Source organism: Drosophila teissieri, chromosome 3L, assembly GCF_016746235.2.
Source record: "Drosophila teissieri strain GT53w chromosome 3L, Prin_Dtei_1.1, whole genome shotgun sequence".
In the NCBI taxonomy this organism is placed as follows: Eukaryota; Metazoa; Arthropoda; class Insecta; order Diptera; family Drosophilidae; genus Drosophila; species Drosophila teissieri.
This window is the reverse complement of record NC_053031.1, coordinates 23,890,967-23,963,055: the sequence shown is the minus strand read 5'-3', so window position 1 is coordinate 23,963,055 and position 72,089 is coordinate 23,890,967. Positions and strand designations below refer to the sequence as shown.

Sequence of the window (72,089 nt, the reverse complement as noted above, 5' to 3'; positions counted from 1 at the left end):
GGCGAAGACAACATTCCAGCCGAATTGCTTCAAGTTGACACCCAACTAATGGCTGAAACATTGCATCCACACTTCTCACGCATATGGGAAGGCGAGACGGTGCCAGACTCCTGGAAAAACGGAATCATTGTGAAGCTTTCCAAAAAAGGCGGCCTTAGTGACTGCAACAACTGGAGAGGGATAACACTGCTCAACACCAGCAACAGGATCTTAGCTACACTTCTGAACGAACGCCTCCAGGAAAAAATTGAGCCAACAATACGAGACGAACAGGCAGGCTTCAGACCACACAGGAGTTGCGTAGACCAGGCAAATAATAACCGAGCAAGCTGTGGAATGGAGAGCCCCGCTTTACCTCCTGTTTATCGACTTCAAGAAGGCATTCGACTCAGTTGAAAGAGCAGCAATATGGCGAGCACTTGCAAGAAAAGGAGTACCTGCAAACCTCATCGCCATCATCAAATCGATGTATGACGATGCCAACCTGGCGGTACTGCACAATGGAAAAACTAGTGCACCTTTCCAGACGAACACCGGAATTCGGCAAGGATGCCCGCTGTCACCACTCCTCTTCAACATCGTAGTCGACGAGTTAATGAGCGAAGTATGCTCTTCCAAGCGCGGAATTTCGTGGAACCTCACCAGACACCTTGAGGACTTGGACTACGCAGACGACATATGTCTCATATCGCACAGACTCGGCGACATACAGAGGTAAAGTGACGACCTCGTCAGGATAGCCAGCAGCGTAGGGCTCGAGATAAACATAGCGAAAACAAATGCTATGCGCTTCAACCACTCCAGCCAAGGAAACATCAACATAAATGGGAACCCAATCGAGTTCATTACGAGTTTCCCATACCTTGGCACCATCATATCCAACAGTGGTGGAGTGGATGATGATGTCTCCAGTCGTCTTGGCAAAGCCCGCTCAGCATTTGGGAGACTATACCGCATATAGAGAGAACGAAAAAGCAGCCGACGAACAAAGATCAGGATCTACAATGCGTGTGTGAAATCCATACTGCTATACGGAAGTGAGACATGGCTCGCCACGAAGAAAATAACGCAGAAGCTACAGGCTTTCAGCAACAAATGCCTGAGAGTCATATGTGGGGTATTCTGGCCAAACAGAATAGCCAACACAGAACTGTGGCGCGTTACAGACGAGTCCCCGATTCATATACAAATAAGGAAGAAAAAATGGATGTGGATAGGGCACGCTCTCAGAAGAAACCCGAGTAGCATTGTGAGGATGGCACTAGACTGGAACCCCCAAGGAAGCAGGCGAGTGGGAAGGCCAAGAGCAACCTGGAGAAGAACCGCTCACCAAGAACTAGCCCAAATAAACACTACATGGGAAAGTGCAAAACAGACAGCTCAAAATAGAGTTAGATGGAAAGCTCTCGTAGAAGCCCTAAGTTCCCGAGTGGAATAGAAGGAATTAAAAAAAAAAACTCCCAGATGAATGGGAGAAGTGGCTTCGAGCTTTCAGCATATACCTACAGGTGGGATGTGTCAAGTCTGTATTTCAGAAGAGAATGAAATTATTACACTTGGGTGGCACGCAACTGCAGACGGTTGCATACGCACTACCGGGTGCTATAGTTGAATATAACAAAGAAGCTAATAATGACGTTTTCTCCATATTGGTCGAGACGTTAACATCGTACTTTTCACCAAATCAAAATTCAACGTTTGAGAGACACCTTTTACGAAAAATATCTCCTGACGAAGGCGATATCTCGTAATTAATCTCGTGCTCATTCAGCGTTTTGCTGGCATAATAGCTAAATTACTTGCACTAGTTGTCAAAGAAAATGGCTTTGAGAAATCTGTATAGATCAATGTCGGATCTGAAGTTATCAAAACATTTTACCTTTCGAATGAATTACCGTAGTCTTTACATTTAGTATCGATTACTGCACCTTCCTTTAGTTTAAGGGTCATAGGTTTAACTACATTGGCAAAGTTTGGAATGAATGCGGTAGAACCAACATAATCCCAAAAATGATTTTATTTATTTTGGTGTCTTAGGTATTGGAAAATTCGTAACTGCGTTAGTTTTATTCGGATTGGGTTTAATGCCATTTGTGGTTACAATGTGTCCCAGGAATTCCGTTTCCTTCTTCATGAACTCACATTTAAATTAGCATCAATGACTTTTCCGAAAAACATGTTGCACGAACAAAACAACACATATTATCACAAACACTTTCGCCAACCTTCAAAACAAGAGAGAACGCTATAGTCGAGTTCCCCGACTATCTGAAACCCGTTACTCAGCTAGTGGAGTGCGAAAGAGCCTCTTCAACACTGACAGTTTTTGGCGGTTTGTGGGCGTTAGAGTGGGCGTGGCAAAAAGTTTTTTGGCAAATCGATAGAAATTTACAAGACTAATACAAAAATGAAAAAAAATCAAAACATTCAAAAGTGTGGGCGTGGCAGCTTTGGGCGGTTAGAGGGCGTTAGAGTGGGCGTGGCAACATGAATCGATAAACTTGCGCTGCGTCTATGTTACTGGAGTCTGGATGCTGAATCTGAACCTTCTAGCTTTTATAGTTCCTGAGATCTTGACGTTCCATATCGACTTTGCTATTGATCCTGATCAAGAATATATATGCTTGATATGGACGGAAACTTTTCCTTCTGCCTGTTACATACTTTTCAACGAATCTAGTATACCTTTTTACTCTACGAGTAACTGGTATAAAAATTATTTATCGTTATTAACTGTATTCCATAGATTTGTTTTTTGATTTGATGTATATTTTATACTAACTTGTTTATATGTTGAATTCCTATTTAACGATCGCTTTCGTCTTCTTATTTCTTCCGTCCCATCAATTATGTCAGAAGGCTCAGTTACTTCCATTGGAAGCATCATTATACTTTGTTCGTCTTCTTTACTCTGAAAAAAATGAATTTAAATGGTAACTTAAAACAAAAGAAACTTTACAGCCTAGTTACCAGTTATTAAGATACAAATGTGTTTAATAAATGTGGGTATATACATATATATGGCGCCATGTGCTATGTGTTTTTTTTTTTGAAAGAAAGTGTGGGCTTGACAGTTTTGGGCGGTTTGTGGGCGTTAGAGTTGGCGTGGCAAAAATGGTTTCGGTATTCCGATAGAAATTGGCAAGGCATATGTTGAAGCGAACAAAATTTAAACATTATTGAAAAGTTTTGGGCGCGGAAGTTAGTTTTGGTCGGTTTAATGGCAAGGAGAACAGGAAACAAACCTGCGCTTCGATTACGGCCCTGATATCGGCATACCTAATCTCAACTTTATAGCTTTTATAGTTTCTGCGAGCGTGGCGTTCATACAGACAGATTGAGAAACAGACGGACTGATAGTTCCTTCGCTCCGAACATGTGGTCCGGTAATTAAAAAAGCTTTCTTTCAGTGACTTTTGTACCTACGAAAAACTTTTCCGAAAAACATGTTGCACGAACAAAACAACACATATAAACACAAACACTTTCGCCAATCTTCAAAACAAGAGAGAACGCTATAGTCAAGTTCCCCGACTATCTGAAAAATGTTTTGATATTTTTTAATTTTTGTATTAGTCTTGTAAATTTCTATCGATTTGCCAAACAACTTTTTGCCACGCCCACTTCAACGCCCACAAACAGCCAAAAACTGTCAGTGTTAGAGCCTCTCCTTCGCACTTCAAATAGCTGGCTAACGGGTATGAGATAGTCGGGGAACTCTACTATAGCGTTCTCTCCTGTTTACAATTAAGTCAGTAGGAATTCTTGGCAAGTGGGGCTCAGATGCCCAGCGGACACGCGGTCGTGCAAGTGTAAGCAAAAACATCTTTCTTTAGCTTAAAGCTGTACCTATCACAGGGTTAGAGTACATGCTAGGATCATTGATCCTAGAGAGATTATCTGGTAAAACCATCATTGAATTGCGGGAGTACGTCCGCTCATAATAGTTGAATTTATCTAGTGGTCCAACATCTGCGGACTTATCTCGCTCGGAAAGTCTGTTATTGGTTAGTAAGGTTCATAGCTGTTTTGCTCCAAGTTCACTAATAGAAGAAGCATTTAATTATTGTGGCTGTGAGGTTCTTAACATCTATTGCCCCTAAAAGTCGGACTGAAAAATCATTCAGGTTAACGACCATAACAAAACAACGATAAATTTTCCAATCAGAAAATTTTTTTTCAATATTTAAATAAAAGAAATCCCGAATGTTTTAGTATCTCCTAACTTGGCAGATGCAAAGTCACGGTTAAGCGAGCTACATATAAAAAAGAGATGCTACAATGCAAAAGATGCCAAATTTTTGTACATTATAAGAACTATTGCGCCCAAGACCCTAATTTTGCCAATTGTAGTGGTCCCCATATGACAGGTATGCTTTGTGTACAAGCGATAGATGTCGGCTAAAGCAAAGTGCTAGGCAATCGTTGATTAACAACTGCCGAACACAAACTATGCCCAGGTTCCCTAAGCAGATTTATTCCAGCTGAGGCATTAAGAACAAAAATATCATACGACGTATCGCGAGTCAATCTAGGGCTTATGTAATTGTGCAGGTTGGAGATTTACCAACGTCTGTCGTCTTAACAATGAATTCATGGCGATAGACAACTCTATTCGGACCATCAATACAAGAATGTATCAATTCTTTAATCGTATACAAGAAACAGGAGATGCTAGTTAAGCTTTCAGAGAACTGATTCACGTTCATATACCACGTATTCCGAAATTACCCAACCAAACTTAAAAATCAGATTATGGATCACTCGGGGATTTATAAGTGGTCCGGAGAAGCTTCGGTTATTTTTCATCGTTGACGATATAGACGTAATGCTTGCCACGGAAACACACATCTACCTCTAGTAATGACAAGCAGATAGAGAGCATGCGCCAGCAAACATCGGTTAGGACCGTCACTGTAGCTGCTGTATACCTACCTTCAGCAGAAAAATGGACATTATCTTACGTCCAATTAATGTTTAATGCTGACCAAAACATATTTAAAAGAAGAACATTGAGTGAGGTAGAGTGAAGAAGTGGACCCAGACGACCTCAACTTCCTCCACAATATTGGCACTGCTTAGATAAAACTAAGAGTTCAATACATTTATGCGGTAATAGGAGATCCTGGCACGCATCAGATCCTCAGTAGACTGACCAGTTTGCTGAATAAGTCCCTTGCTCGAAGAAATCTACAAGTAGATAGTTTCCTTTTTAATTTGGGTACCGACGCAAACACTCTCTGAGGCAAATCACGTAAAGTAGTCTCGTATCGTCCTAGTGTTTTCAATGTGCTGGGAGCTTGTCGCCTTTGTGGACTAAACCGTGGTGAGTAAAGCGGATCACCATGTTCCGCGATCACGTGGTCGGCTTTGTCTTCCTTGCTAAGAATTCGTAATGTTTGTATCCCCACAGTTCACGAATTATTTCAAAAAAGATCACTTGGCTTATAATCTGAACTCCAGCTATCGTCTTTAATATATAGGCATAGGCATAGGAGTATAATTTCCTGTCAAACTAATCTCCCATCTTTGGCAATAATATCAAGCTGGCCACCACCAGTCTAGAGTAGTAAAATTTCCAAAGAAACTGTGGAACAGGAGGAGTATGCTGTAGCTGACTTTCTTGAAATTCAAAAGAAATTCGCACAAAACAAAGAGATTGGTTCCGCCGCAGCTGTACTTGGTTGTAAACAGTTTTTTGGAAGAAAGCACATTCTGCTGTTGGGTACAAATTTTCAACAACGTCAAGTAAGCGCGCTACTTGGCCCTCATATACTCAGTCTTTGCTCACACACCAGTACCATTGCGCTGATAATTCTGCTGTTCTCACGATCAGCAAAAGTATCTTGGCTGCATCTTTTGGACTACAGGAATATCGGGATGCATTCCAGCAATTGGCTGAGAGCTGAAACGTGTGCGTCAGTGCTAAGAAATGCGCCAATGTGACATTGTTCAGCCGAACAGGTAGCTGTCCGGGTCAGTCTAAGTAGGAGGCTGTTCAGCCACCATCAGTCCAATAAATATGTTGGTACAACATATAAAAGCTGCGTTGCGTCTAAACTCTACATTCTTGATTTATAGGTCCCAAAATGACAGCCCATAGAGCAGGACAGGAAAACGTAAAACAGGTCCTCCGTGACTACTTTTTCCACAAAATGGGCCAGCTAGCGGCAGAAATCACCGCAAATTGCAGAACGTGTTCCAAAGCATACAATACAATCGTCACCCACCATGCGAACCATCCTAGAAAATAGGTATGGTATACAGGTAGTAAATGCGCCACTGTTGCACAGCACATCTAATGTGCAAGTTGAGAGATTTCATAGCACCCTAACGGAAATCACACGGTGCATCAAGATAGACCAAAATATATCCGATGCGACCGACCTTATTCTATTCGCAACAATAGAATATAACCAAATTGTCCACTCGGTTTCAAATAAAAAGCCTCATGAAATAGTTCACGCTATTTCACCAGATCTTGCGGGCGAAAGAGAAAACACTTAGGTACTCAAATTCACACAAAGGCAATAAGCAGTACCAAGAAGACGAAACAGTCTAAAAACCTACAGACCAAATTACGCCACTCTGCTCAGAAGAGGTCATTGAGGCTGATCTGGACACGACAGGGCTTGTCCATAAGGACAACCGTCGGTAAGGGGGTGCCCAATTTTTTTTTATTATACCCGTTACACGTAGAGTAAAAGGGTATACAAGATTCGTTGAAAAGTATGTAACAGGCATAAGGAAGCGTTTCCGACCATATAAAGTATATATATTCTTGATCAGGATCAGTAGCCGAGTCGATCTGGCCATGTCCGTCTGTCCGTCCGTCTGTCTGTCCGTCTGTCCGTCAGTCCGTTGGCACGGTAAGTGCCAGCAGGTCCGCGGGGTCTTCGGACATTGGCGCGAGCGGACGCGAATTCAAGCACGCTTCGATCCTAGCCAAAAGCGTGGACAGCTCTTCGAACGTGTATTTACGGGTGGCCGTAGACTTGTAGAACAGAGTCTTGAAACTCTTGACGCCGGCCTCCCGCAAGCCTCCCGTGGGGGGGCACCCGGAGGAATGAATTCCAAAAGCAGCTGCTGGTGACTGTAGGCACCCGTCACAGCCCCATTGAGTGCTTGGAGAAAATCTCGGGGGAGTTGGGACGTCGCACCCACAAATGTCTTTCCATTGTCCGACTGAACTTGACGGGGGCATCCTCTTCGGGATACAAAACGGGCTAAAGCAGCAAAAAATTTCTCAGTCGTGAGGTCGGACGCCGCCTCTAAATGGATGGCCTTGGTGGAGAAGCACACAAATACCAACATATACCCTTTTGATGTCGAAGGTATCGGCATAGTCCATACCGGTATGGGTGAAGGGACGAGAGAAGGACGTCCGTTCCTTGGGTAACCTTCCCATGAGTTGAGTTTGCCACTTCTTTTTGTGAATGACGCATACGAATTGCACGAATAGATAACGGACTTCACCTCACCTTCGGAATCCAAAATTTGGAAGGGAGCAGACGGATCATCAATTGATTACCGCCGTGCAGCGTTATGCGATGAGTAAAATGGACGAGCAGTCGAGACAGATGGCTGCTGTACGGAAGGATTACCGGATGCCGTTCGTCATATTAAAGAAGGAGGCCGTAAAGCTCTCATGAGCCCTTGAGAATCGAGAAACGGGTTTTGAACAGGACTGGATGCAGGCACTGGCCGCTTTTGGCTTACACAGCCAATCTCATGGATGAAATGCTTGCGTTGCGTGGCGGAAATTAGAAGACGTTCGGCCGACGCAATCTCAGTAGACGTTATGTGGTTCTCAAACAAAGCATAGATCCTTCGCCACAATGCCTTGTCGAGGGTGGAAAAACGCTCAAGAATATCTTCCGGAGGGGCCTTCGCAACAGGCATCTTCGGAAGAATGGCGTTGGAAATCTCGGACAATAGAAGGGCTCCGCACAACTCCGGCCGCGGGAGCGACACCGTCTTTACTGGGGCAACCCGTGTCTTTGCCGTTAGCAAGTTCACCGCTACCGTGAACCCGACCTCAACTCGGACATAAATGGTGGCGCCATACGCCCTTTGCGAGGCGTCACAGAACCCATGATGTTATATTTTTAAGTGTGGTCGGAATGCGACCCAGCGGGGAATGCGGATCTGATCAACCGCCGAGTAATTTTCCCGTAAGTCAACCCATCTCTTGCAGAATTCCTGAGGGAGGACATCGTCCCAGCCTAGATCCTGGAGCCAAATGTCCTGCATAAACATCTTTGCTCGGACAATAAAGGGGTCTAGACAGCCGGCTGTATCGAATAACTGGGCAATTCGGGAAAGGACTTGACGCTTCGAGAACGACGACTCCCAGGTCAATTCTGGAGGATTGAAGAAAAACTCATCAGTGGTCGCCTTCCACCGCACGCCGAGTGTCTTGGCCGTGCTCTCTGTCGCAATTTCGAGAAAATCAGCCCGAAGGAGATGGTCAGTCTGGATGTCTGCCAAAATCGCCTTGCTATTGGACGTCCACTTCATAAGGGGGAACCCCGCTGAACCCAGGGCCCCCTGGAGCTCTCGGATGGCTGCTTGCGCCTCCGTTTATGAGTCTGCCCCAGCGAGCACGTCGTCAACGTACATGAACTGTCGGATAATCTGACTCGCCTGCGGATTCCAAGACTCTTCGTCGTTGGCGAGCTTCTGTAGGACCCGTATCGCCAGGAATGGAGCGCAATTGATCCCGAAGGTGACCGCCTTTAGTTCGTAGTCGCGGATTTCCCCATCGGAATTGCGAAACAGAATGCGCTGGAGAGGAGTATGCTTGGGGTCTACCCAACTCTGGCGGTACATCTTCTCGATGTCGGCATTAAAAACGAACTTAAAGTATCGCCACTTTAGGATTTGAATAGTTAGGTCGGTCTGTAAGACCGGGCCCGCGTAAAGGATGTCATTCAGACTGGTCCCGTTTGCGGAAGGGCTAGAAGCATTGAAAACTACCCGCACTTTAGTGGTTGTACTTTCGGGCTTGACAACGGCATGATGTGGAAGATAGTACTCGGCCATGTGACCTATGTCAAGGTATTCTTGGATCACAGCGTCATACTGGGTTTTGAGTAAGGGATCCCTTTTCAGATGCTGCTCGTTGCGGAGGAACTGAGCGTAACAACATACTTGCCACGATGGTCCCTTCTGGTGGTTTTTACAAAATTTCGTTTGCAAAACGAATCAGACTCGGAGACGATCTGTGTGGACCTTTCCTCCACCTCCCAGAATTTGGTGAGGAGCTGGTCCAGCGAGTCCTCGAAGGCGCAGGAAACTCGCGTAGAGAAGGTGGACACCCTCCGGGGGTCTGCCGAATGGACTGGGCCATTCAAAAATGGTTTCCTGACCGGAAAGGGATCCACAAATATTTTTTTTTGCAGTTTCGGCGGAGAATAGACGGAAGAATGTCTGCTCCTATCAAGACAACAATCTGGGAGCTCTCAAAGATCTTGGGGTCCGCAAGGGGGATGTCCAGAAGATCCTTTAGAAGATCTTGTGGGATTGGATACGAGGGCAGATTTCCGGCCAGGTGCGGAAGAACATAAGCTGGATGGCGATCTAATCGAAAAATTACACACCTTAGTGAGGTGACCGGTCACGGTTTGGTTTAGGACACTTGCGCTTGGATTGTCTTGAAAGGAAGCCTGATTAAGTTGAACACCCATTCTGTAATGAAAGTTGGTTCGGACCCAGGGTCAATCAGGGTTCGCGCTTGGAAGTTGCACCCCAGATGGCACATGTTTATGAGGGCAGTTGTTACGTCGGCGTATTCGAGCCTGTGTCCTGGATAAGGACTCAGGCCGAGGGAGGGGCATCCGATGTTCAGGCACCATGATGCCAGCGTAAGCTCGTCGATTTTGGGTCGTGGGATCTTGGTAAGCCCCTCACATCTTTAACATAACGAGAATTAATATTAGTAGTGGCAGTCCTCACTGCCCCACAAGCTGTAGCTTGATCGTAAAACGATCGGGCAATGTTTCGGCCACATTCCCTCCCCTTCGTGCGTCCGCATGCGTGATGGATCGTCGCGGGCCGCGCAATACGATCCCCTTTTGTCAAGGTTGTCCGTCAAACGTTATGTCATCGTTTTTGACCTACTCCACTTCTTGCGTCAGCACCCCTTCTGGAAATGTTTACCTACTCATTTTGTTGCAGTTAAAATAACAGCATAATTTTATTGAGTAATAAGTTTTTGGCAAGTGCCATGTGTAATGTGTAATACAAAAAGAATTATAAGGCTAGCATACAAAAATTATGATAAATTGAATATAATGGTTTTTAGCGAGGAGTATCGAATTCATCACCAGGCAATGGTGCGCACGTCAACAAAAATTGTTGGCTATTCACGCTCTGAGGTCTCTTGTTTTTGCTTAACAAAAACAAGGCGGATACTCGCCGCTGAAAAGTAATTTTTATTTAAGACAATATCGAACAAAAACAAACAAACAATGAAATACATTGCCTGGAAGAGGCTAACAATAAAATATTTTTCTCTAAACCTGACACCCTTCGGTTACCATTGTTACGAAATATACACATATATTTACTAATGGTGTGAAAATAAAGTGAGCACAAGAATATATGTAAATATAACAAGAGAGAACGCTATAGTCGAGTTCCCCGACTATCTGATACCCGTTACTCAGCTAGTGGAAGTGCGAAGGAGAATCTTCAACACTGACAGTTTTTGTCGGTTTGAGGGCGTTAGAGTGGGCGTGGCAAAAAGTTTTTTGGCAAATCGTTAGAAATTTACAAGACTAATACAAAAATGAAAAAATATCGAAACATTTTTCAAAAGTGTGGGCGTGGCAGCTTTGGGCGGTTTGTGGGCGTTAGAGTGGTCGTGACAAAAAGTTTTTTGGCAAATCGTTAGAAATTTACAACACTAGTACAAAAATGAAAAAATATCAAAACAATTTTCAAAAGTGTGGACGTGGCAGTTTTGGGCGGTTTGTGGGCGTTAGAGTGGGCGTGGCAACATGAATCGACAAACTTGCGCTGCGTCTATGTCCCTGGAGTCCGTATGTTTAATCTCAACTTTCTAGATCTCGACGTTCATACGGACAGACGGACAGACGGACGGACAGACGAACATGGCCAGATCGACTCGGCAACTGATCCTGATCAAGAATATATATACTTTATATGGTCGGAAACGCTTCCTTCTGCCTGTTACATACTTTTCAACGAATCTAGTATACCCTTTTACTATACGAGTAACGGGTATAAAAATATAGAGAAAACTCGGGAACAGGGTTTCGTCAAACTTACCCTACTTTAATCTGGAGCGATGAGATCTCGACGCGTTGGATCCTGGGTGTTGCTACATATATATAGTGATGGAGTTATACATACATATACCTTCGTGCACCAATAATTCTAACCGAACAATAATAAGATATACACAAACAAATAAAAAAAAATACACTAAGTGAAGGTCATCTTTCTTTAGATATATATATATATGAATGAGTTGTTTTTCTGCGGCACGCTTCGGCTGCTATTCGACTATCAGATTACTTGGAGTAAGCACTTGTTTGGAAAGTCCACGCTGTTGCTTTGTTTTTGCTGATATCCACATTAACGAGAATGCACCGGTTAACTTGTTCTTTGTTTATTTGTTTTGCCGTTTGTGTTTTTAATTATGCACTCGCTCCTCGAAACTTTTCCTTTGACTGAGATTATCCAGAGTGTTGGCTTTCGGGTAGTGGTGGTGGTTTCTTCCAGGATACTTACTTTCGGGTGCTCACTTTGAGTCTTCCCGGCTATAGACTGACGGATAATCGCCCGGGTATGATGTACGGGTATTTACCCGGGTATTGACTATTTTATCTGTGGGCCACGGTCTTTTTATACCGGCATAGAGCTTTTTCTGATCTATTGGTCTTCTATGACAAGGGTTCCCACCTAGGAGTCATATTTCTCAAGCAAGTGAAACAACCTTTCCACCGGTGTGACGACGATTTTGGATATATATTGCGGTGAAAAGGTCTCGGAATGTGGGCCACCGAAGATAATCACCAGCGAAAACTTCGGTGTCCACTGGCGGTAGACGACACACTGTCCTCTAAGGTGTGTGAGCACTGACGGAAGCCTGAGTGGACTGGACGGCCACCTTTTCTATTATCTCCTGAAGATTGGCAACACACCTCGAATAGACAAAATAAAAGTAGCTGTATTTGGATTCCAGCACTGTTAAGGTGGCGGGATCCTCGGCGGACACGGAAAGGACACGGAAAGGACACGGAAAGGTCCGGCGGCGAACGACGCTGACACGACCTGAGTTGCACTCGAATATATGTGCGCCGCGACTCCGGAGCGGATCCGAAACTGGCGAAAGTTGCGCGGGCTCGGGATGCCATCGAAGAAAATTCGGTCAGAAAACTGCAACGGCCGACTGCTGCTGCGGGCGGATGGTGCCCTATGCGGAATGGACAACAGAATTGGGAACGGGAGTGTAGGCAAGAAGATCAGAGATCTCGATGTCGTCGGACATGAATATGTGAATACAAATATTAATATTTCGTTGCTCGGACGTTGAGCTTTTTATACCCGTTACTCGTAGAGTATGTATGTAACAGTATGTAACAGGGAGAAGGAAGCGATTTCGACCATATAAAGTATATATATTCTTGATCAGGATCAATAGCCGATCTGGCCATGTCCGTCTGTCCGTCCGTATGAACGTCGAGATCTCAGGAACTATAAAAGCTAGAAAGTTGATATTCAGCATGCAAACTCCACATACATAGAAGCAGCGCAAGTTTGTCGACCACTCTAACGCCCACAAACCGCCAAAAACTATCAGTGTTAAAGACTCTTCTTCGCACTTCAAATAGCTGAGAAAGGGGTATGAGATAGTCGGGGAACTCGATTATAGCGTTCTCTCTTGTTTATATTCTGTTGGGTCAGAAAACCAATAAGGTTGACCAAAAAGGTTAATCTTGTCCCGTAATTCGAAAATATTTAATTAATAATTCAGAAAATAGTAATCGCAAGAATTCACTTATTCTCCAACTTAATAATTGCGAAACCGGAACGGTGGAATTCAGACCTTGCCTGTTATGCCGTCGGCAAGCATAGTGTGCCTAAGGGACGCAAGAGAGAGGGAGAACAGACAAGAACAACACCGCGGCCTCTGCAGCGGTTAAATCAAAACTGGACAAAAACAATCGCGGTCCCGCCTTATGGATTTGTAATAATGTTGATGTTTTTATCTCGCTTTTAGTTTGTATTTGAAGACGTTGGGGGCCGAAAAAGGTGATGTCGCAAATTGTCCCAGAATTCAATAAAAACACAAGGGGTGTTGGAATTCGTCCTTCTTTGGTCGGGGTTTATTTTCGAGTAATTTTTACATGAATATAACGGCTTCGTGCCCCACTTCCGAAACATTCCGCCAACAGCGATGCTCTGCTGGCGGGATTGTAATAATAGTAATGCATTTTTATGTTTTTTATATAACTTTTATTGAAATAGAGATTCAGTTGGATATCCAGTATATTTGCAACTTCTGTTAAGACTCATTAATATTCAATTAAGGCATGTTGAAGACTCTTTGACGACTGACTTGTACTTGGTCTTGAAGAGTCCAAGCTAGCCAAATGCAATCCGTCTGCGCCGGCAGAGAGGCAGAGACGTTGCTTTGCTCTTATGTACTTAACTTTGGCAGCGAGAGCGCCGCTGTCTAAGAGAGTCATGTGCACATAAAGATCGAGCAGTCGCGCATGCTAATTATGCCGACTCTGCACTTCTGGTCTGAATAGCATTCTTGTGTGGTCAGATTGCACTCAAGATATGCCTGGGAACTGAAAAGTCTTACATAAACATTGTTGCAAAAGTGCTACAATGTGATTGTTGCCAATGTTCTGATTTGGTACAGTGCTTATTCGATATGTGTGCACATTACATCTCCCTTCTTTTGGAAAATAACGTAATTTTATGAAGTTATTTTATAATTAAAAAATTTTTTTTTTCTTTGTTAAGTTGATAGGAAATTTACAAAAATAATTTTTTTTTTTTTTTTTTGTATTATTTTAAGAAAGTAATTTTAATGTTAAGGAAATTTAAGGAACATTCTGTACAAACATACGTGTTCTTGGGTTTTTAAATTCAAATTTGTTGTTTATAATCGTTCAACCATCAAAGATGATAAAAGAAAAATGTTTTCTTACATTCAATGCACTTATGTGGGGTTAACTCTTTTCTCTATATATATATTTTTTTGCTGGTGGCCACCATATTTTAATTTTTTTTTTTTTTAAGAACTAAACAATTTTAACCTATCCTTATGTACCGTTTGTGGTTTTTTCTTATCATTTGATATTACTATATTATCCCTTTCTTCTATCTTTACTACCGTATATGGTCCAGTATATTTGAAATCTAACTTATGTCCGGTTTCGTTTTTTAATAACACCTTATCTCCTATTGATATACTTATATCGTTTAATTTTAAGTCATATAATTCCTTATTCTTTTTCTTCTTGCTCTGTTATATGCTACTTCTAACCTATATTTACTTTCTTTAGCATAGTCTTCTATATTATAAATGGGTTCTATTCTATCTGTGCTATTAAAATGCTTTGGTAAATTGCATGTTTTACCAAAAATCAACTCATATGGACAATAATTATGTGCCATAGAGGATGTAGTATTAAAACAAAATTCGAAATATTTTATCCATACGTCCCAGTCAGTTTTATCAACCGATATGTATGACCGGATGTATTCGTTAAAAGTTCTATGACTTCTTTCCACTGTTCCTACCGTCTGATGATGGTGTGCTGAAGAAGTTATATTTTCTACTTTCAGGTATTTGCATAAGTCTTTGATAATTGAATTTCTGTATTCAGTTCCCATGTCCGAAATGAACGTCTTCATTGGACCGAACTTTAGTACAAAAGATTCAAATATTGCTTTCGCTACTGTATTTGCGCTTTTATTTGCGATTGGAATGGTTACCAAATATTTTGTCAGGTCGCATATAAGTGTAACAGCATATTCATTACTGTTTTCTGACTTTGGTTGTGGACCTATCGTAAACACTATGACTCTGTCAAATGCGCTTATTGGTGTCTCTGTAATTAATAAAGGAGTTTTTGTGTGTTTCATAATTTTTGCTTTTTGGCATTTTTGACATTTCCGTATGTACTCTGTTATATCCCGAGTCATACCTTTCCAAAAGTAATGTCTTTTAATCCTGGCCAGGGTTTTTGTTATGCCTGCGTGTCCTCCTTGTGTTGGATCGTCGTGCTGTGTAGACAGGATTGCTTCTTTTTCTTTCTTTGTATTCACTAAGGTCACCGGGTTGAGTTGCGCTACTCTCAATAGTTTTAATGTTTTATTGCCCATTTTCTTAAATGTATCTATTGAAATGTTATCAAAGATATTTTCCCACGGTGCCATTTTAAGTTGATTGATATTATGCATACCGGCCTGCATTTCAAGCCTGTGGCTCTCGACCTAAGTCGAGAGTTATATTAATATATAAATCTTCAACGTTGTATCTTGCAGTAATTTTTTTTCCATGTTTAAAAAAACATATCATATTATTTACATGCAATGTCACTACTTGGCGTACTTCGTCATTATTAATGACTCCGTATACTTTGGGCTTAGAAGCTTCTTGAGTAGTTTGCTTAGGCAATTCTACTTTATCATTTTTATTTCCTTTTCCTGCGCAGGATTCCTGTCTACTTTGATTTCTTGTAGTGACTTTAAGTACTTGTTTGGATATATTTTTTAGTTGGTCGATGGTTATTATGGATAACGCATCTGCTACATAATTGTCTTTTCCCTTAAGATATTCCACAGTAAATTCATATTCTTCTAAATCAAGCCTTATTCTGGTCAGTTTTGAACTTAGATTAACCATCGAGCACATGTATGTTAACGGTCTGTGATCTGTTTTGACGGTGAAGTGTCTACCATATATACATATATGGTTTGAAATGATTTATCGCCCAATGTATTGCTGACAACTCTTGCTCTGTTATTGACTTGTTGCTCTCACCATTAGTGAAGCTACGGGATGCATAAGCTACTGGCAAATGGATACCATTATAGTTCTGGGTCAATACCGCTCCGCATGCCTCTTTGCTAGCATCAGTTATGATACAGAACTCTTTGCTAAAGTCGGGGTATTTCAGCAAAGTTGGATTCATTAGTTCTTTTTTAAGGTGTTCGAAGGCATGCTGGCAATCAGCTGTCCATTCGAACTTTACATTTTTCTTACATAATCTTGTTATGTGACGGGAATAATTTGCAACATTTTGTATAAAACGTCTATAATAGTTACAAAATGCTACGAATCTTCTGGCACTGTCTGCGTCAGTAGGATTTGGATATCTCTGTATAGCATCATATTTAGTATCGTCAGGCAATATGCCTTTATCAGTACATTTGTGTCCAAGAAAAGTGACTTCACTCATGAAAAATGAGCACTTATCTGGATGCAGTTTGAGGTTGTTTTTCCTGCATAGTTCAAAAACATTTGTAAGATTCTTGGTCATTTGTTTTTCAGAACAGCCTATGACAATTAAGTCATCCATGTACAGAAATGCTTGAGATGGTTCCAGACCTGTAAATGCCATTGTGATCATTCGTTGAAAGGAATTTGGAGCTATTTTTAATCCGTATGGTAGTCGCGTGAAGCGATAAGAGCCACTGCTCGTAGAAAAGGATGTTATATTTCGAGAATCTTCTTCTAACTCTATTTGATGGAATCCCGACATAAGATCCAGGCACGAGAAATATTTTGCTCGGCCTAATTGATCAAGTATGTCATCTATTCTTGGCAAGGGGAACTTGTCAGCTAATAACTTTTTATTTATTTGGCGATAGTCTATCACTAAACGCCATTTTTTTTTCTTTTGAATCCGGTAAGGATTTCTTTGGAACTAGCAATAATGGGCTATTATATTCAGATACAGCTGGTTCTACTATCTTGTCTTCTATTAATTTAGTTACCTGTTTCGATATTTCGGCTTGTTGGGAATGAGGTGTTCTACAGTTCTTAATATAGCTTGGTTCATCATCTCTCAATCTTATCTTCTGTTTGTAAAAATTATTTGTAGGGATTGGCTCTGTCTCCAATCCAAAACAAGAGAGAACGCTATAGTCGAGTTCCCCGACTATCTGATACCCGTTACTCAGCTAGTGAAAGTGCGAAGGAGTCTTCAGCACTGACAGTTTTTGGCGGTTTGTGGGCGCTAGAGTGGGCGTGGCAAAAAGTTTTTTGGCAAATCGATAAAAATTTAGAAGACTAATACAAAAATGAAAAAATATCAAAACATTTTTCAAAAGTGTGGGCGTAGCAGCTTTGGGCGGTTTGTGGGCGTTAGAGTGGGCGTGGCAAAAAGTTGTTTGGCAAATGGTTAGAAATTTATAAGACTAATACAAAAATGAAAAAATATCAAAACATTTTTCAAAAGTGTGGGCGTGGCAGTTTTGCGCGGTTTGTGGGCGTTAGAGTGGGCGTGGCAACATGAATCGACAAACTTGCGCTGCGTCTATGTCTCAGGAGTCAGTATGCTTAATCTCAACTTTTTACCTTTTGTAGTTCCTGAGATCTCGACGTTCATACGGACGGACAGACAGACGGACAGACAGACGGACAGACGGACGGACAGACGGACATGGCCAGATCGACTCGGCTATTGATCCTGATCAAGAATATATATACTTTATATGGTCGGAAACGCTACCTTCTGCCTGTTACATACTTTTCAACGAATCTAGTATACCCTTTTACTCTACGAGTAACGGGTATAAATATCAGTATATTGTGAACACAGTTCAGTCAAAATTTTTTTCTATGTGCAGATGGAAAGTTTTTCTTTAATCTGCTTAAAATTGATTCGCCTCTGGAGTGGTTTAGGTCTGCAATTTTGTAGTAAGTCAATGGTTCGAAATTAATTTGCTAACGTTTAAAATTTTATTGCTATTAGTTGTGTTTAGTATTTGGATGTACGTGTACATCCGAATACACCACACCAAATACACCATCTTCTATTTCCTGATTAGGTATTAGAATTTGGTTATCCACCGAACTTCCGTTAATTTGCCTGATAACCTCACAACGAGTTGGTATGGTTATCTCAGTGTTAAAAATATTATGAACAAGAGAGAACGATATAGTCGAGTTCCCCGACTATCTGATACCCGTTACTCAGCTAGTGAAAGTGCGATGGAGTCTTCAGCACTGACAGTTTTTGGCGGTTTGTGGGCGCTAGAGTGGGCGTGGCAAAAAGTTGTTTGGCAAATGGTTAGAAATTTATAAGACTAATACAAAAATGAAAAAATATCAAAACATTTTTCAAAAGTGTGGGCGTGGCAGTTTTGCGCGGTTTGTGGGCGTTAGAGTGGGCGTGGCAACATGAATCGACAAACTTGCGCTGCGTCTATGTCTCAGGAGTCAGTATGCTTAATCTCAACTTTTTACCTTTTGTAGTTCCTGAGATCTCGACGTTCATACGGACGGACAGACAGACGGACAGACAGACGGACAGACGGACGGACAGACGGACATGGCCAGATCGACTCGGCTATTGATCCTGATCAAGAATATATATACTTTATATGGTCGGAAACGCTTCCTTCTGCCTGTTACATACTTTTCAACGAATCTAGTATACCCTTTTACTCTACGAGTAACGGGTATAAAAATTGGTATTTGTATTGATTGTTTTATATTATTTGGTCTTAGAATGAAAAACTCACTTTCTGTAGTAAAATCTAATTGGCAATTGAATGTTTTTATGAAGTCGATTCCAAATATCCCGTCACCAGGGATCGGAAAATTGTCGTCCACAACATGAAAATTGTGCGGTACTATATAGTTACCGGTTCTCATCTCGAGAAATGTTAAACCTATTGAATTTATTGAACCCTTTCCAATTCCTGTAATTTGTGTTATATTATTATGATGAACATTCAAAAGTTGATCTGAATTTTCTTAAATGACCGATATATCGGCGCCTGTGTCTACTAGAAATGTAAGTATCCTACCTGTGTGTTCATTTTGTACTTTAATGAAAATATTTAGTTTGAGATTGATGGTATGAACCTTTTGTTTCACTGTTGTTGATTTCCTAAGGGAGCCTGCTAGTTTTCCGACGTTCCTTTTTTGGTTATAATTTGAGGAATTGCGGTTTTTGTTGTTATAGTTACCACCACATCTGTTCTGGTAGTTATTTCCTCTATATCCTTCACGTCCTCTGCCATTGCCATTGTTATAATTATTATAGTTGTTGTAACCACAATAATGGTTATAATTATTTCTATAATTACCACCTCGACCATTTCCTCGTCCTCGGTAGTTACCTCTGTTGTAACTTCCTTGTCCTCTCTTGGAAATCAAAACCGAACTTGCACTCCCTGTCATCTCAGTGCTACAATGGATGTATATACTTATAGCTTCGTCCATTGTCTTAAATGTTCCTGCCTCTAGGATTGTTTTCAGTTTTCCATGATCGCAATTCTTTGTCATTGTATTGATTGCTTCCTTTGTGCTAAATTTGATAGCATGTTCTGGTTGCAATCCTTCATCTATATATGAAGATTCAAGAGACTTGCGTAGGTTTTCAATTTCATTTGTAAATTGTGTGGCTGTTTTACCTTTTTGGTAAACATTTGCCATTTTTGCTCTTACTACGTCCGTTGTTTCTCCTACGACCACTTCTTCTAATTTCCTAATAATGGCATCAATTGTAACTTCATTCTGTACTCTATAGAGTGTTGTTCCGATTATTTTTGATTTAATCACTTCAATGGCAATAGCTTCATGTGGTCCCTTAGTCAGGTTAACCAACTTGATTGCCGTGATAAATCTACGCAAATTTATCTTCTTACCGTCAAATTCCGGAATCGCCGTTGAAATGTATTTTATGTATGCCCTGTGGGCAGTTGCTTCGTCCACCATGATGACAGATTTTGTTTCTGTTCCTTCTATGTCTGACTCAGCCAATTCTTCCTCCGTCAATTCAGCTAGTGTTAATATAGCTGGAATTGTTAAGGTGTTCAAATCTTCGTCTTCTATTTCTGTTTCTGTTTGTTCGTCCGATTCTATTTTTATTGGCGAATTTAAAATGGTTGGTATTGATATATCCAAACCAAGTTTTAATTTTACAGATAACAAGTTCGATCTAAGTTTTATGAGAACTTTCGATACCTGAGACCAATGATCTGGATTTAGTCTTTCCTTGTTATCATACACTAGTATTCGTGCTTCGTTGAAGGAATTTACGAATATTTGCGTGTTTCTTTATTGTCGGTCCTACAATAGGTCTATTTTGTGACAAACATTTATGAGATTTTTCAAATTCGTTTCTTATTCTTGTTATGTTTTTACATAACTTGTTCCATTCCATACTATTTTATATATTCATACTTGTTAGTATATATTTATATACTCATTCTTTATTTTTATACCCGTTACTCGTAGAGTAAAAGGGTATACTAGATTCGTTGAAAAGTATGTAACAGGCAGAAGGAAGCGTTTCCGACCATATATTCTTGATCAGGATCAGTAGCCGAGTCGATCTGGCCATGTCCGTCCGTCTGTCTGTCCGTCTGTACGTATGAATGTCGAGATCTCAGGAACTACAAAAGCTAGACAGTTGAGATTAAGCATACAGACATCAGGGACATAGACGCAGCGCAAGTTTGTCGATTCATGTTGCCACGCCCACTCTAACGCCCACAAACCGCCAAAAACTGCCACGCCCACACTTTTGAAACAGGTTTTGATATTTTTTCATTTTTGTATTAATATTTTTGTAAATTTCTATCGATTTGCCAAAAAACTTTTTGCCACGCCCACTTTAACGCCTACAAGCCTCCAAAAACTGTCAGTGTTAAAGACTCTCCTTCGCACTTCCACTAGCTGAGTAACGGGTATCAGCTAGTCGGGGAACTCGACTATAGCGTTCTCTCTTGTTTTTTTTTAGTTTCTTTTTTTTGATAATATATATATATTTTTTTTTTGTTTAGCTCTTTTTTTTTTTTGTCTAAGCCCTGTCTAGATTGTTCGCCCTACTCATATATCTTCTTTTTAATATTTTGTTATGTTTTATGTACAACGTCAGAAGGAACTGGGCCACACTGGTAATTGTCAAAATTAGGAGTAAAACCCACAGTGCTTGAATATTTTCTGTGTGATCTACTATTTTGACGTAGTTCACGACATTAGCCGTGTTGTCTTTGGTCTGGCTATCGTCAGATCCGAACCAACCCATAGTTGTTAATTGAACGATTATTATTTTTTTTTTATTAAATTTTGATTAAAAATTGTATATTGCTATTATTTCTTCCTACACGTATGCCGAGGCTGAGCGTCGTGACCCGGTCGAACCCACCTCCTGACGCCGTTGAGGCTGAGCCGCTGCTCGTGGCTTGCGCCGACTCGAATGCTCGTGGGCCAGACAGTTAGCGCAGTACTTGTTAATCAAGACTGCCCGGAGCCGCTTCACAGCCGGCAGTTGCAGGAATCGCTGGCAGCTCTTCAATGGGTGAAACCCCCTGCACACTCGACAGCGGTATACATCGTGGCGGATCGCTGGAGGCAAGTTCTCCTCTTTGATCACCACCATGTCTTCCGCCTGGAGATCTCGCGTTGGGAACTTCCATTTGTTCCTTTTGTGGAGTTCATTTAGGTATTCTTCCTTCCAACGCAGGCAGAACTGCTGATTCAGGGCTTTCAACCTCCGCCACCGATTGATAATGGAGCTGGGACCTTCTTTTACCTCAGGTTCTGCTACCGCAAGTAATGGTCCACCGATTAGAAAATGCCCAGGGCTCAGAGCGATAAGGTCCGTGGGATCTTCGGACATTGGCGAGATGGGCCTGGAATTCAAACAGGCCTCAATTTTCGCCAGGAGGGTAGTCAGTTCCTCGAACGTGTATTTCCCAGAGGCTGTGTACTTGTAAAAATGCGACTTGAAGCTCTTCACACCTGCCTCCCAAAGCCCTCCCATATGAGGTGCGCCAGGAGGGTTGAAATGCCAGGACACATTCTAAAGACTGTGCTGGGATAAAACCAAAGTTCTGGTAGAGCTGCCAGCTCCATGAGCAGCACTGCTCCGCACAATTCCAAACGTGGTATGGAGATGGATCTGACAGGAGCGACTCGGGTTTTGGATGTAAGTAGATGGGTACAACAGCCTTCCTTCGTTTCGATTCGGACGAAAATAGCAGCCCCATAGGCGTCCTGTGACGCGTCGCAAAACGCATGGTACTGAAGTTTCGCTGCTGGATGGAAACGTACCCATCTCGGAATACGAATCTCCTTCAGGGCAGGATACCCTTCTAGGAACTCCCGCCACTGGGTCTCGAGATCCCTGGAGAGTGGCTGATCCCAGCCTAGCTCCCGTAGCCAAATTTTCTGCATAAAAATCTTGGCTCGGACTACGAAAGGTGATAGCTATCCTGCTGGGTCGAAAAGTTTGGCTATCTGAGATAAAACCTCTCGTTTTGTGTAAGCAGTTTGGAGGTGGATCACCATTCGAATAAAAAAGAAACTATCAGATGTAGCTTGCCAACGGATCCCAAGAGTTTTCGCCGTACTAGCCCCTTCAAGCTCAAGAAAGTGCTCCATTGGAACCTCTTGTAGGAGTTTGAATTTACCCGAATTTGCCTGTACATCTTTGTGATGTCAGCATTGAACACATACTTGAAGAAACGCCATTTTAGAATCTGGATAGTCAGATCGGACTGCAGTACGGGCCCCGCATGAAGGATATCATTGAGGCTGTTCCCGTTTGATGAAGGATTGGAAGCATTAAACACAACGCGAACCTTCGTTGTGGTGCTGTCTGGTTTGAAGACAGCATGATGGGGCAAATAAAAATTATTAGAGTCGTTCGGAGAGACTTGGTGCATATGACCTAAACCTAAATACTCTTGAATGACGGAGTCTTACTGCTTTTTTGACGCAACGTCTTTATTCAGTCGAATCTCGTTTCGGAGGAACTGAGCCAGTGCGATCGACCTGGAGTGCCCAAGATTGATATTGTTAGGCTCTTTAAAGGGCAACGAGACCACATACCTTCGTTCCTTTTGGTAGATTGGACAAAGTTTTTCTCGCAAATCGAGGTGGATTCCCTAACCAGCTTCACTGGAACATCCTCCACCTCCCAAAATTTTGTGAGAATGTTGTCCAGTCTGGACTCGGTGACAGCTAGTCGGGACGAAAATGAGCATATTCTGCTTGTGGGATTCGTTGCGATCGGACCGCAAAGAATCCATCCGAATATGGTCTCCTGGCCAAGAAGCGTGCCACAGATATTGGAATGGGAGCCGCTGAGAATGATCGATGGCAGGATATCGGCACCAATCAGAACGTCGATCTGCGAGCTCCGGTAGAAATTTGGGTCTGCTAGTTGCAAAGGCGGCAGATGCTTCAAAGAGTCTTCAGGTAGAGTAAAGGATGGGAGACTCCCGGCCAGTTGTGGTAGTACATATGCAGAAGTCTTAATTTGGATGTGGGGCTTGACGGGAGAACCTATGCTGAGTTGATAGCGCTTACGGGGCTGAGCCGCAACAGTGAGGTTGAGCCCTGAAACTTGAGTATGGATGGATTCATTATGCAACTTAATCAAGTTGAACAATAAAGGTTGCCTCAGAACCCGAGTCAATAAGTGCCCGTGCTGAGTATTTGATGCCTAAAGGCAAATCTCTATTAAAGCTGTACTCAGGAGGACCCCTTGAGTGTTTACAGCCAGAAACGTTTGCACATTCGGTTGATTCGTTAATGGAGTGGACTGTATATCTTGCTGGTGGTTAAATGTGGATACGTGGGGCTGGTGGTCGGGATTGACCGCTGACTGGACTGGTGGAGTGCCGTTTCGGTGCAGGAGAGTGTTGTGGCGCCCTCTACAAGTATTGCAATTATGCGTGCTAGTGCAATCCCTAAGCAGATGCGTTCTAGCAAAACAGTTTAAGCACAACTTCGGCTGTTTTATATATTTCTCCCGCTCTCCGACTGGCATTCGTAAGAATAACGGACATACTCGGATAGGATGGTTCTCTTGCGAACAAAGTTTACAGGATTGTGGAGTTACCGTCACTCTATTCTCAAAGGTCCCGCGAGCTATTGTCAGTCCGCAGTGCTCTGGATTGAGCGTTTGGCTTAAAATCTTCAATCGCCTCGAGCGTTCGATGACGATCTTGTAAGAAAGATCCCGAAACGTGGGCCAGTGAACATAGTCCCCACTGAAACTGTCGCACTCGACTGGGGGTAAGCGACACCCTCCCTGAGGAGGCGCCGGAATGGAGGCCTGAACGGCCTGTTGCGAGCGTGAACCTTCTTCAATGATCTCGTTGAGGCTCGCTGCGCACCGCTCGTAAACGGCATAACAGTAGTCATACTTGGACTGCATGACTGTCATTGTGTCTGTGGATCCCAGACCGGACAGAGCTTCGGAGCACGCCTCGTATTCCTTCTCCACCTTGTCCCATAGGGCCCTAATCTGCTCGAGTCGCACCCTACTTGTGTGGATTGACGAACTTGTGACTGCTGGGGTGTTGACTCTGGCCTCGAACTGACCTACTCTATCGGTTATGGTCATGAATTTCATCAAGGCCCTGTCTGCCTCAGCTTGCGCCATTTTTGCGGTTGCCCTAGTAATTTGGGGTGAGAAGTCTAAATTCGGTTTCGTGTTCGGTGCTGACCGTGGAACTCGGAGCGACGTGCTCGTGGATTTTCGTGGAGTTGTCGATGGGCTTTTGCTTCGAGTGGGACTTGGGCTTTTGAAGTGCACAGAGGACTCGCTCTTGGCTCTAACTCGTTGAGACGTTTTAGAAAGAGTCAAACGGGTTTACCTCCTCACCGTGGCCAATTGGCATATTAAGCTCTCGGAGGAGCCGAAAACCGTGTGGGGGCGAAACAGTCTGTCCACTTGGACAAATACGGGGACGCTGGATAAAGCGTGCAACCAAGATCGAAATAACTTATATATTGGGACGCTGGATAAAGCGTGCAACCAAGATCGAAACAACTTATATATTGGGGCGCTGGATAAGCGTGCAACCAAGCTCGAAACAACGTATATATTGGGACGCTGGATAAGCGTGCGACCAGTTGGATCGATCGGAATGTTCCGTATTTGGAAAAAATAACTGGAGTCGCTAGATAAAGCGGACACCCAAAATAATCGAAAGCTAAGGATTGTTGATTTGGAGTTATACTGGGTCGCTCGATAAAGCGCACAAAAGTAATTTAAGAACCAAATTGAGAAATCGATTGAGAAAAAAAACAGATATGGATCACGCTGGACTATAATTGTCGATGTGCGACGCTGGATAAGCGGGGATGGTTGGCCAATTTTTTGAGACGATATATGCGAATCGGAATAAAATCAAGAACGGAGTTAAAAAAAAGTATTAAAGAAACAAAAATAAACACACAGAGACACTTTCTATTGGAAACTAGAAAAAAAGTAGTGCCAGTGTGAACGGTCCCTTATTGGAATATGCCGTGTATGGCCCTAGAGTGGCTACCTTGACACATACGTACATATGCTGGTACATATATATATATATGCAATATGTAAATATTAGCGCCGATGGTTGCTTTTAAATTTGTTTTTTTTGTTATTCTTTTTTTTTTCTTACTGCGCTTGTTTTTGTGGATGTGTTCGTCGCTAGTGTTGGCTGCAGCCGGTTCTTATCTGCCGGTCCAACAAATCGTCTGTGCTTGTCGTGTGTGTGGAAGCTTTCGTGTATGTGAAAATAAACAATAACATTAATATATGTATGTACATATGTTGGATGATATTAATGTCTGTTTGAATGGTTTGGGGATTAATGAAACACCCTATGACCATGCAGATGTACGACGTTGCGTATGTGCCATGTACGCAATGTATGCAGATGCAATGGACATATGTATGTACATCGATCGGCCAACATACATGGAATGTCTGTATGTTTTTGTGTATGTGCAAGTTTGGGTGGCGAATTGTGTTTTTATTTGAAAGTAGATGATTGGTTGATGGTTGGATTAAACATAAAAGGGAAAGGATGCATACAGCATATACACACGAACATATATTATTGCGCAGGTGGCCACTAGTTGATAGTGAGCGGATTTTGATCGCAGCAATATATATGCGTATGTATATACATATATGGTGGGGATTTTGGCACCGTACTTATCTCGGCAAAGCGCTGGATGATCCGCCTCGAAGGACCAAAATGAAGACGTCGGGGGCCGGAAAAGGTGATGTCGCAAAATGTCCCAGAATTCAATAAAAACACAAGGGGTGTTGGAATTCGTCCTTCTTTGGTCGGGGTTTATTTTTGAGTAATTTTTACATGAATATAACGGCTTCGTGCCCCACTTCCGAAACATTCCGCCAACAGCGATGCTCTGCTGGCGGTATACCGGACTTCGCTGTTCGGCATGAACAGTATTTATATTTAATAATTTATTTTTTTTTTTTAAATTTATTATATATGTTAAGGTTAGCTCCTGGAAAAATGGCAGATAATTTACGTATATGAAATATATGGGCATGCATGCATGTGTAAGGGCACAGTAAAGCGTCGAGAAGTGGACTGTATATGGATGTAAAAGGACAGAAAAATTATGTGGCCAAAAAATGGCACACACCAAGATGAAAAAAAAAAATATCGCAAGCACGGCGGACTGTCCGGCGAACAAAGAAATTCCCGAACACAGTGCACACCAGTTGGCCGATATTAATTATGCCTTTTCTCACCACTTTTCTCACGATATGGTATACTGTCTACTTTGCGAATTCGCGGAGTTAGAATTGCGCCGACATATAATTGTGTACATATGTATGTACGTACGTATGTGCAAGGATGTATGGGATGAATATATATGTAACTATGTAGGATGTATGAACATATGGAAGTATGTATGATGTATGAACATATGGAAGTATGTATGATGTATGAACATATATAAATATGTATGAGGTATGAACATATGACCATATGTATGTATATGACCGTTTGCACGTTGATGTACGAAAAAGGAACGGCGGCGCGAATAAAAGCGAAGCGAAGACGGCTTGAAAGGAAAAATGTCAATCGATGAGGTGAACTGAATCTCTTACCTGCCGTTGTGTCGGGAAAATTCACGGATGTGGAATTGACACGGGAAATAGTCTTACAGCAGTGCGACCGAAATTAAATTAAATTAAGACCGGCAGTGAGAAAATTTAAGAAGGCTCGTACTTATCTTGGCGGAATAATGGCCGGGAACTGTTGGCAGACGGGAAGAATATACTAGCTTGAAGGACCAATGTATGTAGGGAGGCGATCCGTCCTCCAAGAATAAGCGGCAAGCCGCTGGCGAATATATAATGTCCACGGCGCAGATCACAAGTCGAAAAGCATGGTTCGAAGAGGAAGAATAAAGAAGCGGGGGCGTCGTGGGTATAAGTTCTGCTTTATTCAGCTGCATTCATGAGACTCAAGTTCGAGTTTAAAACTAGAGCGGCGCTCCCACCCGCTTTACTTCGCTAAAGCGGGCTCGGGTGATCGGCGGCGGCCGACCGCGGAGTTTGGAGAGCACGAGCTCGGATGAGAGCGAGAGCGTAAGTGCGGAAAAGATGGGCGAGCGCGGACGAGAGCGAAAGCTCTGTGCGCAGAGGCGATACATTGACAGTCGGAAACGCTTCCTTCTGCCTGTTACATAGTTTTCAACGAATCTAGTATACCCTTTTACTCAACGAGTAACGGGTATAACTACTCATGGCGGTGATCCTTGTGGTAGACCGTTGTGTAGATCATGAAGTGAGAGTCCACAGACCCATTTTTTCGGTTGGCCTGATATGGTATGCAATCCAATTTTGCCAAAAGCTTTTGCAAAGTCTAGCGAAATCACTTGATCACAATGGATCGCAGTTGCATTATGTAAGCAACAAAACAGTCGTATTTTATTCGATATTGTTTCACATTTGGTGTTGCGGCAGATGCTGGAATTGGATTGTACATATATACACTCTTTTTTGCATTTTCTGATTACTCTTCTGTACTGCGCGTTACTACGTTTGAAATTGATGAGGTTTTCTTTCTGTTAAATTTTCTACATGCTTAGTTTTTACTCTTTTTTAATAATTGTACTGTTGTGTTCGGGGAATGAGTTGTGGAATGCTTCTGTAAGCACTCTACACAATTATTTTTCAAATATTACTTGCTTCTCTATTGGTGTTTGTGGCGACTGGAATTTCAGTGGGTTTTTTTTTCCTGTTAATTCGTAGTTTTCCCAATTTGCGAACTTATTTGTGTATTTTTTTGTTTTGTGAGCTTATCTTATGTATTGAAATGGGGAAGTAATCACTACCCTGTAATGTGTCGCTGATATTTGCGTCACAGAAGATTTTAAGTTAATGGAAACTATTGAAACTATCAGATAGCACTGTAATCTGTAAACCATAATATGTATCGATAGTACATACAGCAGTTACTAAAGGTATCGAATAAAGATCATTTTGAACGTATATACTCAACCAAAGCGGACGTGTTTTTACTCAAGCGGGAATAAACCCCAATAGGTTATGGGCCCAGGGCACACATACATTCATATACATGTACAGGCCACGCGTTTCTTGAGTAAAGAAGTTGCGAGAAGTTGACGAAGTAACGGCGTTTGCATTACGAGTGCAAGCAGATGGAATCGGATTCGAATTGCTAAATAGAAAGTATGAGTGCGGCTCGGTGAGCCAGTGAAATATTGGAACTTGTTTATACAGATGTATGCGGCCCGTTTAGTACAAGATCACTGGGTGGCAATCGATATTTTCTTACGTTTATCGATGAGAATTCTCATCGCATATTTGTTTACTTTTTGAAAGGACGAAATAAACCAGCACTGGAGCAGATACCATGACAGGTTGGAGCGCCACAGAAATCGGCTGGCCAGCGCTCTAAACAGATCTCGCATTGGATATAGGCATTGGATATAGGCGACGCACGAAGTAAATTCAAGCAGAAAGGAAAGGAATACCGAATGGTTGGTTGTTCTCAAACAGCCAAAGGGTATAGTGCTTACGACCCGAGCACAGGACTAGTTATCGGAAAGAGTGACGTACTTTTCGACGAGCGAGCTGATAACCTGACAAAGGATGCTGGATCCGTATCAATTGACCTACCACAAGGAGGCGGTGTATCAGACCGGAAACTGGAGGATGAGAGGGACAACTGCAGTAACGACGTAGGCTCAGATGGCAAAGTCAATCCCGGTTCGCCAGAATAAGCCAATGCCGTGCTTTTTTTTCGTGGCCCGCGGGCTTTTGTCAAAAAAAAACGTGCTCGTGCCTAAAAATCGAGTTTCGTGCGGGTTCGTGCGGGCCCCGGGCCTGAGAAAAAAGCCCGGAGGCCCGCAAAAGCCCGGAGGCCGCTGTATGCTGCAGCGAATGCAAGAACGTAATTGCATATGCATCTAGGCATGGAACGGGCACACTCGCCCGACACAGATGTGTTTTGGCGGTAAATGAAATGCCACCCAACCCAGAATCGATTCGCTTCCATTATTTGCCAAGAAAACGGTGCCCAATCGTGTGATGAAAATTCTGGAGAGAAAACAGCTCGCACTGGTTGCAAAAGATCTACATTCGTTTTCCGTACCTAAAGGTTAGTACAATAAAAATAGTCAGATGTTGTGAATAATTCTTTTCATTTCATTTTTTCAATTGACAATTAATAAGTATATTGGACTTAACTAAATTTCTTTGTATATGACATACTATAAATAAAAAAAATTGCATTGGTTTTTTTTTTGTTGAAATTTTCGTGTTTGGCTTTGGCCAGGCCGTGCTTTTTCAAAAAAAGTCGTGCGGGCCTCGTGCTTTTTTTTGGGACTAGGTTTCGCGATCGTGCCGGGCCGGGCGTCAAAAAGTAGGCCCGCGCCCACCTCTAGTTCGGACGACGAAAGGGATGTCTGCACAGCATATTTAAATAGCGATTTAACAGACACTGTGTACATGCAACAGCCACTCGGATTCCGAGACAAAGATCATGCGGACGGCGTGCTTTTGCTAAAGAAGGCCATTTACGGTCTTAAACAGTCTAGCAGACAATGGAACCGTAAATTGGAGAAAACAAACGAGCCATGTCTATACATGAACATGGGTGGTAGCCAACTTTCGCTTATTCTTGTATATGTTGACGATCTGATCATAGCTTGCCAAGATAAAAATGATCTTATCAGCATTAAAGGCAAAGTCGCTCAATCTTTCAAATGTGTAGATCACGGACATGCACATGTTTCTTGGATTAGAAGTTCAGCGAAAAGGCGAACTAGGCGAGATAATGCTATGTCTGAGCAAGTATATAGAGAATCTGCTTCAGCTGCACGGTATGAAGGAGTGTAGAGCAGCTGCAATTCCACTGGATGCAGGATTTCAAATCACATGCGACAAAGAGGGATGCAAAAGAGTCAACGAGCAGGTATATCAAGCGGCCATAGGTGAACTCATGTGGTTGGCGCTTTCATCAAGGCTAGACATATTACATTTAGTATCTAAATTGGCGCAGCGTAACAAGGATCCCCACAGTGAGCATTGGACAGGAGTAAAACACGTACTCAGATATTTGGCATCGACAAAGGATCTAAAATTGCATTATTAAGTTACCAATGAGCCTCTAATTGGTTACGTGGATGCTGACTGGGGAGGTGACGAAAATCATACACAGGATACGTATTCTATCTGGCTGGAGGATCAATTTCGTGGAAATCTAAAAAACAACGCAGCGAAGCTCTCAGCAGCACAGAAGCGGAATACATGGCGTTATCATCCGCATACAAGGAGGCGATTTCATTAAGCCGACTTATAATGGAAATTGGCTGCAGAGAATGTGCAACATCGACAATAATGAACACTGTGACGACCCTGACGCATGGTCCCCACAAATCCCTTTCATATAATTCATATAGTATAATAATAATAGTTGTAATATCGAATGTAGGCCTAGCCCATAAGTCTCGGACACGAAGTCCAACGCCTGAAGTTCTTAATTAATTAGACTAAGTTTAAAACGTAAAAGTTAGTATATTTTTTGCCCGCTAAATTTACCCCCCGCTTCCCAAGACACAAGCCCACAAAACAAAACACAAGCCCAGATACATCGATATGCTTATCGACCACACAATGCACGATGATCCGAGGCCCCGCTTGCGGCAAACGTTGTCGAAGTGCGATCGCTAGATTTGCAGAACGGGGCCTTTGATTTCAAGTCGCGACGAAGAAAAGACGTGTATTTGCCTGCGCGAAGAAACTTACAGTGAATGCAGCATTTCCGTGCCAGCAAAGGGTTTCGCCATGCCCCAAACCAAGACTTAGACCCAATAGGAAAGCACTCAGGAACTACGTAAGCTGACGATCCCTACTCCTTCGGGCAGCAGCCAGGGAAAACCACTTATTTCTTAATTATCAATAAAGGCCCAAATTCTGAACATTATCCACGACGAATTTTCTTCCCCGTTATTTCTTTTCCCCGCAACAGCCTCCGTTAACCTAATTCCTACACCTTCTCCCCTGCATAAACATCCCGGTGCGGTCGCGAGGACTTGCACGGTTTTGGTCTCCCTTCCGTGCTAGAAATCTCGAGGCAGTGCCTCTTTCCGGAACCGAATGTTTCTGTCTATAATCCGGTATCTATTTTTTTATTGGGACTTACAATATTTTTTTCATCTTTTTATACATATCCTGTTGATTTTTGTTCATTTGAAACCATGCACTTAACGTATTGTGAAAAGGTGCTTCCATGAATTATAGAGTAGGCAAGAACCCCGCCCCATCCGTCGAGCTAGTTAGAGCAAATGCTAGAAGTGCACACTGCCGAGCTCTGTCATGGCCCTGGCTGCTCAGCTAGGAAGAATTAAAAAAAAAAAAAAAAAGTAAAAGGACTGCACACTACACAATTGGCGCACCTGTATGTATATTTATACTCAAAACATCTGTATAAATGTGTTAGTTAGCTTCGCGGCTATTTGCTCGCTTAACCCACCTATTAAATTTCAATTTATTTTATGTTTCAAACAAGATTTTCTTTGTAACAAACGTTTTTTTAAGACACTCGGAAAATCGTCTTGTGGAATATTGGTTTTAATTTAAATTTACGATTTAAACAACCCAAGCGAACCTAAGATATGAATTTTACCTTTTAGTAGTTTTGTACTCGAGGAGTACGGATTTAATATTGTTGAATTGCGATTGCAATTCGGAGTTTTCTGGATTGGTCGACCAAATTTAACCGTCTCTAAAAACATCTACATGTTTAAAAGTTAATCTTTAGTAACTTTGAATTTGATTTTGAGAGTCAAGCTTGAAAATTTAGATTATTAGAAAAATTTGGATAATCTGACCGGATTGATACTCACCTTTTATTACAAATCGGACAATAAAACAATATATTAGAATTCAGTAAGGATACAATTTATTGATTATACATTTGGCGTTACATTGGCTCAAATTATGTTTTAGGTTTCGGCATTTTGTAAAGCGACAGACCACTAGTTTTAATGAATTTGTTGGATATACTTTTATATTATTAAAATATTATTTATATTATTTATCGCAGTAATGAAAATGTGGCTTTTGAAATCCCCATTCAAGATCCGTTTTGTTGCGTTGTAGACAGCTTTAAAGCTTCCCCGCAATGTCCTGAGTGCAAAACTACTTGGACTCCAACCCAGGTAACTTATCTGAACAATACACTGGATATTGAGATCCAAGACGCTACGGTTGTCAGCGAGGCTGTTCAACGTTTTCTTAATTCGATTAGAGATTCTTCGGTTAATCCCAGAGATACCAATAAAAGAGGTAGAGGAGCAACTCCTAAGAGGGGTATGAATACTCGAGCTGTGATTCGAAATAATGACGAACTTCCTATCGAAACCCGTCCATCTGTTGTATCCAAAAACAAAGAAGGTACTCGCTCTTCTGTTTTGAATAGAGATGACGTCACTCATCTCGTTAGAGAGGCTATCGATGCTAGTCAAGACCGACTTCTTCAATCCATAAATGGCTTACTCGCCTGGAACCTCGAAAATGCGGTCCAAGCTCAACTAGCTGCCCTAAATATAAACCGAGCAGAACATGTTGAACCACATCAAAGTTTAAGACCCAATAATAGACCTTTCGTCGTGTCTCCAGCTGCATCATCTTCACTTAATGGTTTAAGCATGGATATATCCAGAAACACTTCTAAAATCTCTTTGGATAAAGCTTCAAGCGTTATTCAAAGCTGGAGGATTAAATTTGATAGCAGTAGGGAAGGCATGTCAGCACAGGACTTTCTCTACCGAATTCGTTCCTTGGCAATCCAGAACTTGGGTAGAGATTATCAGCTTCTATGCGATAATCTACACTCATTGTTCTCGGGAAGGGCCAATGATTGGTTCTGGCGGTTCCACCGTTCAAACCCTAATTTTTCTTGGGAAACATTCTGTAATGAGTTTCGTAAAAAGTTTGAAGATATCGAAGACGATATTGACGTCTGGGAATTAATCAATTCTCGAAAACAGGGTGATCAGGAATCTTTTAAAGATTTCCAATTCGCTGTAGAAAGAGTGGTAGGCCGACTTAGCAAGCAAATTTCTGAACGTTCACTCGTACGAATTCTTATTCATAATTCAAATTCGTTATGAGCTTATGCACTTGGGCATAACAAACTTAGCCAGTCTTCGGTAGGAAATTCGAACTCACGAGCAGATTCCCGAGAATGTTTACGCCATTCAACACAAGCGATTGATGTGCTGGAATTGCGAAAGGCTGGGACATCGTTTCGATGACTGTTTAGAACAGAGAACCATCTTTTGTTACGGTTGTGGGACTAAGAATACCTTCAAGCCCAAATGTCTGACCTGTAACCCTCAGGAAAACTACCAGAGGGATGCGGCAAACAGAACCCACTTGTCGCATCCAAAGTAATTACCGTAGATAGTGGTGCTCAAACAGACTTCAGTCAAGTCGCAGAACAGAGCCAACAAAATTGAATTAAAACCGGAATAAACCCCCACTTGCCTTTTCATTTACGTTTAGTTCCCCTCAGTCGATCAGGAAGGTTTAGGCCGAACTCACTTGTGTGAGCACAGCATCGATGTAGGTAACGCAATCCCTGTCAAGCAAAGGCATTGGCCAGTCTCACCAACCGTCGAGAAAGACATGTTTAAGGAAATAAACAAGATGCTTGATAGAAGAATCCAACAGTCCGTGGAGCAGCAACTATCTTTTAGTTAGACGTGGCGAAAAGTTGCGTTTTTGCTTAGATTCGAGAGTCGTAAATAAATATACTAAATATACCCTCTGCCACATATCGACGGCATCTTAAGCCGGCTACCTCCTGCTCGTTACATAACTGGTCTAGACATGAAGCATGCTTTTTGGCAAGTAGGCTTATGGAAAAAGTCGTATATTTAGACGATCTCCTTATTTTGTCGGACGACTTTAATTCCCACATGTGCCTTTTAAAGGAAGTCGCCTTATATCTCCAGAAAGCCAACTTGACTATTAATATACAAAAGTCTAAGTTTTGCATGCGGGAGATTAAATATCTCGGTTTCATAATTGGCGATGGCCAATTGAAAACCTATATCGGAAAAATTCACGCTATCTTAGATTTTCCGATTCCCAAATCAGTAAAACAACTGAGAAGATTTTTAGGACTCTCAGGTTGGTATAGGAGATTCGTTGAAAACTACGCCGCAATTAGCTTTCCACTAACTGAGCTTCTCAAAAAAAAAAAATACTTAGAGTGGAATGAAGCCGCAGAAGAAGCTTTCAAGAAACTGAAATCTAGTCTAACTACAGCTCCAGTGCTTAGGTCTCCCGATTTCTCTAAACCATTCATACTTATTTGCGACGCTAGCACCCATGGTCTTGGCTACGTATTAGCTCAAAAGAATGAAGAGGGCGAAGAGCTACCTATCGCGTTTATGTCGAAGAAGTTGTCAAAGGCCCAAAGAAACTACACTGTCACTGAGCTTGAGTGCCTAGCCGTAATCCGGTAATTACCGATCACGCCCCGCTCAAATGGTTAATGGCGCAAAAAGATCTAACAGGAAGATTAGCTCGATGGGCAATCTATCTGCAGGATTATTTGTTGGAGATTAGTCATCAAAAAGGTACTGAGAATATCGTAGCCGACACTCTATCTAGACGCGATGAACCGTACGTAAATGAACTTAATGATATCGGTCCGATACTAGACTTAACATCGAAAGAGTTTAACTCAATCGAGTACCAAGATCTCATTAGACGCGTACAAGAAAATCAGCTTAAGTTGCCTGATTTAAAAGTTAGCGATAATTTTGTATATAAGCGCACGCAACACGCAACTGGTGATGCAACGCAAGAAGAAATTATGGATTCCAACAGCTCTCACTGAAGATATTCTCTATCGTGCAGATAATTCACCCGATGCAGCTCACTGTGGCACAGGTAAATTAATAGAAAAGCTGAAGAGATATCTGTTTTGGCCAGGAATGGTGACTCAAAACGTACTTACGTATCGGTTTGTTCTGTTTGTAGGTCTACAAAAAACCCAAATACTGTTTTGCGACCACCTATGGGTAAACCAATGACCTCAGATGGAGCGTTTCAGAAACTATATATTGATCTGCTGGGACCTTACCCCAGATCAAAGAAAGGACTTCTTATCATCGTTGACCATCATACTAAATTTCATTTCTTACATCTTTAATGTGTATCGTACACAGAGATAAGTTGTAGTATTTATTTAGTTTACTTTATTTTAATTATAACGAATCGTGTACAAGGCAAACGCTAAGAAGCCGCGGAGGATGCCGTGGTTGTCGAGAACGAGCTATAGAGTTCGGTTACACTATATTAAGCTGCTGAGAGTTGCCACAGTACCCCCTCCTAGAGTACCAGTTGGGAAAGGTATCTCGCTGGGAGTATGACTCGTCGTCTAAGTCTCGATACCTGCGTGGCAGGTTGAGCGATTGGTGTTTTCCTTTGTTCCTGTATTCGAGGAGGTTCTTCTTTGAAGATGTATGCTGGTTTAAGACGGTCGATAGAAACATTATTGTCCTTTGTGCGACCTTTGAGAGTAAAGTATTTGTCGTGTTTCGCTATTACTTCGAACGGACCTTCGTAGTTAGGTTCTATCAGAGTTTTAACTCGATCCACTCTGACGAAGACGTGTTTGCATTGATTTAGATCGGGGTGGATAAACTCTTGAGGGGTGTGATGGTGCACTGGCTTAGTAGCTGGCAGCAGCTGAAGAGCCTCGGTGAACGCAGACTAGGTGCGATTTTTAGAGCTTGATGAAAAAAACCGCCAGGAAATCGCAGTGTTGTGCCGTACACCATTTCGGATGGAATTAACCCGATGTCGTCTTTGATCGTGGTGCGTAGTTCTAGTAGGATGAGGTGCAATGCAGTGTTCCAGTTGATTGGATCAGAACATTTTATGGCAGCTTTTTTTCGTGAGAAGCGATCGATGCACGTAAGACAGTATCGATATCTGTTCGAAGAGGGCAGTGGGCCAACAATATCTATATTGATGTGCTCGAAGCGAGCGTCGCAGGTGGCATACTCTTCAAGTGGCGATTTGGTGTGACGCTGGACTTTGGCTTTTTGGCACGGGATACAAGATCGTACGATTTTGTCGACATCCTTTGCCATGCCTTAAGTCCTGGATGGCATATCGAGTGCAGGCCTTGGACTACCGTTGGGCGTAGGCAACTGGGCACCTGTTTATTGTTAACGTGGCAGTACAATTTTTGTTTGAGCCTGGAATAAACAATTTCGATAGTGATATGGTATTTTCTGGGTCAGACTTGAGCAGAGATTGTAGTTCGTCATCGCTTTTCCTGTTCTAGTTCCTTCTCGTCAAAATCGATGTGTTTGATGGCGTCGATGCGTGAGAGAAGGTCAGCGACGTTGTTTTTCTCTCCCGAGATGTGCTGAATGTTGGTGCAGAATTGGCTAATAAAATCCAGCTGCCGGGCGCGTCGAGGTGATGATTTCTCACTGTTTTCAATGAAAGCGAACATCAGCGGCTTATGGTCGGTGAAGATTACAAAATTTCTGCCCTCCAGTGCGTACTTGAAATGCAGAATGGCCTGATAAATAGCGGTGAGCTCTCTATCGTAGGCGCTGTACTTCTTTTGCGCCGATGAAAATTTCTTGGAGAAGAAAGAAGGTGGCTGTGTTTGTCCGTTGACGATCGAATGTAACACGGCACCCATAGCGTCGTCCGATGCATCAGTGGTCAACGTTACTTGAGAATTTGGTGCCATATAGTTTACAGTCGTCGAACGCGTGATCGGCTTCTGTAGACCAGAGTATCGCAGTTCTGGCCTTTTTTTTTGTTACCTTCAGTGTAACAAGTGTCTGGAGTATGTGTTGATTATCAGCAGCACGTGGGATAAACGGCCGATAGAAGTTGATCATACCCAGAAACTTTTTCAGATCCTTAGCGAAAAGCGGTTTTTTAAAGTGACGAATGGTTTCCACTTTAGATTCAGATGGTTTTAAACCGTGTTGGCTGATGTCATGACCCAGGAACGTGAGTTGCGCCTTTCCGAACTGACACTTCTCGAAGTTCACGGGGAGTTGTGCCTTTCGGAGGCGGTTGTGGACTATGCGGAGGTGCGTCTCGTGTTGCGCTGCGGACTCTGAAGCGATCTAAATGTCATCGATGTATGCGAAAGCAAAATCGAGGCCCTGTATGACGTCGTTTATGTACCGCTGAAAAGTCTGCGCTACATTTCGCAAGCCGAACGTCATGTACAAGAATTCAAGTAACACAAAAGGCGTGATAATGGCTGTTTTGGGAATATCTTGCGGCTCGACAGGGATCTGGTGATATGCTTTTTGCAGGTCGATTTTAGAAAATATAGTCTTACCGTATAGAATACTCGTTACATCCAGTATGTACGGAATCGGATATCGATCAGGCACTGTTACGTTGTTTAGAGCTCGGTAGTCTCCGGATGGACGCCATTCTCCGTTCGCTTTCTTTACCAAGTGTAAAGGGCTTGACCAGTTGCTCTTTGAGGGACGACATATTCCTTTATCCAAAAGCGCTGCTTTGAGTTTGTCTGCTGCCAGTCGTCGTGCACGAGCGTGAGTGGGCGGGCCGTTTGTCGTGATAAAATGGGTTACTTTTGATGTTATTAACAGCCTGCTTAAATTGATCGTTTCGAGATCTCGATATTCGTGAAGTAGCTTGGCGTATTGGTTGCACGCATCGTAGGATAAAATCCGAGCTATTTCATGCTTAGGCGTGTCACAGGTCGATTCAGAAAGCGTTGCTCGATTGATAAGTTTACGTCGCTTACGTCAACGAGCAAATCGAAGTATTGAATCGGATCCAATGATAGCGCAATTGACGTTAGCTATCACGAAAGTCCAAACAAAATTTCGCCTTAGTCCGAGTGATAATGTTATTTTTTTTTTCTATATAGGTTTGTATTTTTGAAATGTCGGCGCCGGTGTCGATTAGGAAGTTTATTTTGGAAAAGCTGTCGCTGATGCTGAGGCGGGCAATTGTGCAGTGGCACTCTTCAAACTTGCCTCCCGAATTCGAAGACAGCGTTATTTTTTTGTTTGTGACGAAAAAGAGCATGGTTGGCTGTTGCTCGATGCGTTCTAAACGGTCGCCAACATCAGTGTTGCGGGGTGGCAAAGACTTAGAACTGTAGTCAACCGTGCGTACATTGTGAAAGTCGCCAACATCAACTACTTTATCTGCCAACTTAGCCAAGTCTGATAGGCTGGCGTCCGATACCTGCAAGATAGTTTGCACTTGCGTTGGTAAGCGCTGCATCAAAAGTGCTTTTAAGAAGCTTTCGTTAACTTTATTTGCGGCGGGCGAGCTTAACTCATTAAGCAATTGCGAAGGACGCTTATCACGAAGGTCGATCTCCGATATTAACTTCTGGATTTTCTTCTGTTCCCTTTCACAGAAGCGTTCCAGAATGCAAGATTTTAAATTTTCGTATTTGCCTACACTTGGCTGGTTGACGACTGCGTCGGAAATTCGCGCCAAAACTGGTGCTTCGATTGATGACAGACAACCATAATTCGGGGTGCTCGGGCCAAAACGGTGGTATTTTTACAGCCACGTGGTTGATTGCAGCGTCGGGAACACGAGCAACGGGATCGTGAAAAACGTCGGCGTCGTCTTCCATGGCGTCGTTGGTTGTTAAAATTTATGCAGATTTTCGAGTGTATGAATATAGTGAATCACGTCGGGGTCACCAATTTAACGTGTATCGTACACAGAAATAAGTTCTAGTATTTATTCAGTTTACTGTATTTTAATTATAACAAATCGTATACAAGGCAAAAGCTAAGAAGCCGCGAAGGATGCCGTGGTCTTCGAGAATGGTGATGATAGAAGCGCCTAGAGAAGGCCTCTCTCGATCTCGATGCTCGTGCAAGCTATCGAGTTCGGTAACACTATATTAAGCTGCTGAGAGTTGCCACACATCCTTTAAAGAATTTTACTTCGAACCGGATTTGTGACTATTTAGAGAATTACTTCTTTTACGTTTTTGGGGTACCCGAGGTAGTACTAACCGATAACGGTTCTCAATTCAAATCTGTTTTTTTTTTTAATCGTTCTTAACACGATTGGACATTAATCATATGTGTACAGCTGTCTATTCGCCACAGGCGAACGCCAGTGAAAGGCTAAATAGATCAGTTCTTGCGGCAATTCGAGCATATATTGGTAATGACCATTCGAATTGAGATAACCATCTCAACGAAATTAGTGGTTCATTAAGAGCCTGTGTTCACCGCAGCACTGGATTCTCGCCCTATTTCTTGGCGTTTGGCCAAAACATGATATTAAATGGTCAAGATTACGAGCGTCTTCGAAAACCTAATCTGCTGTCTGACGATACTTCTCTTAAACAGCAGGACGTGACTCAGATTGCTAGAGCAAAAGCTAAAGGGACAGTCGCTATATCTCACGACGTTACCGCTTGCACTGATAATCTACGCTGCCGACCAATACAATTCAGTGTGGGAGCCAACGTGTATGCTAGAAACTTTGCCCAAAGCAATGCAGGGAAAAGATTCAACGCCAAGCTAGCACCTGTGTTCATTCCAGCTAAGGTTGAAAAGAAATTAAGTTGTACGTATTACGAACTGATTAATGAGTCGGGTAAATCAATAGGTGTATATTATTTAAAAGACTCTCTGCAGCATTAACTGCGGTGTAGTGTCCAATTTCCTACAGGGGCATTTGTTTCTTTTCTCTTTCCCCTTTTGCTAGTTCCGAAAGCAATTAGCTTAAGTGTGGCTTATCTTTAATTCGGTCACTTTGAAAAAGCTAGCGCATCGTTTGTGCGTGCCGACACCCACGCATGTTTGTCGACTTCGGCTGCACTTGCCGTTGTCGCATGCTCGGCTTTGATATATGCCTAGGCCTAGTTGAGTACAGCTTACTCTAAGAACAGCAGCCTACCAATTAAGTTCAAGTCAAGTGCGTGAAATAAATTTATATATTTTGCTGAAAATATTATATACTGAACTTAATGTATAAAAATACATTTCAATATAATAATATCAGTTAAAAACCGGCAAACATACGCATAAAATTAATTTCTGTGAATTAAAAGTGGCCAGGTATAAAATTGCTCATTTTCTTATGAACAATTTATAAACAAATTTTTTTTCAGTGCCTATTTAGTGCCAGTGCCTTCTTATATAAGATATATTGTTTGGAGAAAATTCCTGCATGTTTATAGCAGAAGAAAATCCCACCCCAAATTAGCACACGAGGTTTTGGCAATTTTGTGACGTCATGGCAAACCTCGTTTGAGTTATTTGCAACTGCGCTGTTCGTAGTGCTGCGGCCGTTTTGGTTATGTGGAGCTGCGCTGCCGCTGCTCTACCTAATTCTTCGCTGCTTTGGTTGTTTAAGCGCTGCTTTGGTTAATTTGCTCTGCCTTGGATATTTGGCGCAGCGCTGCCGCAGATTTTCGCTATGTCTTGGAAGTATTTCGACCAATAAGCTGGAATAAAAATATGACGTCTGCCAATTAAATTTACATTGAAAATTTCTGAACCGTCTCCAAGGAAGATAGTGATGCCAACTCTTTATTGACCAATTTTCCGAAAAATGTGCTAGGTCTTCACAAAGTTTCAGTAAAAATAAATATTAAACACTACAAATTTCTGCGTACTTATTTCGGTCGCTATTAAAAGCGTATTTTTATTAACGCCGGCGAACTCATCAGGTATATCGTTATGTGACGTATGTTTCCGTCTTAAGCCAATGTAATTGTTTTTCAGAGCCAAGCGGCTGGTGGCTGATTAGAATCCTTGACCAGTGCCACGTTGTCTGCAGATATTGGATTTCTTATTGTTCCACTTGTGGCGTTCTTGCAATGTTGTTAAATATTCTTGGTGCCATCTTTTCCAAAATCCTTGGTACATGGATTGTAATGCTGTCAATAATCCAAGCGATTAATTGTCAAATGACTTAGGTCTCCCTCTGGAACGCAAGTGGATGGTCGACCGATTGTGGTGAATGTGGTGGTATGAAACTCCTTTGATTCCGTCGTTAGCCAACGACTGTGCAACGGTGTGTTTATGGTGCTGCAACTGGAGTAGGTAAAAAATGTCATCTAAAACTCATTTTGCACCCACAAAATTTGTGCCATTGTCGCTGAAGATTAAAGAGTATTTTCTCGAAGTGCCATATAACGACGAAGACATCAGCGTAATCACTTCCTTAGTGCTGAAATGGCAGTGCCTCTGTGATTCGATTGCTCGGTAGATCAGCCATGAACATTTGAAGTATGTGTGCGTTGTATGTATGTCGTGAACCAGCTTTCCTACTAGGTTGCGCGCGTCAAAGATCCAATATTTTTGCCGTACAGTGACAAACAGTGCAGAATCTCTTGGATATAGGTTTGCCCAGTGTTCATGCTCTAGAATCATCTTTGTGATGCGATGTGACTTTAGCAGCAAAATAGGATGTTTGACATCTGCGGTAGCTGCGAGTTGCCTGATCTGCATCCAACTCTAAAAATGTCATCCTTGCATACAATTGAGGACAATTCTTTTTATTCAATATAAAGTTACGATTCTCATTAAAGAAACTCTGGGCCTGTCGAAAACAAATGATGCGAGCGATGTGAATTTCATCAATGGTCAGTAGTTAGAGGCATGTACGCGAGCCTGAAGCGGGTGTCCTTGTTTGTTTGATGATGCGTAAGACGTAAGCTACGATGCGAACTAGTGTTGACGAGATACGCTGAAACAGAAATTCTAGTGGGGTATCCGATGGTTCTTGATGTGTGCTCAAAGACAAAGTTTTCATCTCTTCTTGTTCGTGATTTTCCGAAAGAGAAGAACAGAACCTTGAGGATTTTAACTGTACCGCATGCCCCGTCCACCAAAGTTCAAAATTGAGCAGGTCTGATACATGATGACATGTATTTCGTGGAATAGCATGGAGAATTTTTGATGTCCTATTTGCTAAAAACGTTTTAAGTTCCGATTGTTTATGCTGTTAGGTCGCACCAGCGTGAGCTTCGATCTTCTTATGCTGCAGAGCAGCCTTAATCAACACGATGAGTCGACTTACAAGCAAAGCGCCGCATAGCTCGAGGCGCGGTAACAATTGTTGCTTTAATGGAGAAAGTGCCATAGTGCCATCTTCCTGTACTTTTCGACTGTAGGCGATTGCAGAATATGCTTTGATGGCTGCATCCAAAAATCCGGGTAACTCAATTTGTTCCTTTTTGTTGTGTAGAAAGCGTGGCAAACGTAGTTGGCGCAGAACATTGAGTTCTTGCGGCACTTGCCGTTTTGTGCTATTCGCATTTGATGTGAGGCAAACTGAGTAGGATAAAGTGTTATCTTCTGGATATCATTCTTTGCTGACGAAGCATTACCCTTGCCTTGGCCGTCCTCATTAGTTTCAGCAATTTCCGTGCGAATGCATGATGAGTTTGTGACCCATTTGCTAAGCTCCATGCCTGCGTGTTTCAGCAGTTGTATCAGTTCATGTCGAATATTGAGAAGTTATTCTTCCGTACTCCAGGGAGTACATCATCTACGTAAAACTCCTTCTTGAGTATACTTGCAGCTGTAGGAAACTCGTGTTGATGGTCGTGAGCCAGCTGATCTATTACCCTTACTGCTAAAAATGGTGGGTTAGATGTTCCGTATGTTACTATTGACAGTTCGATAGGTATATGATATTTCTCTTCACATGATACGCTGATAATCGCAATGATTGGCAGCCACTCAGACTTGACTATACATTTTAACAATGTCTGCAGAAAACACAAACTTGGACTTTCTGAAATATATACAAATGGTAAACAAGTTTCTCGGATACTCGGTCCAATATGCAGAGCGTTGTTTAGACAGCTTTAAATTGTGTCCTTAAAGAAGCCGTCAAAGACCACCCTAAGTTTTTGAGTAATCACAGGGTGATGTGGCAAATAAAAGCTGTGTTTCTGGTCGATTTCCTCGGGCGATAACTTTTGCATGTGGCTAAGATTCAAATAGTCACGCATAAACTTAACATAATGTGCATACAGATCAGAGCTTGGTTTCAGACGGCCTTCTACAACTCGGAATCGTGTAGTCCTTGTAGTGTGTCTGAGATCTGTTGGCTAGGAGTTTTGAACGGCAGTACAAAGATGTAGTGCCCTTTGGCGTCCCGCGAGGGTGTGTTGACAAAATGTTACTTAACCTTGTCATTATCTGGTTTTTGATGTGTGTATTGGTTAACATCCTCCAACTCCCAAAAGTGTCGACGGGTGGCGTCGATATCAATATCGGTATGCAAAGTTGTAGCAGACGATGAATTAGTGGTCATTGTTGATGAGATGACCCAACCAAAAATTGTGGAAATGGCGATGATGTTGCCCTGGCTGTCGAACATTTTTAGCCCGTGAAAACTGACCAAACTTAGTCGCCTCCCAAATGGATATCAATGGGAGCTAGTGATTGATACTCCGAATAGGCAAGTTCGAAGCCGTCGAACACCTTCAGTGCCGAGGGGTCTGGCTAATGTAGAAGTGATTTTACTCAAAACGTGGGCCCGTACTAGCATTTTGTTATCTGAGATTCTTGACTGCAACTCCAGGGTGCTGAAGTCTTAAGTTGTTTCCGCCTTGATCAACGAGATTCCAGATACAAGAATTCGTGAAGGCCAGCGTGCCAGCCCGAGTGCTTGAATGCACCGTTCCGAGATGTATGACAGTTCCGAGTCACTGTCTAAAAGCACCCTACATATAGTGCGCGCCCCTTTACTGGCTTTTATTTTTTTGTATTACATATTGCACTAGCCAAGAAAATATTAATCAATTAATCCTTAATCAATAAAAAATATGATATTAATTCAACTGCGAGGGCGTGCTGACATAATGTTTGACGGACAACCTTGACAAAAGAGGATCGTATTTCACGGCCCGCGACGATCCATATGTGAAGGGCTTACAATTGGTTTACAATTTGTTGCTTGTTGTCGTCGTTTCGCATCTGATCCGCCGGGGTCTTGAGCGACGCGCCAACGAATTTCGAAATTCGCAAATCAATTCCGTGCACACTCCTCGTCGAGCCTTTGTTGGCTGACGACCTCTCTGATTGTAATGCATCCAAATGCGCCGAATTGTGCTGCTGCGAGCGATCTTTCTGGCATTGATGACCCTGTATCTTAATCGCGAAAACGTAACATTCAAATAATGAGTGAAATACAAACGGCTTGCTTGGCATTAATAGTGGGTGTTTTGTAATGTATAAGCATGAGGACTCCAGAGACATAGACGCAGCGCAAGTTTATTGACCCATGTTGCCACGCCCACTCTAACGCCCAGAAACCGACCAAAGCTGCCACGCCCACACTTTTAAAAAATCTTGTCATATTTTTTGTCATATTTTTTCAGATTTTTTTTTATACCCGTTACTCGTAGAGTAAAAGGGTATACTAGATTCGTTGAAAAGTATGTAACAGGCAGAAGGAAGCGTTTCCGACCATATAAAGTATATATATTCTTGATCAGGATCAATAGCCGAGTCGATCTGGCCATGTCCGTCTGTCCGTCCGTCTGTCCGTCTGTCTGTCCGTATGAACGTCGAGATCTCAGGAACTACAAAAGGTAGAAAGTTGAGATGCCACATGCCGGTCTAACTCGATGTATTCCATGATTTGATCGGTATTTGTCGTCACAGGTCTTCCGCCGGCTGGCTTATCCACGGTGTCGTTTTCACCGGCTCTGAATCGTCGAAACCATTCCTCCGCGGTTCGAAGTGATAGAGTACCATCCCCCAAAACACCATTAATCTCACGGAACGTTTCTCTAGCGGATTTGCCTTTAACGAAGGAAAACTTTAAAATAGCGCGAATTTCGGCGTTAGTGAACTCCATGTTTACACGTCTATAACTGTTGAACGCAATATCCAAACTAATCATGCATAGCGTCGTTTTGTAGGTTATGTCAAGACCTTTCAAATTATGTATAGTATTGCCAGATACGAGTAGCGCTTTGTACATAGCCGCGAAATTCAAAAGATAAAAAGGCGGAAGGGAGATATTTGACAACCTTATATATATCTAAAGAAAGATGACCTTCACTTAGTGTATTTTTTTTTATTTGTTTGTGTATATCTTATTATTGTTCGGTTAGAATTATTGGTGCACGAAGGTATATGTATGTATAACTCCATCACTATATATATGTAGCAACACCCAGGATCCAACGCGTCGAGATCTCATCGCTCCGGATTAAAGTAGGGTAAGTTTGACGAAACCCTGTTCCCGAGTTTTCTCTATATTTTTATACCCGTTACTCGTATAGTAAAAGGGTATACTAGATTCGTTGAAAAGTATGTAACAGGCAGAAGGAAGCGTTTCCGACCATATAAAGTATATATATTCTTGATCAGGATCAGTAGCCGAGTCGATCTGGCCATGTTCGTCTGTCCGTCCGTCTGTCCGTCCGTCTGTCCGTCTGTCCGTATGAACGTCGAGATCTAGAAAGTTGAGATTAAACATACGGACTCCAGGGACATAGACGCAGCGCAAGTTTGTCGATTCATGTTGCCACGCCCACTCTAACGCCCACAAACCGCCCAAAACTGCCACGTCCACACTTTTGAAAATTGTTTTGATATTTTTTCATTTTTGTATTAGTCTTGTAAATTTCTAACGATTTGTCAAAAAACTTTTTGCCACGCCCACTCTAACGCCCTGAAACCGACAAAAACTGTCAGTGTTGAAGATTCTCCTTCGCACTTCCACTAGCTGAGTAACGGGTATCAGATAGTCGGGGAACTCGTCTATAGCGTTCTCTCTTGTTTTCCTGTAATTTTGTCTCGATTTGCCAAAAATCTTTATGTCAACAAATACAAGACTTTCATTGAGAAGTACTTGAAAATGGGACATATTTCGGAAGTTCCGACAGAAGAATCCAATTCCTGTCGGTATTTATTGCCTCTTCATTGTGTCATGAAAGAGGACTGCACCACCTCAAAGGTTCGCGTCGTTTTTGATGGATTGGCTTCAACTTCTTCAGGATACTCCTTAAACGATGTTCTGATGGCTGGTCCAGTGATTTATCCAAAACTATTCCAGATTCTTCTTCGTTTTCGCTCGGATCCAGTTGCAATCACAGGAGACATCTGTAAAATGTACCGGTGTGTGGTTTCGCCTGAGTATAACCACTTTCAGTGTGGAGAGATTCTGTGCGTGTTTAAGTTGGATACTGTGTCGAATGGTACGAAACCTGCTCACAACCTAGCTGTGAGGTCCATGCATCAGTTATTTATGGAGGCGACATTTCCAGTGGGTGTCCAAAGGCAATTTGTCCAAAGGCAATTTTAAACTAAGGAAGTGGTGTTCAAGTGTAACGCCTGTTTTGGAAGTAGTTTCGAAAGACAATAAGGAGTCCTTCTCGAAGTTTGACGATAATGGTGATTTTACAAAACCGCTAGGCCTCGCCTGGGATCCGGTGTCTGATCAGCTGTCGTTTTCATTTTCAATGTTTCGATCAACATCAAGGCCTTGCCGACGTTCAGTTTTATCAGCAATCTCTCGGTTCCACGATCCTCTGGGTTTGCTTGGCCCAGAAATCAAAGTCCAAGTTTTTTTTCAGCTGCTGTGCAAGGAAAAGTTTTCCTGGGACGAAAGCCGTCCTTTGGCCCAAGATTCAGAATGGCAAGATATTCCCACGATTGACCTTTTTCCAAGCTCTGAATCAGAGATTCATGATTTTTGCGATGGCAGCATTGAAGCTTATGGAGCCTGTGTATATGTCGCGTCTAGGGTACAATCTCGAAGAAGCCACTTACTTTGTTCAAAATCTCGAGTGGCCCCTTTGAAAGCCACGTGCCAAAACTTGCGCTTAGCGGAGCTGAACTTCTAGCTCGGCTTATAGCTAAAATCTGTAAATTGAATTCTACTGCTGGTGCGACTCAATTGTGGTGCTGTCTTGGATCCGGGTGGATTCCGTGTGGCTGCAATTCACGAGTTTACGGTTACAATGACGCTACATTCCCACTGCTTTAAATCTGGCAGATATTCTTACGCGGGGAGCTCTTCCCAGCGATCTTACCCAGTTTCTTTGTGGGCTCATGGCCTTTAGCGAGAGTCGTTGAGCTGGAGTCGCCCGAGTTGCTGTGCTGATGATACCAACAGGATTGACAAAGCGGGCAGTGAATAAGCTGTGTCTTCTTCCCCTTAGGAATGCAGCTGCAGAACCACGCTTCCAATGGAGGAAGTATGTCGGGGGTCGCAACCACAAGCAGCACTTAAATTTATGAACAGTTATTGTCAACATTGAAAAAAACAATTAGTCCACGGCAGCTCAGCTTTATCTATGCAGGTCAGCTGCGTTAGCTACTTACTCTGTAAGTATGCGCATGACTGCCGAATTTCTCGAAGAAAAATAAATGATTGAATTCGCAACCATCAAAACCGTCTTTTATTTTGCAAAAAAGGATAATAAAAAGGCTTATTAGCTCAACAGGGCGTTTTATGTATCATCTGTATTAATCTGCTGTGGCAGTTTACTGTTTGCGAACTTTGGTTGTCTTCGTCAGTTTGATTGTATGTCCGTATGGTAATAGTCCGTATGGTCGTAGGTTGGCTCGTAAAAGTCATAGGGAATGTATTTCTGATAAGCAGCGCTCTCTTGATATAACGATTTAACGAAAGCATCCTATGCTATCAACTGTTCCATGGTATTGATCGCTGTATTGGTTGGTTGAGCAGGTGGATACTCGAATAAGGTGTTGACTTTGATATTGGGGTTGTTGGCTATACCAAATGCATTGTATCGATGGATGTTAAAAATTGATCGAGGTCTGAAATTGCATGTCTGCTTGGCTGAAAATTGTTTGTATTGGGGTGAAAGAGTTTTGTAATGTTGTTGTACGACAGGAATGGCATGTTTGTCATTTTGCTGGTGCTATAGTTGTTGTTTTAACGTTTATTTATTTATATGTTATTATTTTGGTTTATTTATTTGGCTCTGTATCTTCGGTCTGTCTTTATGAATCTTATTTGTACCTTATTTATTTATCATATTCAATATTGATAAATTTTATTTTTCACCTTTTTTATTATTATTTTGGTTTTTCGCTTTTTTAAGATAGATTATAAGGGTTGCATTATAGCTTTTTCGTGGGGTTTTGAGGTAAACAATTGAATTTACAACCTCTCACAAATTAACAATGCTGACACTGGGTTACACGGTGGCGCTTTATTGTAAAGGTTTTTATAAAAACTTAAAACAATATTGACCGGCGCATTGGGCGGATTTTTTTTTATTCAATAGAATAACCGAATAACCGACCGATTGCGTCAGTTGTGTTTTACATTCCTTACAGACTAACTACCGCTAAGTGTCGTTACCAATGAAATAAGAATAAGAATATATATTCCTCATCCCCATCACTAGCCGAGACAATGTTCAGATGTCCGCCTGTCTGTCCAAATGAGCGAAGAAATTTCGGACTTAGGCCCGGATGCCGCGAACTCTTTTATCAGTAGATTTCCACACAAACTTAAACACCGCTCAGAACTGTCACGCCCATAGTTAATATAATATGTGAATAATCTTTTAATACTATTGAAATGTATAAAATTTTGACACACAAACCATTAAATGCTGTTTATACCCGTTACTTGTAGAGTACATATTCTTGATCCGGATCAATAGCCGATTCGATCTGGCCATGACCATCTGTCCGTCCGTATGAACGTCGAGATCTGAGGAACTATAAACTATAGAAGTATAATTCAAGAAAGTTGAGACTCAGCATGTAGACTCCAGGGACATAGACGATGCGAAAGCTTGTTGACCCATGCCCACGCCCACGTCGAAGCCGTATGTTGTTTTTGTAGGAACGATGTTTGACGAATAAAGCTTTTCTCTCTTCGAAGGTGGGATTTCTGACATATGACGGCAGACGGCCAAACTGCTAATCGTTGAAATTGTCTTTTGAATGAATCAACTCACTCTAATCGATTGCGGCCAAAACTCATTATTGAAGTCAGCTCGATAATGCTGGAACTCCAAGTTAAAAGTTGGTAAACTTTAAAGTATTTAGTCAGAGAATTGCGAGTAATTAAGTCCACCTTAATTTTTAGCTTATCGTCGACGGATTTAGCCACTAACTCCGGCTCTGTGGATACCGTAAACTTGTCCATATGCAGAAGCCGCTGGCTAGGTAGAACTTCAAACTGGCCAAGAGTTCCTTTTCAATTGGTAAAAAAAACTGTCTTTGAAACTGAGTCGGAATCCATTTCGATCTGGTGGATACCCCTTGTTGTTGTACAGAATTTGCATCTGCCTAGTTTTTCTAAGATTACGTGCATGTTTGGGTTGGGTGCCTGTCTTCCAATGGGATTCTATTAAATTTTCGGTATTCTATTACAATACGGAAATTCTGTTTCCCTGATGCATCTGGATTCTTTGGGACTACCCAGATGGGGCTACTGTAAGGTGAGTTACTGGTACGTATAAAAACCTGATTTAGCATATCTTGCATTTGGCTTTCCACCTCTTGCTCATTAGCCTTTGGGTAACTGTATAATTTAGTATGAATGGGTATATTGTGCTTGGTATTGTTTGTATTTATACCCGTTACTCGTAGAGTACAAGGGTATACAAGATTCGTTGAAAAGTATGTAAAAGGCAAAGGGAAGCGTTTCCGACCATATAAAGTATATATATTCTAAATCAGGATCAATAGCCTAGTCGATATGGGTATGTCCGCCTGTCCGTATGAACGTCGAGATCTTAGGAACTACAAAAGCTAAAATGAGATTAAGCATACAGACTCCAGAGACATAGACGCAGCGCTAGTTTGTTGACTCATGTTGCCACGCCCACTCTAACGCCCACAAAGCGGCCAAAACTGATACGCCCACAATTTTAAAAAATGTTTTGATATATTTTTTACTTTTTTATTAGTATTGTAAATTTCTATCGATCTGCAGAAAAACTTTTTGCCACGCCCACAAACTGCCCAAAGCTGCCGCGCCCACACATTTGAAAAATGGTTTTATATTTTTTCTTTTTTGTATTAGTCTTGTAAATTTCTATCGATTTGCCAAAAAACTTTTTGCCACGCCCACTTTAACGCCCACAATCCGCCAAAAACTGTCAGTGTTAAAGACTCTCCTTCGCACTTCCACTAGCTGAGTAACGGGTATTAGATAGTCGGTGAACTCGACTATAGCGTTCTCTCTTGTTTTTGTTTAGTTTGTAAATGCCATCTTATCACCCTGGTGGTATTGTTGCTGGAGTGCTAACAATCTTTATTTTTCCTTTATTTAAGTTTTTCAGTCTGTATAGGTCGGATTCTAATATGGGTGTATTTTTTGGTTTGTCCAGGCGTGGTATCAGATGCTTTCCTTATTTTGTGCTGCTTTGCTTTCGATTAGTTTGTATTTGTTGTTGTAAAGAGGCACCACCTGATCGCGGTAGCTTATTGTTGCTTTGCCTTTTCCTAATAAGAGGATGTAGCTTTCAGAGAATGAGTGCAATAAAAATTCTTTTGGCGTTAGGGCAAAATCTTTGAGGGTAGTTATACCCGTTACTCGTAGAGTAAAAGGGTATACTAGATTCGTTGAAAAGTATGTAACAGGCGGAAGGTAGCGTTTACGACCATATAAAGTATATATATTCTTGATCAGGATCAATAGCCGAGTCGAGTCTGTCCGTCTGTCTGTCCGTCCGTATGAACGTCGTCCGGAACTATAAAAGCTAGTTGAGAATAAGCATACAGACTCCAGAGACATAGACGCAGCGCAAGTTTGTCGATTCATGTTGCCATGCCCACTCCAACGCCCACAAACCGCCCAAAACTGCCACGCCCACACTTTTGAAAAATGTTTTGATATTTTTTCATTTTCTTATTAGTATTGTAAATTTCTATTGATCTGCAGAAAAACTGTTTGCCACGCCCACCCTAACGCCCGCAAACCGCCCAAAACTGCAACACCCATACCTTTGAAAAATGTTGTGAATTTTTTTCACATTTTTGTTCGTCTTGTAAATTTAACTCTCTATACCAAACAACTTTTTGCCACGCCCACTCCAACGCCCACAAACCGCCAAAAACGGTCAGTGTTGTAATTTCTCTTCGCACTTTTACCAGCTGAGTAACGGTTATCAGATAGTCGGGGAACCCGACTATAGCGTTCCATCTTGTTAATATTGGTAACTTTACGTAAACGATTGCCCTTGATGCGATTTCCTGTACAATAGCGAATTTTGAAAATTTGTCGACACACGTAAGGAAAAGGGTCCCATCTGTTGAGAATATATCGATGTGGAGTATTTCTCCAGCATAAGAGGGAATTGTCGTCTGTCCGATTTTATGTTTATTGGGGTATCGACTATACTTGGCCATAGAACAGATCTTGCAGTTAGATGCAGTTTCCGTTGTTAGGCGAAGCATTTTTGGGAAGAAGTAGTCTCGCAAGATCTGTTTCACATTTTCTTGGGCTGCGCGATGGGCCCTATTGTGTTCGACTGTGGCGATTTTCCTTTGTTCCGTTTTGTCTGTAATATCTTGCACCACATGTTTTGAATATTTGAATGTGGTATTTGGGAATGCTTCTATTTGTGAATGTTGAATATATGCTAGGATTGGAAGTATGCAATGTATTGCGTTGACGACTCCAGCATTCACCACATCTTTAATGGTGTTTATAAGGTTTTCCCGGTCGTGCCTCATTTTGTTTTTAAAGAGAATAAGGTTATTCACTGAAGAATTTGTACCCTCTTCTATAATGACCTGATTCCTGAAACAATTAATTGGCTTGTCCGTTGTGTCGATGGTCAGTGATTCTTCGCTATGAATTGTGTCTGCGTCCGACTCGTATGTGTCTTCACAAACCCTTTTGCTTTGGCGAGATAATGCGTCTGACTCGTATGTGTCTTCAAATGCGTTTACGTTCTGACGAGATAACCCATCTGCTACGAGGTTTTCTTTTCCTGGCGTGTAAATAAGCTTCTCCCCATAGTCTTCGATAATCCCATTCCAACGTTTTAGCTTCGCATTAGGATTTTTGTCCGAGATGGCGAAAGTGAGTGGTCGGTGTAGACGCGCAATTCTTATGTAATTACGAAGGGTGTTTACGCGCCCAAACTATGGCGAGAAGCTCTCGCTCGTTGGTTGCAAAATTTCGTTATCACGCAGCGTGCGCGATATCATTGCAATTGAAAGCTTGTCTTTAGATAATACGGCTCCAAGTCCGTACCCAGATGCATGCGTCGTTAAGTCGAACGGTTTTTTAAAGTCTGGGTATGAAAGAAGAACGTCTTCTGATGCCAGTATTTCTCTTAGCCTCTTAAATGTAGTTTTTTGTTCTTCAGTCATATTTATATTAATTTTTTTTTACTGATACTTGCTTGTTTTCCCGTTTTCGCCTTTAAGGATTCCCGTTAGGGGCCTACGATTGACGCGAAGTTTTCGATAAAACACTTGTAGTAACTTGCTAAACCCAGAAAAGATCTGAGGTCAAAAAGAGTTTTTGGCACGGGGAACTCATTTTCACCTTTTCAGGTGAGGTCGAAATCGAAGGAATAGGGTTCAACCAAAGACATTAGAATAACAAGATGCGTAACGGCCATACATTGGTTTTGCACTATGCAGCCACTTTTTTGGCTCTCTTTTTTGCTCTCTTTTCGCTCGACTAAAATTGAGAGCGTAAAAATCTAAAAATAGAATTGTCTTGCTTGTTTGAGTAAAAACATTAAAGGAGATAGTGTGTATGTGTGCGTGCTTCTGCTAGAAGACGATTTTCAGGCCGAAATCAATTTTGATCTATGGTTTGGTCTTATGGTTTGAAAGAAGTTTTTTTAATATTCGTTTGATAAAATCGCTTTTTTAAAAACAACAAAATAAAATATAAGAACATAATTTAACTGAATCTTATTTGCATTTTAAATACTGAAAATGGATAATTTTCATACTAGTAATTTGACTAAATAACTATAATAAATAATTAAAACGTATACAAAGTAAATTATTATAACTACTGTAATTTAAAACAAAGAATTTCCAATAAAAGAAATTACATTTCAACAATAAATATTTCATACAAATTTAAATACAAAATTCATATTAAAAAATGAATATATATAAAATAAATAAAAATATAGAATCTGTTTATTATAAAATTGATTTCTTGAAGCACGAAGTGCCGACATAAGCACCGAAGAATCATTGTCTGCTTATATTTTTCACACGTCGCACGCTGAATACTCTAATGACAATTATTCTTATATAAAGTCATATTTTAAATATTTTGATTGTTTCCTCCCCTTTGGGTTTTTATGAAATTGGGATTTTTTTTAATTGCCCCTAGGTTCGGACCCTGCTCATAGTTTATATGAATTTTGCAGTGATGGATTTCTCCACCCGAATGGTCGTTGAGTGTTTGGGTTGTTTTCTTCGTTATGCCTGGCAAAACTAGCCGCGAACACACTTCTATCATTGCTTGATTCGGAATCTTGGGCCAAGGCTAAGGCTGTTGGCAGATCCCGAGGCTGTGCCAGAAAAACAGCTACTTTCAGTGATTTTTTTAGACCTGACACGAACGCATGCAGCGCGTCGTTAGTCATTACGATTTTGTTTGTTAGAAGTGTTTATTTCTTTTCTACTTCATCGTAATACCTGAGTAACGGCAAATCCCCTTGCCTTGAAAGGCTCAGTTCCTGCTGAATTACATGTGTCGGGGTTTTGTCCGCATATGTAAAGTCGAGGCGCGCCAGTATGGCATCAAAGTTTAATACTGTATTAAATAAGGCTAATACAGCTGCCGCTGGCCCTCTTACTTTATTTCTGAGAATTGCGACAGGCTGATAATATCGGCTGCTGCCATTATAAGGCTCAAATACCTTGTAGGCCGCCTTTGCAGCCTGCCTCCAAGAAACGTAAGTTTCCTGTTTCCCTTCAAATTCCGGGACAGATTTTATTATATCTAGGGGCTCACAACAGTCCACTCCTGGTAGGATGGTCATTTCTTTGAATGCTTCCTCTTAAGTCGTGGTTTTTATACCCGTTACTCGTAGAGTAAAAGGGTATACTAGATTCGTTGAAAAGTATGTAACAGGCAGAAGGAAGCGTTTCCATATAAAGTATATATATTCATGATCAGGATCAATAGCCGAGTCGATCTGGCCATGTCCGTCCATCTGTCCGTCCGTCCGTCTGTCCGTCCGTATGAACGTCGGGATCTCATGAACTATAAAAGCTACAAAGTTGAGATTCAGCATGCAGACTCCAGACTGCGCAAGTTTGTCGATTCATGTTGCCACGTCCACTCTAACGCCCACAAACCACACAAAACTGCCACGCCTACACTTTTGAAAAATGTTTTCATATTTTTTTCATTTTTGTATTAATCTCGTAAATATATCGTTTTGCCAAAAAACTTTTTACCACGCCCACTCTAATGCCCACATACCGCCCAAAGCTGCCACGCCCACACTTTTGAACAATGTTTTGATATATTTTCATTTTTGTATTAGTCTTGTAAAGTTCTATCGATTTGCCAAAAAACTTTTTGACACGCCCACAAACCGCCAAAAACTGTCAAACAATCAATCTGTTTATTATAAAATTGATTTCTTGAAGCACGAAGTGCCGACATAAGCACCGAAGAATCATTGTCTGCTTATATTTTTCACACGTCGCACGCTGAATACTCTAATGACAATTATTCTTATATAAAGTCATATTTTAAAATTATTATGCATTATTATGTACACAGATTGTTTTATTATCATTTCTGTGTTGAATTTGAATAATTGTTATGTTAAGGCAATGCAAGACTAGAGTTTTTAAGTGGTGTCAATTTATAAATAATAATATAGATTTAAAGTCTAAGAACTTCTAGGATCAAGGGCATATTTTGTAATTTTTACAATGCATGTGTGCATAAAAACAGTGGTCAGCTGTCACTGTATGCGAACAAGAGAGCTGCTGGCTCTAAAGCTCTCCGCTCTGTGGCTTTTAAACAAAATTTCGAGAGAGCCAACACGAAAAAATAGTGTGCAAAAAAATCGTATGGCGTTACGCATCTTGTTATTCTAATGTCTTTGGTTCAACTTTCTAAGGTCGATAACCAACCGTTTCTTTTTTACCCCGTTTTGGTCAAATCTCTTTTTGTCTACAACCCTTTTTGTGTTCATGTGCCACCTGGTTATATTCTTCCTCTTCTGACCTCTGTTCTGGCATATAGCTAATTCTTTGTTCAGTCCGTGTGGACTGGCCCCTTTGCCAAGTAGCAGGCTGCCTGGACCGAGATGAGTTATCAACCTCCAATGGTTCGGGTGGGGGCGGCTGGCTCTGGGTGTTTCCCACATACGCACGAGACTGCTGCCTAAGCGAGCCGGTTTGATTGTTTCCTCCCCTTTGGGTTTTTATGAAATTGGGATTTTTTTAATTGCCCCTAGGTTCGGACCCTGCTCATAGTTTATATGAATTTTGCTGTGATGGATTTCTCTACCCGAATGGTCGTTGAGTGTTTGGGTTGTTTTCTTCGTTATGCCTGGCGAAACTAGCCGCGAACACACTTCTATCATTGCTTGATTCGGAATCTTGGGCCAAGGCTAAGGCTGTTGGCAGATCCCGAGGCTGTGCCAGAAAAACAGCTACTTTCAGTGATTTTTTTAGACCTGACACGAACGCATGCAGCGCGTCGTTAGTCATTACGATTTTGTTTGTTAGAAGTGTTTATTTCTTTTCTACTTCATCGTAATACCTGAGTAACGGCAAATCCCCTTGCCTTGAAAGGCTCAGTTCCTGCTGAATTACATGTGTCGGGGTTTTGTCCGCATATGTAAAGTCGAGGCGCGCCAGTATGGCATCAAAGTTTAATACTGTATTAAATAAGGCTAATACAGCTGCCGCTGGCCCTCTTACTTTATTTCTGAGAATTGCGACAGCCTGATAATATCGGCTGCTGCCATTATAAGGCTCAAATACCTTGTAGGCCGCCTTTGCAGCCTGCCTCCAAGAAACGTAAGTTTCCTGTTTCCCTTCAAATTCCGGGACAGATTTTATTATATCTAGGGGCTCACAACAGTCCACTCCTGGTAGGATGGTCATTTCTTTGAATGCTTCCTCTTAAGTCGTGGTTTTTATACCCGTTACTCGTAGAGTAAAAGGGTATACTAGATTCGTTGAAAAGTATGTAACAGGCAGAAGGAAGCGTTTCCATATAAAGTATATATATTCATGATCAGGATCAATAGCCGAGTCGATCTGGCCATGTCCGTCCATCTGTCCGTCCGTCCGTCTGTCCGTCCGTATGAACGTCGGGATCTCAGGAACTATAAAAGCTACAAAGTTGAGATTCAGCATGCAGACTCCAGACTGCGCAAGTTTGTCGATTCATGTTGCCACGTCCACTCTAACGCCCACAAACCACACAAAACTGCCACGCCTACACTTTTGAAAAATGTTTTCATATTTTTTTCATTTTTGTATTAATCTCGTAAATATATCGTTTTGCCAAAAAACTTTTTACCACGCCCACTCTAATGCCCACATACCGCCCAAAGCTGCCACGCCCACACTTTTGAACAATGTTTTGATATATTTTCATTTTTGTATTAGTCTTGTAAAGTTCTATCGATTTGCCAAAAAACTTTTTGACACGCCCACAAACCGCCAAAAACTGTCAGTGTGGAAGACTCTCCTGCGCACTTCCACCATCTGAGTAACGGGTATCAGATAGTCAGCGAATTCGACTATAGCGTTCTCTCTTGTTTTATACTTCTGTTGACAATAGGCGGTCTATTGCTGGTGCGAATTGGTAATTCAAATATGTTTTGGAATATCAATAAGGCATTTTAAATTATTTTCTTTGTATTTAATTGATATATGAATATTGAGGTTTTCCAAGGCTTGGGGATACAAGTTTTCAGTTTGTTTGAAATTAGGTTCTTGGTTGGTGTTATATGTCTCATCTGTATTAACCAGCTGTGGCAGTTTACTGTTTGGGAACTTTGGTTGTTTTCGTTAGTTTGATGGTGCTACTCCAGATGATAGTCCGTATGGTCGTAGGTTGGATCGTAAAAAAAGTGATAAGGAATGTATTGCTGATAAGCAGCGCTCTCTTGATATAACGATTCAACCAATGCATCCTAGGCTGTCCACTGTTAGATGGTCTTAATTGCTCTATTGGTTGGTTGAGCACGTGATTGTTGATTTTGATATTGGGATTGTTGTCTATACCAAATGCATTGTATCGATGGATGTAAATAACTGATTGAGGTCTAAAGTTTGCATGTCAGCTTGGTTAACAGTTATTGTTTGTATTAGGGTATTGGATGACGATATGGCGATATTTAGTAATGTTTGATAAACTTGTGGGACTGGATATGGATTATTATTTAGTGGTGTTTATTTGTGGGCTGTATTTGGCACTGGTGATTTATATTGTAGGAAACGTGTTAAATGTTTTCTGATGTTGCTAATAACAACATGATTAAATGCATATCAGAAATATTTTGGTTTTGGGTAGTTGTACTTGTACGATTTATTTATATATTATTTTTTGGTATGTTGCGGTTTTTTATACCCGTTACTCGTAGAGTAAAAGGGTATACAAGATTCGTTGAAAAGTATGTAACAGGCAGAAGGAAGTGTTTCCGACCATATAAAGTATATATATTCTTGATCAGGATCAATAGCCGAGTCAATCTGGCCATGTCCGTCTGTCCGTCCGTCTGTTCGTCTTTCCGTCCGTATGAACGTCGAGATCTCAAAAACTATTAAAGCCAGAAAGTTGAGATACAGCATGCAGAGTCCAGAGACATAGACGCAGCGCAAGTTTGTCGATTCATGTTGCCACGCCCGTTAAACCGCAAAAAACTGCCACGCCCACACTTTTGAAAAATGTTTTGATATTTTTTCATAGTTTTTATAGTCTTGCAAATTTCTCTAGATTTGCCAAAAAAAAAATTTGCCACGCCCACTCTAACGCCCACAAACCGCAAAAAACTGCCACGCCGACACTTTTGGAAAATGTTTTGATATTTTTTCAAAGTTTTATTAGTCTTGCAAATTTCTCTCGATTTGCCAAATAAATATTTGCCACGCCCTCTCTAACGCCCACAAACCGCAAAAAACTGCCACGCCCACACTTCTAAAAATTGTTGTCATATTTATTCATAGTTTTATTAGTCGTGCAAATTTCAATTTTTTTGCCAAATAAATATTTTCCACGCCCACTATAACGCCCACAAACCGCAAAAAACTTTTTTCATAGTTTTATTAGTCTTGCAAATTTCTCTCGAATTGCCAAAAAACTTTTTACCACGCCCACTCTAACGCCCACAGACTCCCCAAAACACCATTACATTACATGTTTTTAAGAATGTAAGATTTCAAGGAGTTAGCCAGCCGATGACGTAATAGATCAGTGCAGCGACTTTTTGGCAGACGCTAACAATATTCAAAACTGCAAAAATGCTTCAAAGGTTATTTCGTGCACAAATAAAATATTCGTATTATTAAGTACACCCTTTGAAATATTATTGTTCTGCCCCCACGAAATAAGCCCAATATCAATATCTGTTTAAATATTATCTTATTATATAATTTTGATCGGAGCCACGCTTTATCTGAGTAGCTGATATATCTAAGTAGCTGATATATGATGATAAATAAATGAAATCATATGTTGTTTTGCTTTTCTTTTCTACTTCTCAATAATTCAATATATATTGATCTAGTGTTGCAAAGAATTTTAGTGTTAAATCTCGCTCTTAGCTTCTCTCTCTTAGAGCGCTTTTTCACGTTTTTCACAAGTGCGTGGCAGGCTAATGTTAAAGAGAAAGAGACGTCTCTATTGACACTTTGAAAGGAGTAGCATGTTCTATGACGTCAGAGACAGCCAGCCGATGACGTAATAGATCGCTGCAGCGACTTTTTGGCAGACGCTAACAATATTCATTCATGAGTATCTGATATATCTAAGTAGCTGAAATATGATGATAAATAAATTAAATCATATGTTGTTTTGCTTTTCTTTCCCACTTCTCAATAATTCAATATATATTATTCTAGTGTTGCAAAGAATTTTAGTGTTAAATCTCGCTCTTAGCTTCTCTCTCTCTTAGAGCGCTTTTCCACGTTTTTACAAGTGCGTGGCAGGTTAATGTTAGAGAGAGATAGACGTCTTTTTTGACACTTTGAAAATAGAAATCGATGGGCACTCTTTATAAAGAGCGAAACTCGGTTTTTGAAAAAACATAATATTATCAAAATGTGCCATTTTCCAGCATATATGCTGGCATTAAAAGACCATCTTCAGAAAGTTACACAACCATAGTTAGATCTGAACTCAGGAATGTAGATAGACGAGGTTGTCGAACTGATAAGTTATTCTTCAATTATAAGAAGTTGGAATTAATAAAAATTCGAAATAATATTTCAACTTGCTTACGTAAGCGGAGTGCCTCCAGTGCCATAACAGCTGCTAACGTCCTAAATGAAGATTTTATGGGCAACCTCATTTGTCATGATGAGGGATATAGGATCCTTAGGGACATTCGCACGTCTCCTGCTCACTGGGAAGATGAGAAGAAAAAGGTCATGGCCATGATTCGCCAATTTGGGCTGCCAACTTTTTTCATAACTTTATCGGCCGCTGAAACTAGGTGGCCAGAGCTGCTAGTACTGCTCCAGCGCAATGTAGATAGGGTTAATATAAGAAGAAGCTTCAAATTTGCAGTTTAGGGAAAAGGCGCGCCTTATAAGAACAGACCCAGTGACGTGCGCTAGATATTTTGATTACAGATATAGAGAAGTTTTAAAACTTATGAAAAAGCCAGGGGGTGTCTTTGGAAGTAATTTCGTTACTACCTATTACTGGCGAGTTAAGTTTCAACAGAGAGGTTCGCCTCATATTAACGGCATGTTTTGGCTGAAAGATGCCCCTAAAGTGGATTTAAACAATGTAGAGTCTAAACGTACTGTAAAAGCCTTCATTGATCAGTTTGTAACTGTGGATGTTACAAACCCAGATTTGGCTCCGTATATTGAATACCAAAAGCATAAGCACGGGCATTCGTGTTTTAAAAAAGTGCGGGGACAACCTATTTGTCGTTTCGGTATTCCATACCCTCCAATGCCCCAGACGGGGGCAGACAGAGCATTGCTCTTAGATAATGTTAAATCTAAATGTAAGAACTCGCTCTTAGCATACGGTGCTTTCCCGCGCTTTTCTTGAAAAAGTAAATAGTAAAAGAAAGTAAAGAAGAAGGAAGTCAGTCGAAGACTAAATTTGCGTATTACAACATCTTTTTAGAGCCGAGTTCGATTTTTAATTGATTTTTCCAGTTTTTAACGTTTTTTTGTCAAGCAATAAGTGTGAAGCTTAATTTTTAACGTGAAGATTCAATTTTTGGATAAAAAGTGGCATACATTAACATAAAATTATATTTTTAAATTACAACGCGGTCGTGAGTGCTGTTGCTGCATCGATTGACGTCGCTGCCGTTTGGCCCGCTGCTGTCTCGTCGCTGCGCTCATTGCTAAGTATCAAATTTGTAGTTGACTTTTCTTTATATTTATATCGCCCACGCTTTTCTACCCATATTAATATAAGAACTGAGCCTTTTTAAAGGCTTATTCTTATATTTTTATCCATATACGTATTCAGCGTATATAAACTTAATAGTACTAAAAGTGTAAGTCCTTTTAAAGACTTGCACTTATAATACTATTAATATTATACTTTATTATTATACTATATAAGTATACTATATTGAAATAATAATAATTTAAGTCTTAAGTTTTTTTAAAGACTTCTTAACTTATTATTATTTCTTTTTTTCACATTTTATCTTAATATATTCTATACATTTTCCCATTAATATAATTATAAGCATTTTTAATAGCTTACTTTTATATTTATATTCATATACGTACTTAGCGTATATTATCTTAATAGTACTGTTTGGGAACGAGACACCCTGTATGCGCGAACAAGTCACCCTTTATCTTTGTTTACATCTGCAGCTTCCGCGGAGCTTATCAGCGGAATCAATGCAAGCATCGCACCGCTGTAATTGTCCGCGAGCTTGCCCAGTACTTATCCAAACTTCTAACTCCCTTCTAACTGTAACTTGTTTACATCTTATGCTAGTTGAATCGTATGGCGTGAGTACAGCCAAAGCTTAAATCAGTCACATTTTTGATCTGCAAGCAAACGTACGCATCGGTGTCGAACTAATTTATATTAAGTGTCGGAAATTAACCAATAAATCAAACTAAACAATAACACTGGCGAGTTTATTTATGAACATAAAAAATTGGTCCTTCGAGCCGGATTACCGGAACTGCGTTTCTTTCGGGCATTTGATTTTGATTATTGGCCTTTTGGCAAACGGTGATCTATAGATTCCTACATCGTATAGAATCGTTCCCTTCTTTCGACCACCATGCGGAGTGTGATTCAACAACGGGGCTTCTGCAAAAGCCACATTACTCGTGCGCATAATAATGCCTTAAAATTTATTGATGACATTCATTCAGTGCAAACAATAGTTGTCCGCCTGGCGCAACTACAGGAAAATTATTTGCGGTTCGTACGGCTCTCGGAAGAGCTGTATGCATTTAAATCGGAAGCCGATTGGGAGAACCCTGACGAGGATTTTGACGCATATGAGGACAAACATTATGCTACACACGCTATTCTCAGCAATACTTTGGAGGAGTTGAGACGGGATGTCACCTCAAACAGTGTTGATGCCACAGTTCAAGCCGCAGACACATCCCAGAGAAGTCATGTCGATTTTCAGTTCCAGCGAATTAAACTTCCGACTTTTTCTGGAAATTATGAGGACTGGAAACATTTTTCGGACATGGATCGATTGCTTCCAATTCGAGCCTGACGGATTGCCAACGATTTCATTATTTAAAATCGTACCTTGCCGGAGACGCGCTTGCATTAGTTAAACATATTCCAGTTACTAATGACAACTATCGGGAAGCATGGGATCGGCTGGAACAGCGATATAACAAACAATCGCTGATTATTCGATCGTTCTTAAACAGTTTCATGAGCCTTCCGAGTGCTATAAATTCAAATATCGGCACAGTGCGGAAAATTGCCGATTGTGCAGACGAAGTTATTCGTGGTCTACGAGCTCTTAATTGCGAAGAGAGGGATCCCTGGCTAATTTTCATTTTACTTTCAAAATTAGATAGCGATACCCGCCAAGCCTGGGCTCAGTGCGCAGAATCCGAGGAAAAAGGTGTGACCATCAACCGATTCCTGAAATTTCTCACATCACGCTGCGATACGTTGGAGGCTTTTAACTTAATTGGATCAACCCAAGCTCGACGCGCAGCTACAACGCACCACGCAGACACGCATCCAAGACGGGAAGAGCCGAAGTGCACATCGTGCCAGCAGAATCACCAACTGTTTAAGTGTCCTCAATTCATCGCACTCGACATTGCATCTCGCCGAGACTTCCTCAAATCAAGAAAGCTCTGTTTCAATTGCCTCAGCCCGGCTCATATGGTGGGCAACTGTACATCGAGGCATACTTGTCGGATCTGCCGCCGCAAGCATCATACTTTGGTTCATGGCTCGTCGCAGCCAATTCAAAATGGCAACAACATTGACACAGCAAGTGTTGACAGCCGCGATCGACCAGCAGTCTCACATGCGGGATCTACAATTGGCCACAATAAACCGCTAGCTCGAGAAGGTCATCGCTTGGGAAGCGAGACTCCCGCGGAAAACAACTTTACGCATCATACTCTGGAGAATATTCCGGCGGCTGGTTCTCAGACTCTGTTGTCAACCATCCTTGCTGACGTCATCGACGCCTGGGGAAACACTACAACCTGCAGGCTGCTCCTGGACACTGGATCTACAATAACCTTGGCATCGGAATCATTTGTTCAGCGAATAGGCGTGCGTCGAACGCACGCACGGATTTCTATTCTCGGTCTCGCCGCCAACAGCGCGGGCGTTACCCGAGGACGCGCACATATCAAGCTGCGCTCTCGTCATTCGGGCCAAACTGTCGAATTGGTCTCGTTCATTCTCAACTCGCTGATGTCATCACTTCCTGCCCAAGTTATTGACACCTCATCCTCTACGTGGAGGCAAGTCTGCGAGCTTCCTTTGGCAGACCCAACGTTCTGCACAATCGATGTCATTGTTGGATCGGATCAACTTTGGTCTCTATACACAGGAGATCGGAAACACTTTGGTAACGACTTTCCTATCGCTCTCCATACTGTATTTGGTTGGATTCTTGCAGGCTCTTACTCTGCATTCGATGATCAACCTACTTCTGCAGTTACTCATCACGCGGACCTAGACACGATGGTTCGTTCATTCATGGAGATGGACAGCATTCAGCCTAACCAGGCTCTCCTGAACGCCAGCGATCCCACAGAGCGTCATTTTGCTGCCACACACAAGCGCTCGACGGACGGGGTGTACGTCGTCGAGTATCCCTTCAAGGAGAAGGCACCGCCTATTGATTCGACCTTGCCACAGGCCATCAATCGCTTCTTCTCGCTGGAACGCAAATTTCTTCGGTATCCAGAATTGAAGCAGCAGTACGAAGCTTTCCTGGACGACTACTTGCAACGTGGACATATGGAACAACTGACCTCGGCTCAGGTTGAGGAGTCCCCAGACACCTGCTTCTATTTGCCGCGCCACGCTGTCATCAAACTGGACAGTCTGACTAAAAAATGTCGTGTAGTTTTTGATGGATCAGGAAATGACAGCTCTGGAGTATCGCTCAATGACAGACTACATATTGGTCCACCGATTCAACGCGATCTTCTTGGCGTTTGTCTACGCTTCCGGCAGCACCAATATGTTTTATGCGCGGATGTCGAAAAGATGTTTCGAGGCATTAAAATCTTTAAGCCACACACCAATTTTCAGCGCATTGTTTGGCGCAAGACTGAGAATGAACCTCTGCTTCATTTTCGCCTGCTGACGGTTACCTACGGATTGGCACCGTCACCATTTCTGGCTGTTCGAGTTCTAAAGCAACTTGCCGACGATCATGGCCATGAATACCCTGCAGCAGCTCACGCTCTTCTGCACGATGCCTATGTGGACGATATTCCTACAGGCGCCAACACATTCGAGGAGCTTATGATTCTCAAGGACGAGCTTATAGCCCTCTTAGATAAGGGAAAATTCAAGCTACGCAAATGGAGTTCTTATAGTTGGCGTCTTCTGAAATCAATACCAGAAGATAGATGTTTTGAACCTATCCAGCTCCTCAACAAATCAGCTGTGGATTCACCTGTCAAAGTTCTTGGTATCCAATGGAACCCTGGGAAGGACGTTCTGTATCTCAACCTAAAGGGATGCGATGCGACCATTTCTCCGACGAAAAGAGAACTCTTGTCTCAGCTATCAAGAATTTATGATCCGCTTGGACTGGTAGCGCCGGTCACAGTTCTACTCAAGCTAATCTTCAAAGAAAGCTGGACAAGTGTCCTGCAGTGGGACGACCCCATTCCTGAAAGTCTACGTACGCGCTGGAGAGCCTTAGTAGAGGATTTGCCAGCACTTACGCAATGCCAAGTACCACGGTATATTGCGTCACCATTTGGAGATGTTCAACTACACGGATTCGCCGACGCATCCTCGCACGCCTACGGTGCGGTAGTTTACGCTCGAGTTGCAGTTGGATGCAGCTTTCAAGTAACTCTGGTTGCCGCCAAAACACGGGTGGCCCCGATCAAGCCCGTATCAATTCCACGTTTGGAGCTCAACGCTGCGTTACTTCTATCTCGATTGCTTTCTATTGTCAAAACATCACTAACAATTCCTCTTTTCAGCACAAGCTGCTGGACAGATTCAGAAATTGTGCTACACTGGCTTTCAGCTCCCCCTCGACGGTGGAACACCTACGTCTGCAACCGAACTTCTGAGATATTGAGCGACTTTCCCCGTAGCTGCTGGAACCATGTTCGCACGGAAGACAATCCTGCTGATTGTGCTTCCCGAGGACTTCATCCGTCAAAGCTTCTGGAGCATCGGCTGTGGTGGAAAGGTCCGTCCTGGCTGGCCACACCCACCTCTGAGTGGCCACCTTCTACAAGCAAGTTCAGCGTATCTTCAAGTTTCGATGTCAACACCGAAGAACGAGCCATAAAGCCCACGACTCTACATAACTTTCCTGATGAAAGTATACACGAGTTACTCATCCACAAATTCTCAACCTGGACGCGTCTTATAAGGGTATCTAGCTAATGTCATCGCTTTATTCACACTCTTCGATCTCATCATAGGAATTCGGCACCATTCCTTACGTCTGAAGAGTTGCTAGACGCACAGCGCCGACTTATTCGACATGTGCAACAAAAATCCTTTGCCAGAGAATATGCGCAGCTAGAGAATCGACGCCAGCTTAACGCTAAATCGCATCTTATCCGGTTTTCTCCGTTTCTGGATGATTATGGAGTAATGCGAGTCGGTGGGAGAATCGAGCAATCTACACTCAACTACAACGCCAAGCACCCGATTCTGATACCCAAAGATACACCACTAGCTGGACTGCTGGTTCGACATTTTCATGTCTCCTATCTGCACACTGGAGTTGCTGCAACGTTCACCAATCTTCGTCAGCAGTACTGGATTCTGGGAGCCCGCAATCTCGTCAGAAAGGCAGTCTTCCAATGCAAATCCTGTTTTCTTCAACGAAAGGGCACAAGCAACCAGATCATGGGAGAGCTACCAATTCCTCGAGTTCAAGATAGCCGCTGCTTTCAACACACAGGGCTGGACTGCGCTGGACCGATCGCAATCAAGGAATCAAAAGGAAGAACTCCACGCATCGGAAAGGCATGGTTTTCTATTTTCATGTGCCTCACTACAAAGGCACTTCACATCGAGGTTGTTAGTGAGCTAACTACACAGGCTTTCATCGCAGCCTGTGTGAATTTCAACGATTCATTGCCCGCCGAGCGAAGCCTACTGACCTGTATTCGGACAACGGAACTACATTTCATGGAGGCAAGCGAACGTTGGATGACATGAGACGTCTGGCCATTCAACAAGCCAAAGATGAGGAACTAGCAGGATTCTTTGCCAATGAAGGGATTTCTTGGCACTTTATACCCCCGTCTGCTCCCCATTTTGGAGGGATGTGGGAAGCTGGAGTTCGCTCAATTAAACTCCATATGAAACGGATACTTGGATCAAAGGCTTTAACGTTTGAGGAGCTCTCTACTGTCCTGACCCAAATTGAAGCTATCCTGAATTCACGCCCGCTGTGCCCAACTGGGGATAATTCTTTGGATCCACTGACGCCTGCTCATTTTTTGACTGGATCTCCGTATACTGCGTTGCCTGAACCCTGTCGTCTGGATATGCAAGTCAATCGATTGGAGAGGTGGAATCAGCTGCAAGCCATGGTTCAAGGCTTTTGGAAAAGGTGGCATATGGAATACCTGACATCTCTTCATGAGCGGACAAAGTGGCATCTGGAAACCGAGAATCTGAAGATCGACACACTGGTAGTACTCAAGGAGCCCAATCTACCGCCCTCTAAATGGATTCTTGGCCGCATCACCGCAGTGCACGCAGGAATCGACGACAAGGTCCGAGTCGTTACAGTGAAGACTGCTAACGGATTATACAAACGCCCAATTGCCAAAATCGCTGTACTGCCTCTCTGCTGAACAACCGTTCAGGGGGGCCGGTATGTTTGGGAACGAGACACCCTGTATGCGCGAACAAGTCACCCTTTATCTTTGTTTACATCTGCAGCTTCAGCGGAGCTTATCAGCGGAATCAATGCAAGCATCGCACCGCTGTAATTGTCCGCGAGCTTGCCCAGTACTTTTCCAAACTTCTAACTCCCTTCTAACTGTAACTTGTTTACATCTTATGCTAGTTGAATCGTATGGCGTGAGTACAGCCAAAGCTTAAATCAGTCACATTTTTGATCTGCAAGCAAACGTACGCATCGGTGTCGAACTAATTAATATTAAGTGTCGGAAATTAACCAATATATCAAACTAAACAGTAACACTGGCGAGTTTATTTATGAACAAGTACTAAAAGTTGAAGTCTTTTTAAAGACTTGTACTTATAATACTATTAATTTTGTTAGGTTGGTTTTAATAATAATAATTTAAGCTTAAGTCTTTTTATAGACTTTTTCTTAACTTTATATTATTTCCCTTTTTTTCGCAGTTAATTAATAAAAATAAAAGAATTATTCTTTTTAAAAGAATAATTTTTATATTTTTTATATTTTTATACATACATATTTTACATATTTATACGAATTTGTTTAATAGTGCTGCAAGCGTTAGTCTTTATAAAGACTTAAACTTCTAATACTATTAATTAAATTATATTAATATTTAAAATAATAATATAAGCTTGAGTATTTTTAAATACTTATTCCTATAATATTATTTTTCTATTAAGTATTTTTTCTGTGTTCAATAAATAATAATTTCTAAATATTTAATATATATATTTATAAATATTTTATTAAGTCGTGTATATAATTCTTAGAAATGCCTAGTCTAAATAGACCCACTGCTTCTCAACGTGCTAGAACGCAGTTGTTGAGAAATAGGATAAATAGGGAAAATGAGGGATATGCAGAGGTGGAGAGAGTGGCAAATGCAGTATATCAGCGTAGGCGAAGGGAAGATTCGTTAGTCAGGAATGCAGAACAGGGCGTCAATACAGTGTCGCGAAGGTCGAGACGCTTGACTCGTCCTGTTCGTGCGATTGAGCAAGAATCTAATTCTCAGTTTCGTTCACTTCGAAGTCAGGAGATTAGACTTGATATAGCTCAGGAAAATAGGACTATTAGAATCAGACCTATTAAAATAGAAGCTCACATAGCTACATTCAATAGGAATGTTAAGCTTGGCCCAGATCAGATTTGCTTTTGTTGCAAAGGATTGTGGTTCCCCAAGCAAATAAGTAAGCTTTCTAGGTCTTATTTGGAAGAACATTGCGAGTTCAGGGAAGAGATATACCAAAATGCAAGACATCTTGCTTTCACTGGTAATCTTTTCAAGTTTTGCAAAACTTGTCACAGCAACATTAAAGCCGGCCGAAAGCCCAAAGGGGCCATGTCAAATGGTTTAGATTTCCCAGAAATTCATAACTCTTTGAGGGGCCTAACTCCCTTGGAAGAACGACTGATTTCACCTCGCCTTCCATTTATGATAATTAAGTCAATAGGTCACGAGCGTCAAAGTGCTATTAAAGGAGCAGTTGTGAATGTCCCTATTCCAGTAAGCAATATCGTGACGTCTCTTCCATGAGCTTTCAATGAGGCAGAGGTAATTCAGCTCCACCTCAAACGAAGAATGGAATACGGACATGATTTCATGGCAGAAACCATACGGCCTGCAAAAATTGCTGACGCTATTAGGTATTTAGTTAAAACAGAGCTTTATAGAAATCACAATGTGTCAGTTAACGAGCAGTGGATCTCTGACTTCACATCCGAAACTGTTCCATTCATAGCATCTCAAGCTGATGTAGCCTTTGTAGAGGGACAACTAGCCATCCAGCAGGAGGATGAAAATTCTGAGGCGCGTAGTTCTGATCAGAATACAGAAGCCGAAGAACTAAATCCTGGAGGACAAGAAACTTTGCTTGAGAATAACCAGACACATACTGTAGGAATGACGAGAATTACTATAGCTCCAGGTGAGGACCAAAAGCCTCTCGACGTAATTCTCGATGTGGATTCTGAAGAACTGGCATTCCCTAGCATATATGCTGGCATAAAAAGACCATCTTCAGAAAGCTACACAACCATAGTTAGATCTGAACTCAGGAATGTAGATAGACGAGGTTGTCGAACTGATAAGTTATTCTTCAATTATAAGAAGTTGGAATTAATAAAAATTCGAAATAATATTTCAACTTGCTTACGTAAGCGGAGTGCCTCCAGTGCCATAACAGCTGCTAACGTCCTAAATGAAGATTTTATGGGCAACCTCATTTGTCATGATGAGGGATATAGGATCCTTAGGGACATTCGCACGTCTCCTGCTCACTGGGAAGATGAGAAGAAAAAGGTCATGGCCATGATTCGCCAATTTGGGCTGCCAACTTTTTTCATAACTTTATCGGCCGTCGAAACAATGTAGATAGGGTTAATATAAGAAGAAGCTTCAAATTTGCAGTTTAGGGAAAAGGCGCGCCTTATAAGAACAGACCCAGTGACGTGCGCTAGATATTTTGATTACAGATATAGAGAAGTTTTAAAACTTATGAAAAAGCCAGGTGTCTTTGGAAGTAATTTCGTTACTACCTATTACTGGCGAGTTAAGTTTCAACAGAGAGGTTCGCCTCATATTAACGGCATGTTTTGGCTGAAAGATGCCCCTAAAGTGGATTTAAACAATTTAGAGTCTAAACGTACTGTAAAAGCCTTCATTGATCAGTTTGTAACTGTGGATGTTACAAACCCAGATTTGGCTCCGTATATTGAATACCAAAAGCATAAGCACGGGCATTCGTGTTTTAAAAAAGTGCGGGGACAATCTATTTGTCGTTTCGGTATTCCATACTCTCCAATGCCCCAGACGGAAATTTTAAATCCACTTCCCGAAGCAACTCAAAATTCTCTTCATCACGAAAACTTCAAAAAAATTCGAGATTTTCTACTTCGCAATCATGCAGACGACATGATTAGCCATTTAAGCATATTTGAAAATTTTCTTTCTCACAACCATGTGAGCCTCAGTTACGAGGACTACATTTATGCTATTAGGTCTAGTTTGAAAAAACCAAAGATTTTTCTGAAGAGAACATTTGCAGAAATTCTAGTAAATGCTTATAATAAACACATTCTTTCTATGCAAAGGGCAAATATGGATATCCAGTTAATTTTGGACCCTTTTGCTTGCTGTAGCTACATTATTAATTATATTAACAAATCCCAACGGGGTATTTCGAAGTTAATGCGAGAAGCAGGCAATTACATTAGAAGAGGCAATTCAAGCATTCGACAAAAGCTACAGTATCTCGGTCACAAGTTTATTTCAGGCACTGAGATTTCTGCTCAGGAAGCCGTGTATTGTTGTCTGGGAATGGCGTTGTCCGAAGCAAGTAATAAGTGCGTTCATATTAACACCTTCCCTCCAGAACAACGAGTTCGTATGCTTAGACCTACACGCGACCTTCAAAATATGCCTCAGAATTCAACTGACATATTTCTGAAAGGATTGCTGGACAGATACGAACAAAGACCAGATTTCCATGAAGGCCTGTATTTAGCCGATTTTTCAGCAAATTTTGAGTTTTCGAAAAGCCGTAGAAGTACTCGTCAGAGGGCAAAAAGTGACGATGAAACTGAAGAAGGCAATGACGTGTTAGGAGATGTATATTTTCCGCTCCGAGATGGAAGCGGTTTTATTAGGGAAAGAAATAGGGCTAGTATTATTAGGTATAGGCCATTTAATATTAATACAGATAGGTTTAACTATTTTAGATCATTAGTTATGCTCTTTTCTCCGTGGCGAAACGAACAGGTAGATTCAAAGAAATTGCGAGGAATTTTATAAGGAAATTGAGGAGGCTATTAAAGCCAACTTTGAAAAGTATAATTCCATAGATAGTTTGGAAGACGCGTTTAGAAGGGCCATGGAAGCAGATAGTGTAGAAGAAAATGAAGAAGAGGAGGTCGAACATAATGAGGAGTTTAGAGCATAAGCTATTCCTGAAATATCTTCTCAAATTAATGTTTTAAACTTAAACAACAATTTGTTAGATGTTGATCCGGATAGCAATATCCGGGTTATAAAGCTTCCGCCACTTATATCCCCTTTAAACTTATCCAATTTAGTTAGATCTCTAAATTTGGAGCAAAAAACTTTCCATACTCATGTCTTGCATATTGCAAGGACAAATCGAACCTTTTATGAGTTCGTAGGTGGCGGAGCAGGTGTCGGCAAAAGTAGATTAATATCAACGTTATTTCAGTCCCTATCCAAGGAGTATAATGGTAGAGTAGGATGCGACCCAACTTCGGTAAAAATTTTACTGTGTTCTCCCACAGGCAAAGCTGCTTTCGGAATCGGAGGATCCACTCTTTATTCCATGTTCTCTCTCCCTGTAAATCAGGCTGGGTCCGCATTTAGAAGTTTAAGTCCTGATTTGTTGAATACCCTTCGTTCAAGATTTATTGATCTTAAAATTCTTATAATAGACGAAATTTCTATGGTCGGTGCAATAATGTTTTCTCATTTAGACTCTTGCCTAAAGCAAATATTTTCTAATGTTGAAACTCCTTTCGGAGGTATTTCGGTTATCGTGTTCGGCGATCTTAGACAGTTGCGGCCCGTATGTGATCGCTGGATTTTCAGGCCCCGTCGCATGATCCATACAGTGCTATATTTGGATCGTATCTGTGGAGTCCTTTTAAATTTTTTGAACTCACAGAGATAATGCGACAGCGAGATGACCAACCTTTTGCAATTGCACTTAATAACATGGCATCCGGCCAAATGACGTCTGATGATATTAGCTAGCTTAGATCTAGAATTTCCGATGAAAGTCAAATTCCAAATGACTCAATTCACCTCTTTACAAGTAATCAGGACACAGATCGGTACAATAGGGAGAAGC

At 41.7% G+C, this 72,089-nt stretch overlaps 1 protein-coding gene across 1 annotated transcript; it reads left to right on the top strand.

Annotated features, from left to right (window-relative positions):
* The first annotated feature begins 37,519 nt into the window (after nt 1–37,519).
* Nucleotides 37,520–66,512, top strand: LOC122618022. Its single transcript, XM_043794144.1, has 6 exons — nt 37,520–37,615; nt 38,434–38,573; nt 62,537–63,708; nt 63,760–65,251; nt 65,312–65,671; nt 65,765–66,512. Exons 1-6 carry the CDS (start codon nt 37,520–37,522, stop codon nt 66,510–66,512), a joined length of 4,008 nt encoding a protein of 1,335 aa, XP_043650079.1.
* The last annotated feature ends 5,577 nt before the right edge of the window (nt 66,513–72,089 follow it).

Coding starts and splice junctions, on each gene's coding strand:
- LOC122618022 (XM_043794144.1), top strand. CDS start 37,520: ATGACCCAGGAACGTGAGTTGCGCCTTTCCGAACTGACACTTCTCGAA. Junction 65,252..65,311: donor CGTTTGGAGCTCAACGCTGC/GTTACTTCTATC, acceptor TCCTCTTTTCAG/CACAAGCTGCTGGACAGATT. Junction 65,672..65,764: donor CCTGATGAAAGTATACACGA/GTTACTCATCCA, acceptor ATCTCATCATAG/GAATTCGGCACCATTCCTTA.